Here is a 67,225-nt window from a genome sequence, read left to right as displayed (position 1 = left end):
AACAAGTCCATAGATCAGCTTCAAGGAGTTTTTATAGACTATCTCAAGAGGAGCTTCGTAGGTAAGCCTCATAAGAGGTATTTATGTTCTAATTTTTATTTTGAAATAGTAAAAATTATATTTTTATTAAAAAAATGCTTATGTATAAAAATATAAATTTTATTAAATTATTTCTTTAGATTAAATTAATTATTTATTATTCTTTTTAAATTTTCCGAATGTTAAACCATTTTCTTTTTATTTGCCATTTTGTTGATTAATTTATTTAAATTATCTCTTGCCGTTGTTGCTCGCTTCGGATCCGCATCTAATGCTCTTTTATATGAATCTATAGCATCGTTTATACGATTCCAACGATGATATAATACAGCTAAATTTGTATGATATAAATAATTAAGTGGCTCTTTGATCACAACCTGTTTATATAGCTGCTCAGCTTCCGCATAACGACCAAGTTTTCCATAAATATTGGCACGTAAAAATATTATCGACGATTCATTGGGAAGATACTTTAATGCCTCATCGGATACCTTTAATGCTTTATCATATTTTCCTTGTGTATCCAACATGGTTAATATGTTTGTCCATGCCTGACGTAGAGTGGGCTTTAATGCCACTGCCATTTCCCAGTGCTTTAGGGCTTTTGTATTCAGTTGTTGCTCTAAGAAGAGATTACCCATATTATAATAACAATTGGCATAATTTTTACGATGTGCTAAAGCATTCTGATAACTTTTTAAGGCGTCGGGGAATTTCTTTTTGGCCGCCTGGACAATACCCAAATTCATCCATGCTGTGGCAAAGGTGGGTGTTATTTCCAATGCAGACAGTAGATATTTTTCTGCTTTTGTTAGGTCACCCTGATCACGATATAAATTACCCAAATTCATAAGGGCAGCATCATAGTCGGGTGATAGTTCAATGGCTTTGTGATAGTGTTCAAATGCTTTGGGGTAATTGTGCATATCTGTTGCAAGGCGGGCAATGTTGTAGTGTACCTAGCAAAATAAAGGCCTATTAACAAAAATTTATTTTTGTATTTACAATACACTACCTTTGCATTATTGGGACACACATCCAAGGCTGAGGAAAATAGTTTCTCCTCGGTTAACCATTCGGCGGAGCGTTGCCTACAGCGCATTATGAAAATCACTATTACAATACCAAAACCCACATGTAAATGTTTATGAAAATGCTCACAATCATAGAGGCAAACCAAACCATAGGCCACTAAATAACAAAATCCTATTGATGGAACATATAATACCCGTTCAGCAATAACGAAACCCACCTTAATAATTCCCGATGCTGGTAAAAAGGGTATAATCATAAGACCACAGGCCACAAAGGTTGGACAGTTTTCTTTATAATTTAATAGCACGATCATAAATAAAACATATATCACCAATATCAAAATCAAGCGAACATCTTTGATGTTCTCAATCAATCGAATACAACCAAAGGACCAATCAAAACACAATTCGGATGGATCAACGAGTATTTTTAGATTATAAAAATATAAATAATTTTGAGAAAATATTCTAGTTTTCAGGCTGTCTGCATGGGCCACCGGATTATCGGCATTACGGAATGTTGGACTTGTAAAACCAGCTATCCAAAGGCGAAATACTGCTATTATCAAAGTCGTAAAAGCAAAAAATATATTTTCCAACGAAAATATTGATTTTATTTGTTGCTTGCAGTCCAAGGTGTGGTAGCCTTTCAGGACATACGAAAGAAATACACAGGCCAACGGTATTGTTATTGCAGATTCTTTAAATAAAACACCAACAAAGGTTAGACATGAAACTAGTAATGAAAACCATAAATTATTTTCCCGCCATAATCTCCTGCTCCAACAACAAATATACAAACACATAAGATACATCAAACAAAACATTAAATCTGCTCTTGAAACGATACCAGATACAGCCTCCGTATGTATGGGATGTATAGAAAAAAGAATTGCAGCAATAAAAGCGACCCTTTCAACTGACTTGGAGTTTAAAGGAGATTCTTGAAATTTAAACTCACGAAGAACCAATAGAATTAAAACACTATTAAAAATGTGGATCACCAAGTTAATGGCTTTCATATGTTTGGGTTGCATTTGCCACTTTATCCATTCCCAGTGAAATAGCAGCGATGTCAGTGGCCTATATGATTTGTGAGAATCTTCACTGGTTATCGGGGCACCCCAGAAATCACTGATGAATATAGCTGTATAATTTGTTGGTGTTTTTGCAATGGCTTTGTTCTGCTTTATGGCCACCGTATCATCGAACACGAAACTTCCATTTAGAGATGAACCATAACACAAATAGCACAGGATGACTAAAGCCAAGATTTGTATAAACATGGAGTCCATAATCCGAGATGTGTTATATGAATAAATTGACATGTTAACTATAGAGATCTGGAATAGGAGGGATGTTATTTTAAATTTTTATTATTTTAATATCCAAAATCGTACCTTCGCCTAAAACTCGTTTGTTTTGTTTATTGTTGGTATAAAAAAGCCGGTTCGCCGGACGAATTTGAATTTGGGTGAAATGTCTTGAAATCAGCTGTTTGTCTTAAAGGATTTAGGTATACTTAGATTCGGACTTATTCACTTTAAAATTTTTGAATCCTGAGGAATCATTGAGGTTAATATTATATAAGAAGATAGTCTTTATGGCGAGCTGAATGAGGAATTTTGTACACGAGCTGAATGAGGTCCTAATAGACGCGTTAAAGGACCAGCTAAAGAGACTCTTTATAGACGTGCTGAAGGTAGTCTTTATAGACGTGCTGAAGGGAGTTTTTATAAACGAGCTGAAGGAAGTATTCACGAGCGGAAGACGGTCTTTATAGACGAGCAAAAGGTGGTTTTTATAGACGAGCTGAAGGGAGTCTTTATAGACGAGCTGAGCGAGGTCTTTATAGTTTAGGAGATTTTTTATAGACGAGCAGAAGGGAGTCTGATTTATAGACGAACTGAAGGGAGTCTGTCTTTATAGACGAGCTGAAGGGAGTCTGTCTTTATAGACGAGCTGAAGGGAGTCTGTCTTTATAGACGAGCTGAAGGGAGTCTGATTTATAGACGAGCTGAAGGGAGTATGTCTTTATAGACGAGCTGAGACTTTATAAACGAGCAGAAGGGAGTTTTTATAGGCGACCTAAAGGGAGTCTTTATAGACGAGACGTTGAGCCTTTCAAAAGAGAAAATAAATGTCTTGTTAATCGTGACCAAGGTAGATATACAAGGTAGCCGCATCGGCGAATTTCTACAACAAACATCGGTTGTTGTATTTTGATATGTCAAAAATATTTTGCCAAAACAATCAGATTGACAAGATTTTTTTACACAAATTCTTGTAGAAAATGTTAATAAAAGTATTGCCAAAAAAGCTCTTCGAAATTCGGAGATTTTCATTTATAATTTTGTTTTTTAATTTTTTGGTTCAACATTACAACAACATTTTTGACATTTATTTGTCCAACAGCTGGGCCGATGCGGCTACCTTATTAAATATACCTTGATCGGGACCACTAGGGTAAAGTAAAATGATATGCTTTGGGTACTAATAAACAATACTTTCATGGATTAACAAACGGCCAGGGCTATAAAATATTAGTGTTGAAAAGTTGCAGAATGATATTGCTATCAATGTACATTGCATGCCAACTTTTTCCTGAAAACATCAAAATATGAAGAAGCATTGTTTTGGTTTTGTATTTCTTTCATCCACCCATTCGTCATATTTCATTTTGCATTACAAATTCGTCGGGGAGTTATTTGCTAATGTAGAATTTATTTATTTACAAAAAAAAAAAAACAAAACTATTATTGAAGAATTAATTCAATTCACAATGTCCGAAGAAATTGTATTTGATTGTCTGCATGCGGAAATTGTAAATTACTGTTTGGAAGGAAATAAGGTAAAGGAGAAATCGTGATACATTGGAATCCCATTTTATTTGTGTTTATTGCTATTCTAGGAGAATGATTTTTCTACACTGGAATATATTGGATTCACTACTGGTTATCGTCTCATCGAACGTATGACACGAGATGTTTCCCGTTTCAAAGATGAACTGGAAACCATAAAATTCATTTGTACAGACTTCTGGACTTCAATTTACAAAAAACAAGTAGATAATTTACGTACCAACAATCAGGGTATCTATGTTGTACAGGACAAGGCGTTTCGTTTTCTGACACGTATTACACCAGGTGAAAAACAGCTGGAACATGCACCAAAGGTAAGTTTCTTGGCATTGCGGATTGTTGGCCAGTCTAAGCTATGCCAGCTCTACTTTTACTAAAAATATATCAATTGTTTTTTTTTAATTTCATTTATTTCAGTTTGTTGCATTTACTTGTGGTTTGGTACGTGGAGCATTAAGCAATCTGGGCATAAATAGTAGCGTTACAGCAGAAGTTCAAAGTATACCGGCTTGTAAATTTCACATAGAAATTAGTAATGCTTAATAAAGTGATAATTGTATTCCAATATTAAATAAACTATAGGAAATTGTTAATAATTTATATTATAACTTTGGCGATTGTGGGAAAAATGTTCGAATTTTTTAGACATATCCCATGTCTTGGTGTGGAGTTTTTGGTTCAAAGGTACCGTTCAATGTTTTGATCTAACAATCGCAATTTTGTAGACTGTTTTGTCCTCCACTACAAAAGTTCTTGGTAAAATCAATTCCACAAATATTCTCCATTTTTACTCATAAGATGAGTTACATGATGGAAGTTGCATTAAAAAGGAAATCAAAGCGTTTCGTATTTATAACGAAGTTATTCGCAGTTTAAATGGATGGTTTTGCACACTAAGGCCACGGATAACGATTGAGATTTCGTTGGAACCGGAGTTCAAATCCCAACCCATTATTCGGAACGTCTATAAAGTTCAGCTCACAAAACTGCCAAGCATACTGAAGTTCGTTTTAATCTTTCCTTTTCCTGAATATATTCATCAAAAAATGTAAAACAGGTTCGTCAAAGTCCACTGCATTAGATGTTTGAGATGCTAACTTCGAACTGTATTGCCTCGTAGGAAGGAACCTCAAATTATATATATTTTTCATAATCCAATCTCCCACCGTTAAACTGCCATGATTTACAACATTTTGCATCACATTCGGTAAAGTAGCATCACACTTCATTAACAACTGAACGCCATCGGCAAAAGGCAGACAAATATAAGAAGGTATTGCAACAAAAAAATCATTTATAAACAAAATTAACAATAACGGACCAACAATGTTGTAATAGAAAACCCGAAATAATTACAAAGCTTAAAGACTAGCATTTCGTGATCAATCCTGTCAAAAGCTTTCTTAAAATCAATAGACTGAAGTAAGACTTACAACTAGATACGTTGTGCTTCTATCATGCCTAAACCCAGATTGCGAAGTGAAGGATATGTGATCTAAAATTGTTTCTTTTTAATATATTGGTTCTCCGTATTACCCGTTACGACTTATTACGATTTCAGCAAAAACTTCTCCCGTTAGCTTCACTTGGATTGTGAAGATACAACCTCTAGGACAAATCTCAAAAAGAAAGCCAATACTTAATCTCAGAGGTTGTCCTTCCGACCACTAATAATTTGCTGCCTACGAACAGAAAAACATTTTCCAAAATATCAGGAGTACAGCAGAATAATATGTATATTCATAATATGTTGGTACTACTTTGAATTCAAGATCCGATGAGATGAATATAAATAAATGATGTGATATTCCCGGACACCATATTTTAAGAATTTTGGACGCGTTTTTCTTTGGAATTTCATGTAATTTGATATATGAAATTATCATTTGGTGAAAAATCTCCCTACCAAAATGTTTCATGTTATTTTGCGGAATTTGTTCTCATTGGAGAGAATTACCAATTACCTACCAAAATTAAATGTTGCTTTATAAAATTTTATCAGTTTTTGAAAATGGGAATGTACCGTGGGGTCTCTGATGAATATTTCTATATGTTACACACTGAAGAACATCTTTGTGGTTTGTTCTAATTCCTAAAAAAATGGAACAACTTTCAATTTTTCTAAAGAAATAATCGAATCAGTTCAGTTATTGGAATATTCTTGCTGGTTCCCTTACCTTATGGGGGAGGGAACATAATCTCTATCTTTTAATTTCCCATCACAAATATGAACATTTCCCCCCAGATTTTGTATACGGGAACAGACCAACTGTGTATGAAAATAATTTCGATTATTCTTTATATCGATAAAATACGATTACCTTTTCATATTGTCATCCCTAAATACTCCGGTACGTTTGTTTACAACTCAATGACAACAACAAAAACAGTGGTTTCGTGATAAGAACATTTCAATTCTGATGAATCGAATGAATCAATATAGAAATTGATTTTGGAAATTGTGCGGGTGGCAAGAGGGCAATAATTCGTGGATGGGAACAAATTATTAAGAAGAAAACAACAACCATGGCACGCAACATATTAAAAAGTAGCCTTCTAAGTGCCATCCTCAACATGGGATTCCAAGTAAGTGTTTTTTGCAATTTCAATTTAATTTTTAAGTTATAATGTATTCCTGTCTCGAATAGATATTCTGCCGCATTTTGACATTTGCTGTGAATATTTTTATGATACGCACCATAGGTCGCGATGTCTTGGGTATTATCAATGTACGTCTTTTGCTGCTTGAAAGTACGGTGATCTTTTTGTCCCGCGAAGCCATAAATCGAGCTGCACTGAGTGTCAGCTCCACCAAACAATTGCAGAAATGCTCGTGGGCCCAATTAATAAATCAGCAGTGGCTTACGTATGTATAAAATATTGGAATGTTTAAAGGAACCGAAAATGAAATCTCGCTTTGATTTGTAGGCTTCCAATTTGTATGTGCATTTCATTGGTCTGTGTTCAACTGTGGTTACATGTAATGTTACCTGTTGAAGATGCGGTCTACCGCCAACAATATCATTATGCCTGTTACGTTGTGGCATTATCTTGTCTATTGGAATTTTGTGCCGAGGCGCCATGTTTTGTGGGCCAAGTATTTTGTTTTGTCAAACTAAAAGTTGTCATAAGTACTCTACAGATATTGGTGCGTTCAAGTGTATTTTTGTGTTTAGTTTTGGGTCTGGATGGTACAAAAGCCATAGAATATTTCGGCTATGCCCAATTGGCCAGTACGGCAACAATATTTGTTGGCTATTATGGATTTTATCATTACTATATTGGACGTTTAATGAAATTTAGAGAAGAAAATAAAAAGAAGGATCAAGTTACAAAATTTAATGAGAATATGTATGGAAATATGGAAGATTTTCCATTTAAAAGTGTTGTGGACTTTTTACCAGGTGTTATGTTAAAGAAAAATGTAAGTTATTTCAATTTTTCAATATATAAAAAATCATTATTAAATTGTTTATTTTCTTTAGGAGGAGGTATTGAACAAGGACTTGGTGAAGTTTACAATGAGTTTTGCCAAACAGACCTTTGTCAAGCAAATTCTCACCGAGGGGGAAAAATATGTAATGTCACTAACACCGGGCCTAACATTTAGTGAACAGGCCACATATGATATTGTAAACAATTTGGGCAGTTTGGCTGCTCGATTTATTTTCCGACCAATTGAGGATAGTAGTTACTTTTATTTTACCCAGACAATAGCAAGAGATGTTCAGCTAAAGGATCAGGACAAGGTAAGTTGCTATGATAACATAACAGAAAAATTATTAACCTACTCAATTTTGTAGAAGAAAATCTCAGAAGCAGCTCGCCTCTTGGAAAACTTATTATTGGCCATAACATCTATTGGTTTGTTGGCTACCACATTTGGTCAAAACTTTTCACATTCCGTTTTATATTTATATGGAGGTCCTAAATTTGTTTCCGATGATTTACCCGAAAAATTATTACGTTGTCATTGCGTTGCCATATATTTTCTGGCGATTAATGGTATTACCGAAGGCTATATGTTTGCCACTAATACTGGCAAACAAATTGATAAATATAACTATGTAATGGGTATATTTTCCATTATATTTATTGTTATGTCTTTTGTGTTGACAAGAATTTTTGGACCAGTTGGTTTTATAATTGCCAATTGTATTAATATGTTATGTCGGATAGTTAGCAGGTAATAATATTTTTTTATTTCAATTTAAATCTTAATTTTTAAATTTAAAATATTTTGTTTTGTAGTTGTAAATATATTTGGCAGCAATACAAAACATTGGACTATAGGCCCTTAAAGGGTTTAATACCGGGGAAAATATTTTCCATTGGCCTGGTAATTACCTATGTTATTTGTTATTACACAAAGGTAAGTTGCTAGATGCAAATCTCACATTATAATATATTTTAATTCTAATATAATTTATTGAAAAATATAATAATTTATTTTGTATTTTTATTTTCAGAATAATTTATCATTTAAATTACATTTAGGAACTGGTGTTCTAAGTGTAATGTTTATTTTATTGTTGTGGATTTTTGAAAACCAAAGTTTAGCTAAACAAGTCTGGCTGTATAAACGAAAAATAAAAGCAAATTAAAACAATTAAATCCAATGATTATTATATATCCTCTCATGTGTTTATTTATTGTTTTAAATAATTTTATTTTTATATATATGTTTGGTCTTAATGAGGCAAGAATACAGACAAATTAAGAAAAAACCAAATCATCATGCCAACCATATTTATAAGCAGTTGGCCAAATGCCATCGACAGCGTGCACATGACAATGACCACGGCCAAGATCAGATATTTTTTTTTGCGTGCGTTAAAAAGGAATGAAAAACACATGACTACAAACATACCACATTAAGAAAATATAATAGGAATAAAATAATAGTCAATGATTTGTTTTATTATCAGAAAAAAAGAAGACTGAAGAAGGAAACCTGGTGGAAGCTACAGACAGCGTCTTGTGGATCTGGAAGGAGCACTTTGAAAAGCTTCTGGTATCAAATAGTGGCGGTGAAGACGATAGCCCAGAACCAATAAGAGATTACGGTATATAGTGTATACCACCAAGCCAAGATGAGGTCAGAATAGCAATTGATCAGCTGAAGAATAATAAATCAACAGGTGCCGAACTATTCAAGACTAGTGGTCAGATGCTAGTCAAGAGCATGCACCAGCTGATTAGTACAATTTGGCTAGAGAAATGCATGCCCAATGATTGAAACCTCAGCATCCTGGAGAAACAAGTCTCCTTTCCATAGCATATAATGTGCTATCCAGCGTGCTGTGTGAACGACTGAAGCCAATGGTCAATGACATTAGCAATACCATACCATTGCGGCTTCAGACCTGGTAACTGCACCATAGACCAGATTTTCGCTCTACGCCAAATCCTGGAAAAGACCCTCGAAAAACATATCGACACATTCCAACTATTCGTCCACTATAAAGCCGCATTCGACAACCCGTTCAGAAGTGTCTGCGTTCGGCAGACACTAACTGGAACAAAATCAGCAGTTAAAGTCGGAGAGGACCTCTCGGAGCGCTTTAATACCGAACGAGGATTCAGACAAGGTGACAGTTTGTCGTGTGACTTTTTCAACATCCTGCTGGAAGAGGTTTTACGAGAGGCAAAAGTGAACAAAAATGACACTCTGTACACCAAACAGCATATGTTACTCGCCTACGCCGATGATATCGATATAATGGATCAAACATTGCAAGCGGTAACAAAATGAGGAGTCTGCCAAAGTGTGTCTGGCAGTAAATAAAACTAATGACAACAGTTTTGAAATTCGGAGAAGAAGAAATTTGGCCAACAGATGCTACTATGGTCTAAGTATGTAGTTTAGAAACAAGGCCACCCCCCGCCAGACCAAACTCACATTCTACAAGACGCTTATACTACCCGTGCTGTTATATGGATCTGAAGCCAGGGTACTTACGGATGCAGAGGAGGAAACTCTTGAAATGTTTGAGAAAAAAAAATATCCGAAAGATCTATGGGCCGATCTGCGTTGACGTTGAATATGAACCATGAGTTGTGCGAGAATAGGACATCGGCATTGTCAGACGTATCGAGATGCAGCGACTACATTGGCTAGGTCATGTTGTGAGAATGGATGAGGATGCCCCAGCACAAAAGGCATATAAAAGCGAGCTTACCGATGGTTCACGCAGAATGGCAAGGCCACAAATTAGATGGAAACATCAAGTGGCAGAGAACATTTCGGAATAAAATTTTCGTAAGAAAACCCGACATCGATGTTAGCAGAAGAACAGCAATTGCCGCGACAGACCAATTTTAGAACAATAAAGATGAGGGTGGTATTCTAACTTGTAACACAGTGTATCGACCATAAAGTTGTTACCCCCAAAAAGTTCAATTAATTTATACATTTTTTCTTTATTAAAACAATGGCATCAATCGACGAGGAAGACCATCTCCGAGAAGTGTATTATTTAACAAAACCCGAAACAAAAAATTGGCGTTCTTTATTAAAATATGGTGAAAATTTGAATGCGGAAATACGGCGCAAATTATTATGGATATGGCCAACGGAAAAATCATTATGGCAATTTGGTAAAATATTACGTGAATTCAATATTGGTTGTCTGCTCAGCATTGGATGTGGCAATGGATTATTTGAGTGGATAATACGAGAAAGTTTAAGTGAGTTATGTTGAAATTCGGTGCTCAAAAAAACTATTAAAATATTTCGCATTATTATTTAAAGATGTGGAGATTTATGGCTTAGAAGTGGATCGCGATTGGTGGTGCAGCAATTATGCCATAAAATCATTTATTGAATTAAATTATGTGGATAATATGGATGTGACCAAGGAGGAATATTTGAGAACATGTTGCCTAAGGGATAGTTGGAATTTTGCATTGCTATTTTGTTATTTTAATAATCGTCCAGCATTTTTACAATATCTGAAGTTATATAAAGGTAGATGGATATGTATAATTGGTCCCTTGGAAAAACGTAATGTTTATACGGACCCTTTGCCGTTAGAACCGAATTTTCCTCTGGACGACAATGTGACGTGGAAGCTTAAGGCTTCATTAAAAATGGGAGAGAATGATATTATGGCCTTGTATGAAAAGCAAATCGATTAGCATTTTTGTTCACAATAAATTGAATTAAAAGAATTTATATTAATTTAAAGTTTATACATACATAGGTAAGTAGTAGATACTTTAATAAATGAAAACAAGAAAAAAACCTGGTGACAGATACATACAGCGTGTTGAGGATGAAATACTTTGAAAAGTTTCTGTTATCAAATAGTGGTGTTAAAGAACCAATAAGAGATGGCGGTATAGAATGTATTCCTCAGAACTAAGACGAGGTCAGAATAGCAATCAATCGACTGAAGAATAATAAAGCAGCAGGTACCGATGGGTTAACAGCCGAACTATTGAAGACTGGTGATCAGATGCTGGCAAGGAGCATGCACCAGCTGATCAGTACAATTTATCTATAGGAATGCATGTCCAACGATTCGTGTGTCCCGTGCACAAAAAAATGAGACAAGACGATATGTACGAACTATAGAGGAATAAGTCTCCTTCCATATAAAGTATAAATCATATAAAGTGACTGAAGCCAATGGTCAATGACGTTATTGGACCATACCAATGCGGCTTTAGACCTGACAAATCTACCATTGACCAGATTTTCACTCTGCGCCAAATCCTGAAAAATACCCACGAAAAACACATCGACACATTACATCTCTTTGTCAACTATAATGCCGCATTCGACAACCCTATCCGTTCAGAGGTGTTTAAAGCCATGTCGGCGTTGGGCATTCCTGCAAAATTATAGCCGTATTAATTTTGCAGGAGGATAACTTTAAGTTGCACAAGGTCAGCAGTTAAAGTCGGAAATGACCTCGCGGAGCCCTTTAATACCCAACGTGGATTCAGACAAGGTAACAGTTTGTCTTGTGAAATTTTTAACATCCTGCTTGAAAAGGTTATACGAGAGGTGAATAGAAATGTCACCAAACAACACATTTTACTCGCCTACGCCGATGACATAGACATAATGGATCGAACATTGCGAGCGGCAACAGCCATAAGGCTGAGGGTATAAAAAATTGTTTAATGAATTTTGATTGCACATAATAAAAAATATTAACACAAGCTTCATAAAATAATACAAACTTTATTATCATGATGGTTAATAGGGTCTTCTGAATCCGTCCGTTAAACATGTTCTACCTTTTTTTTCTTGGTTTCTAGAATTTCTGTAGGTAATGCCACTGGTGCTATTAGTACAAGTGATGGCGAAGAAGATTCATATTTTATATTTTTAAATAAAAAACAAATATTGAATGCAATGAAAAATTGTATTTATTATTTAATATACCTTTAGTTAATAAACTAAATGATTAAAACGCCCTTAGAGAACACAATTTTGGCTTAAAAATTTTTATAAAAAATATTATAAATATTCTTAAAAAATAAATAATTTATTGTTTTAAAATCTATTTTAAATAAATATGTAAAATAGAGAATACAATGTAATATATTTAATAAATTATTTTTAATAATTATTGTATTTTATAATATATGAAAGTTTTCAGTTATTACATTGACGAAGTTTCATAGATATGTTTAAAGCTTTTACGCCAATGTACAGCAGCAATTCCATTTGCCGATCCAGTTAGGCGACAATCTTCTGGAATTTTAGGCGTTATTTCTTTAGATTGTTTTTCCGACTGAGAGGAATTACAATTTGTATCCACATTATCTTCTTCGTCGTCATCATCGTCACCGGTGATGCCCAAAATTTTGCGATACAAATCCACATTATAGCAACGATTATATTTCTTGTGTTTATATTCATAGTCCATTGCTGATTTGATTTCCTTGGGTGGTTTTGTAACGATTTCAGTGTCATGCACGGGAAGGGATATTTTCTTACTCACATTTCCCACGGAACGTATAACGGAGGGCTTGTGAACAACAGCAATGGAGTTGAGTTCTTTACTAGATGTTGCAATATTTCTGTTGTGCTCGGAAATTGTTTCCGGAGGAGGAAATTTATTCTGGTTGATATTGGTTTCATTGATTCGACAATCCTTGGCCATTTGAAATTTGCTTATATCCGCAGGAGCAGTAAACCGATTGTCTTGCGAACATGTAAATGATGCCGAATATGATGTTGGAAGAGTTCCATTGTTTTGATCATAATCAAAGGATATTTCATGCAGTCTATGGTGAGTTTTATCATTGAATGATTGATTTTCCGGGCAATTATATCTACAATTATTTTGAGTACTCCGCTTCCTATTTTCATTTAAGTCTTCAATGGAAGATTTGTTATATTCCATATTATTATCATCCTGCTGCAAAGTAGTAGTCGGCAGGGTCGTAATAACATGAATTTGATTTATTGCTTGTCCATCATAAATCTGTAAATCTGTGTTAGGTCTTTGCAATAATTTATTTTCAATAATGACAATGGTATTTGATGGTCCCAGTTCGTTAGTCGATTTATTATCAGTAAAATCTTCATGCTTATGTTCTTGTTGCTTTTCAGTCTTATTTGCAGTTATTTCTAATAACTGTTCTTTAGATTTATATAATGTGGGCTTTAAAATCTTAACAATATCTTCATATTGCTCATCGGGATGTATAGTTTTAATATGCCTTGACATATTGTCCTTACGCAAAATATTCAAATCGCATAATATACAATAGTAGCGAATGGAATCTTCTACAAAATAAAAAACAGATTAAATTAAAAGAAAGAACTTCGTAGGACAACACATTTTACGCCCTCCACCATGAGATGTGTATTTCAAATACCTAACATATTTTCTATCCTTTGGAAAATTCGGTGGGGTTAAGTAAAAATGTTATGTAAACAAATGCCAAATTACAACCCTCGATAAAATGTTCAAAATACCGAAAATGTGGTGGTACAGTTATACGGGCACTATATCACTTACTTACTTAGCTGGCTTGTTATAGAACGGTTGTTCTATAAGCCAAAGCTTAAAAAAGATTTTCTGGCGCGTCGGTCTTGTGCGCATCTCATCCAATTTGAAAGACAATTTTCCGAGATGTTGTTTTCTACTTGATCTTTCCATCGGATTCGTGGCCTTCCCCTTCTGCGTGTACCATCAGTTGACTCGCTTTTATATGCCTTTTGAGCTGGCATATAAAAGCGAGTCAACTGATGGCCTAGCAGCTCGATCCGTCTGACTATGTCGGTGTCTGAGAATAGATGGTATAGCACATGGTTCATTCGACGACGATATTCACCGTCGACGCAGATCGGCCCATTGATCTTTTGGAGAAATTTTCTCTCAAACAGCCCAAGAGCTGCCTCAACTGCTTGCGCAAGTACCCATGCTTCAGATCCATATTACTTACTTATACCATAGTAGCATCTCTTACTCTTACTTAGACCATAGTAGCATCTGTTGACCATCAAAATTCTTCTCCGAATTTCAAAATTGATATCATTAGTTTTATTTATGGAGGAGCCAAGGCATATAAAATCTTTAACTACCTCGAAGCTGTAGTTCTCATGTTCCACAGTTGGCCCGATACCATCAGCCGTTTACTGCCAAACCCACTTTGGCAGACTCTTTCTCAATTTGTTCAAAGATGACTGCTACCGCTCGCAAAGTTCGACCCATTATATCGATGTCTTCGGGGTAGGCGAGTAACATGTATTGTTTGGAGTGCAGAGTGCCATTTCTGTTCACCTTTGCCTCTCGTATGATCTTTTCCAGCAGGATCTTAAAAAGATCACAGGACAAATTGTCACCTTGTCTGAATCCTCGTTCGGTATTAAAGGGCTCCGAGAAGTCCTTTAAAAGCTCCCACTAAATCGAAAAAATCTGCCAACGTTAGTTGGAGTTCTCCAAATTTCTCTCAATATACTCAACTAATTCATGTATCTACAAATTTGCCTCCGATGTAGGCTTGATGGGATTTGGTAACTTAATCGGTATGTATTTTGCGGTAAAGTGTGACAGGGTTTCCCAACCTTGAGAATTTATGTCACTTTTACTTCTTTCAGACAGGCCCTGAAAATCTCCCTCAGTGTTATAAAAAAACTGCTCGGAGACACTCTGCAAAATTTCAGGTTTTATACCATCTAGTCCAGGAGATTTGAAGGGTTGAAAAGTGTTATTCGCCCATACCAGTTTTTGGATAACTTGTTAGGCATTCTATGAATTAGCATGGCATGAATTACTTCAGACAGGCCCTGGAAATCTCTCTCAGTGTTATAAAAAACTGCTCTGAGACACTCTGCAAAATTTCAGGTTTTATACCATCTAGTCCAAGAGATTTGAAGGGTTGAAAAGTGTTAATCGCCCATACCAGTTTTTGTATAACTTGTTAGGCATTCTATCAGATATTCAATTGCCATGGACTGATGTTGAATACCATAAAACTATCCGCAACCAAGACTTTGTTCCCTTTAAATTGAGTATCCGATAGAAGGTCCAGAGTCTCTAAAGCAGGATTAGTCCACGAGCCATAATTTCTTTTTTTTTTCGTTTATTTTCAGAAGATATTGCAGCTTCAATAAATCCCTTTATTAAAGGGTGTACTAAAAAAAACCTCTTAGGAGTAGTGGGAATGTATGGACAAAATTATATTTAGATATATTGTCCGGACAATGTTTGTCATATTTTATTCTGATCAATAATATCCATATAACCTTTATGGCGTTTCCGAAGAATACTTGGAAGTGTTGCAAACATAATAGAAAATTTAATACAACTTATGCTGGAGGGTATAAAAATGCTGTGTGTAAAAATCATGACCTACCTTCATGTATTTTACGGTGTCGTGACAGTGCTCCAGGCTCTGAGAAAACTTTTTCACAGCCACTACACTTGTAGTTGGCTGTTTTTATTTGATTATGACGCCTCATGTGCGCATTTAAAATGGAATTGCGTTGAAACTGTTTACCACACAATTTACACTCGAAACGTTTCTCTAAAAAAACCACAATTTTATTCAATATAAAAAATTGTGTTGTAATAAATTTGTCTATTATATGTACTCACCTGCATGTGATAATACATGCAGCTGCAGTGTGGACTTGGAAGAATATCTTTTATGGCAACTGGCACAGCCATATTGCAAATTGTGCATGTGTTGACCATTTATGTGTTCCTCCAGTGAGGTCTTCTTTAAAAATGTTTTATCACAGTGTGGACAAGGTTTTGGCTCAACTTTATGCAGACCTTCGTGTTTCTTTAAAGCCAGAGGGTTGGAAAATATTTTCCCGCATTTGGAACATTTATTTATGGGTGATGCATGGGATTCTAGGTGATATTTTAATTGTGATTGTCGGGAAAAAGTCTAAAAAGATAAAATTTTAATAAAAAAAAATAAATAACATAGAGCCACCCAGCAGGCACCATTCATACCTTGGGACAAGTATCACATTGAAATAGTTGTTCATGAAGTTGAATACATTCCAGGTGATAGTATTTCTGGGTACGACTTTTAAATCGCTTATGACATGCCGTACAATAATAGCTTTTGTCCCCGCTGGCCGAAATTTCCTCCACAATATGAGTTAATTTAGAGACTTTACTTGGCTGCGACTTGGCCTTCTTCTCCTCAAATGATGAACACATCCGGTGGCATTTCATACCATTATTGTCGGCGTCTTTCAATTCGCCCCGACCACTTTTATCTTCGTTCATTTTGTTGGAATTTTGATACATTTATTAAGGCGGTTTAACGAACACATTTTTCAAAACGCAAAAAATAAATAATTTTTATATCTTTTGCAAACAAATCTCCTCCTGTGTTGACACATCGTTCTTTTCTGCACCGCTCACAGATAAGAAAATTCAAAATAAACGTCATGATAAAGCAAAATGTGCAAAATGTTCTAATGGAAAAACGTTCGTTGTTTAGAATGAGAGGCAAAATAAAATTTCCAATTGGATATATGTTTAGAATGTAAGGGACAAAGCAGATTGACGATAACAGCTGTTCATAGAGATCTAAAATTATAACGTATTTTTATATTCTATTCCAAAAAGGGGCATGTCTTATGATATCAATTTCAACCATCTGTTGACCAACACTATTCTCCTCCGGATTTCAAAGCTGATGTTATTAGCTTTGATGTTATTAAAAACCGTTTACTACCTCGAAATTGTAGTTCTCATGTTCCACAGTTGGTTCGATTCCATCAGTTTGGTCTTCTCGCCATTTACTGCCAGTCCCACTTTGGCAGACTCCTCAATTCAATCAAATGTGGCTGATACCGCTCGCAATGTTCTACCCATTATATCGATGTCATCGGCGTAGGCGAGTAACATGTGTTCTTTGGTATACAGAGTCCCATTTCTGTTCACATTTGCATCTCGTATGCCTTTTTCCAATAGGATGTCAAAAAGGTCACAGAACAAACTGTCATCTTGTCTGAATCCTCGTTCGGTCTTTAAGGGGTCCGAATGATCCTTTCCGACATTAATTGCTGACCTTGTGCCAGTTAAAGTTATGCTGCATAGACGTATTAATTTTGCAGGAATGCCGAACGCAGACATGACTTTTAATACATCTATCGGGCTATCGAATGCGACTTTTTAGTCGACAAATAGGTGGAATGTGTCGTTGTGTTTTTCGTGGGTCTTTTCCTGGATTTGGCGCAGATTGAAAATCTGATCACTGGTGGATTTGCCAGGTCTGAATTGTATGGTCCTTTTTTTGTGCACAGGATACTGTGGTTCCAATCATTGGACATGCATTCTTCAGCCAAACGCTACTAATCAGTTGGTGCATCCTCCTGATCAGCGGCCTTGAATAGTTTGGCTGGTAATCCATCGGCAACTGCTGCTTTATTATTATTCAGCTGATTAATTGCTATTCTGACCTCATCTTGGTTAATTGGTACACAATCTATACCGTCGTCTCTTGATATAGACTTGGTAAATGTAATAGATTGTGCAAGGTTTGATTCAAATCGAATAGTCCGTTCGCATGATATTATAAAAATCATTTTCATGGGGTCTAAAACCAATATTTTGATGGGCACATTTTTTATCGAAGATCATTGTTTTCAGCGGCTTACAATATTTAATATGATTGGCATCACTGCAAGTTTACAAAACAAGTTTATTTTACTACCATTCGCATACATCTCTGTTGTTTATGTTTAAGTTGATTCCACCGAGTCGCAGAGCTTTCTGTTCTGATAAGAACAACATATTCAAAAAAGATCGTTCAATAGTTAATGATCGGTAGGTGAACACGTTCCGAATTAATTAATTCAATAACACTTCGCCAAATAACTCAGAACTAAACAACGTCAACATGACCGCTCGTGTATTCTTGGGACAAGTGATCTATACCAAATCACTGAATGAATTTGTTGTCTACCCAAATGGATTTGTAGCTGTCAAAGATGGCAAGGTATTGTAATGTGATGTGACGAATGTTGTCTTGACAATTAATAATGAAATCAATAAATATTTATCGATCACTTGTAGATTGTTGGCGAAGGTGATGATTATGAATCGTGGAAATGTGGTGCAGGCAAAGATTTTCCACAGGATGCGGAACAAATTCAAATGACCAAGGAACAATTCCTTATGCCTGGTCTGGTTGATTGTCATATACATGCTCCACAAGTTGCCCAAATAGGTTTGGGTTTAGATATGAAGCTGCTTGAGTGGTTAAACACCTATACATTCCCATTGGAGGCGAAATTTACCGATAAAGAATTTGCTGCTAAAGTTTATAAAAGAGTTGTGGTAATTACGTATATTTAATTTAATTATTATTCGGTTAATATGGTTTGATACTGATTACAAGAACATTACTATGATAAAATTTTAAAAAATGTGGGTGGTAATACTACTAATGGTATTTAAAAAAGGTATTTTTAGAAAATTAGAACCCCATATCTCTGGAAGTATTAATTTACCAGAAAAAATATATATTTAACATATTTTGTAAAAAAAAGTATATTGTATTTTCAGGAATCTACTCTTAAGAGCGGTACTACATTGTCATGCTATTTTGGAACCAATGACAAAGATAGCACTTTGATCCTAGCTAAAGAAGCTGTTAGACAAGGACAACGAGCCTTGGTTGGCAAAGTTTGTTCCAACTGCAATAGTCCTGACTTTTACGTGTAAGTACAACTAAATTATAAACATATGTTTGTCTGTTCCCGCACTGCAAGAATCTTCTATTTTTTACTACCATAATTGTTATTCCTTTATTATATCGAATAAAATGGTAAAAATTAATAGATCCTCGCAGTACGGAAACATACCAACTTAAGACCTCTAGGCCACAGCATTAAGTGTCAGGCCGCGCGTAGTGCCCTAAGGCTGCATGAACAGAATCTTTGGCGAATTTGTACCTTTGGGCATGGTTGTATCCTGAACAAACTAGATATGACATTGGACCAATGCGTAAAACTAAGCGAATATATCACCAGTCCTGAGATTTAACGTCGTTATCCCTAGTAGAGACGACTGGAACCGTAGCAACCCTCCTCTGGACCGTCTGGCTTTTTATACAAACGAATCCCAGATGGAAGAAGGTACAGGGGCTGGTGTCTACTGTGAAAGTCTAGACCTTGAGCTTACCTACAAGCTGGATAGCAACTGTAGTGTTTTCCAAGCTGAAATCTTCGCTATTTGGGTGACAGCGGAATTGATAAAAAGTAGGGAGGCAGAGATCGTTGAACCGGTGACTATCTTTGTGGATAGTCAAGCGGCTCTTAAAGACATCAATATCAAATCCTAGGTCGTCCTCGAGTGAGGAACAGTTTTGGAAACACTCACTTACAACTATCGGCTGTGTTGGGCACCAGGACACCGCGAACATCATGGGTAATGAAAGAGCAGACGAATTAGCTAGACGAGAATCTCCATCAATCGATTGCTCAATCAAACCACCCATATGTCGTCTTTATAGGAACTTTGAAGCGTTTTCCGACAAAAGAGCCTACAACGAACCTAGGTGCAATGTTTCAAGATATATTTGGACGACCCTGTTTACCAAAAGGGATAAGAGTAATGACAGGAAACATTACTGGTCATTGCAATATCAGGGCATTTACCAGTAAATGGGACCATGATGTTACTGATTACTGCAGACTCTGTGCTGACGACGCGGAGGAGACGAAGACAACTGAGCATCTCATGGTTCGCTGCCCGGTCCTGTCCTACAGACGGCACAGACTAGTGGGTGCTCACATTCCACCGTCGCTAAGCTTCTTTCCATCTCATGGAACCTGCTTTAATCTACAACATCATTAGAAAACTAAAGTGGTTGGGAAAGAGCAACCTTAGCACGTAATATGTTTTTTCTGTCCAATTTTTTTAGCCATCGAAACTATTTCCACCTTCCTCGTAATAATAATAATAGATTCTTATTCTTCCTTTTTTAATTATAATTTATCCTCTTTTTATTGCAGAGAGAAAACCAAAGATTCTTTGTGTGCAACAAAAGAATTTGTCGATGAGATGTCAAAGCTGTCAACGGATTTGGTGAAACCAATTATTACACCACGATTTGCGTTGAGTTGTACCAAGGAACTGTTAAGCGGTTTGGGTGCTATTGCCAAGGAGCACAATTTACATATACAGGTGGAAATTAAGAAAAAAAAAAACACTTTTTTTAAATATAGACTAATTTAATACTTTCCTTTAGAGTCACATAAGTGAAAGTGTAGCTGAAATTGATTTTGTTAAGCAATTGTTCGGAACATCCTATGCCAAGGCTTATGATAATGCTGGTCTGTTGACAAATAAGGTAAATGGGAATTATTATATATAATTATTGTTTTTTTTTGTTTTGTAAAAAAAAATAAATAAAATATTTAAATTTTAAATTTATTTATTTTTATTAAAATTTCAGACTGTTATGGCTCATGCTGTCCACTTGGAAGACGATGAAATTGCCTTGTTCAAAGAACGCGGCACTTCGGTGGCCCATTGTCCAGCATCGAATACAATGCTTAGTTCGGGATTTTGTGATGTTTTGCGTTTAATTGAGAATGGTGTGAAAGTTGGTTTGGGAACAGGTAGATATAATTTTTTAATTTGGTAATTTATATGGAACTGAAGGCTTTGAATATTAATTTAAAATTGAATTGAAAATGTATATTTTTTAATATTTCCTTTCTTTAGATGTCTCTGGTGGCAATTCCATTTCAATACAAGATGCCATATTGCGCGCTCTTGACGTTTCTCACCATCTGGAGTTTGTTAAAAAGCAGCACATGTTTGGCACGGGTCGTTTACAGAATCCCGAAAATCCCAACTACAAGCCACTTGATTATAAACAAGCCATATATTTGGCAACATTGGGTGGTGCCGAAGCCTTGGCCTTAGATCATGTATGTGGTAATTTTGTTGTGGGCAAAGAATTCGATGCATTGCTAATTGATACTGGTGTATATCCATTGCATAATTATGGCTTCTATAATGCGGAAGATTATGAGAAGAAATCGCCAGAAGTGAAACTATTAGAAATGGTTCAGAAATTTATTTATACCGGAGATGATCGTAATATTGTGAAGGTATTTGTGGCTGGAAAACAGGTTAAATAAATGCAAAAATTTTGTATTGTGTAACAAAAAACATTCCGCAAAAGGATTTTAAATTTCAATTCAATTTCAATTTATTTTATATACGAGAATCTAGCCCAAAGGGCCAAGAGCGATTCAAAAAACAAAAAAAAAAAAACAAAAAACAAGAACAAATTGTTTTTGCTAACAAAACGTTCCCCAAAGGATTTTAAATTTATTTCCTGTTTACATCTATTTAAAATTTTCTCTCTTCACAAAATTACGAATTTGCAAAACCCACCCAGAGATGGGAATTAAAATAAAACCAATGAAATATAATATATTTAATATATGTATTTTGTATATATATTTAAATATTATTATTTTTTTATATTTTAATGTGTAATTTCATACGATCAAAATATATATATTTTATAACTAAATATATAATAATAATTATTTTTTCTTAAAATATATACATTGACACAAAAATATCTAAGAGTTTTCTTTTCTTTGTTTTGTATGCGTTTAGACCGTGTGTTGTATTTTTATTTTTTATTATTTATTTAAAGGGTATTATTTAATAAATTTTATTTTGGGATGGGGAAGGGCGACACATTTTTACCCCTAATAACTTATTTACATTGTATTGTTGTATTTAAGTAAATAAATTAATATTACTAGGATCTCGTGTGTTGGGGAATTTTTTTATTGGAATGGATTTTAATTTAGTTTAGAAAAATATATAAAGAGTGGGAGGAAAATTCTGAGCTTTCCATTCACATTTAACTATGAGTTTTATTAATAATTATAATAAAAATTAAAAAAAAAAAACTTAAAGTCTATAAAAATATAATTTGTTTAGATAATTTCTTTGCGTTAACATTTTAATACTTTGCTAATAAAAAATTCAATTTTTTAAATATTTTGTATTTATTTAAAGAAGATGACGAAAAAAAGAACAATAATAAAAAAATTCTACAAAAAAGTAGACAGTCCCATTTTGGAGAGAGAAAAAAGAAATATATAAATATTTTCCTATTAAAAATTAAACGATTTGTAGAAATGACGTTATTATAGATAAATATTTTAAGTAAATAAAGTCTATAATTTTTCCTATACAGTTTTGCAAATTAGTAATTAGGGTTTTTTTGTTTGTTTTGTTTTTGATTTTAGAATTAAGAGCTTAAAGCATTTAATAGCGCGTACGATTTTTTCTTTTTTGTGTTTTTTAAGAATAACTTCTACTTTGTAGTAGCTTGGGGAGGAGCTTAGCATCATACTCCATTGTTTTACACATTCAATTACATTTTTTTGTTTGTTTGTCTGTCTGTCGTGTTTCCACTTTTAATTAAGAAATAGAGTTTGGTGTCCTATATAATAGCAAATCTTTGTTTGTGTGTGTGTTTTATTTTTAATTGAACATATTCTGCTGAGTGGCATCATTTTCAAAGTCAGTCCAAGCGTTATTAAGTTCCATGAAAATCATTTTAGCAATTTCTTCATTTTCTGTGCCATTATGCTAAAAAAAGAAAATAAAAACGTATTTTTTAGGTTATGTATTTTATTAAAACTAAAATTTTCATATTGGGTGGTAATGATGTGTTATTGGTTATATCGAAGTTATTGTTAAACATAATTCATATATATAAAAAATATGCTACAATTTATAATTCTCAAAATAATGATTCTTCCGGTTCCCCAACCAACAACAAGAAAAAAGAATAATTAGTTAATTAAGAAAAAAATAATTAGTAACACATATAGATAAATCGAAGTAACAAAGTCATTATTAAAAAAGAAACATTGAGAGTATCTAAGGATGCAAATAAAAATCTTTAATTTTTCTTCGAAAAACAATGTTAGTGTCGGAGAAGTACCGGAAGAAGTGGACCGATAGTTCTCATTTTCGAATATGGTCCATGTTTGGTAAAAGTATGGAAGAACTAAATAAACCATACGATTTGAATGACTAGATATGGGGTGTTGTTAAACCCTTTTATGAAACGATTTCATTGATGTGGGCGCACACGAAGATATACATCGAGCAACAAAATTGGATCTAGATATTTCTAGTTGGTCTTTCACTAGTAGGAACCCAGATAGGGGATGCAGTCTTCGCAAATCAAATATCATTTTTAATAACTTGTTTTGAGCCCCCTGTAGTTTATTTATGTGGCAATTTGCTGCCTCCAAAAATAATGGTTCATAATAATAAAATATTGGTAGGAAAATTTATTCTATAATCAATTTCTTGTTTTCCTTGTTTAGGCCGGATTTTCGGTTAATTAATGGGTACATGATTCTGGTGACCTTATTGGTTTTATCCACGACGTATGAAATGTGGTCACGAAAAATTTAGTTTTCTGTCCAAGATGACTGTCAAGTATATAGCCTTTTATTCCCAATCTACGTCATGATTTTGAAAACGTAGTGGTTGTTGAGACAAATAGCTGGTTTACGTTTCCGTGAAAAGTATATTGCTTGCGTTTTATCCGGATTTACAAGAATTTTCCATTATTTTAAGTAATTATTGATTTTAACAAGAGCTTGTTGCAGATTTACTGATATTGTGTTGGAGTATATACCTTTATTAATTATCGAAGTGTCGTCGACGAATATAGACACAATACATTCATTTAGTACAGGTACGTTAGCAGTATATATATATTGTATAAGATTGGTGACAAACAGGATCCTTGAGGATGACCATTGGGTATCTTAACGAGAGGGTGACAAGTGTTCAGATGTCTACGAAAACCAAATTGTTGTATTGGCAATATCTCGTTCAATTTTTTTTTTTTCAAAAATTTAGCTGAGAGATGATGGTAAGTAAGCTAACTGGTCTGTATGATTTTGGATCATCATCAGGCTTGCTTATTGAACTGAATAGGAGCTGTTTTAGAAAGCTTCCATTCACACGGAAAATAGCACAGTTTTAAACAAGCATTCATAATTTTTGGTAGGTATATAAATCCATCTATTGGTAACATTTGTAATTTATGCCATCGACACCCAATGATTTTTTGTTTTTTAATTTTTTAATTAAACTGATGACTTGTTTAGTGTTTGTTAGTCTGTAGACCATTCACACGGAAAATAGCACAGTTTCAAAAAACAAGCATTCATAATTTTTGTTAGGTATATAAATCCATCTATTTCTATTGCAGTATTATTTAAATAAATATTTTCAATAAGTTTCTACTTAATTCTACAACGCCTCCACCTCTTCTACCACGGCAATCATCATAGCATGTGAAGAATTGGTTCTTGATAGAAATACTGGAATTTAGCCAAGTTTCACATATAAGGCAAATTTCATTCTCATTTATGTTTAAAAATTGAATAAGTTCTTCTTGTTTATTCCTTACGCCACTAGCATTCCAGGAAATTATTTTTATGTTATTGTACAATTTAGAAATTTAAAGCAATGCCGGTTATGATATCAGACGGGTCAAGTTTTGTTTTACAATTTCTTAATTTAGGAATTAATTTGAATGTTAAATTTAAATTCTCAATTGAGAACAAATTATTTGGTTCAGTTTGTTTAATATTTGGCCAACTATTTTCAGGAGGTAATACTTGATTCAGTTTATGGGGAAATTGATTATTATAATTCTGGTACATTGAATAATTTGTTTGGCTACGAATATTTCTTTTCGGCTTCAGTCTCTTTCTTTTTTCAATGTATTTAAATCTACTGGGACATTGAGTAGAGGTTTCCTCATGATCGCCACCACAATTTGCACATTTCAAAATATGTTCGTTACAGTTTGCTGTTATATGATTTCCTGCACAATTTGATCAGAACGATATAACATTGCACCTACTGGTTCCATGTCCGAAAATTTGACAGTTGTGACACTGAGTGAGTTTCGATTGATTCAGGTTTTGGTACACCCATTTCACTTTCATGCACTCAATAGTTGAATGATAACTTTCTTGCCTTTATTTTGCTTTCTAGTAACGATTTTCACATCAGTGGATTTCAGCTCTTTCGCTAATAGTAAAAGCTTTTAATTTTTTGATGATCCCATTTTGAGATCCAAAAGAATGGCTTTATATGGATGGCTTCACGTTTTTAGTGCCATAAGTACAAATTTCGAAATTAAATTGCGGCGATGCTCTTTCGCAGACCAATTTGAAATCTTCTTTCTTTGGGCAATGCAGTTTAAGTACAATTGATATTTTTTGATGGAATAGTCCGTTACTTCTAAAATTTTGCACATTTCATGCAACTGTTCAGTTTTGTACTTTAGAAGTGTTATCGGAGGTATTCCCACCTTTTTTATCGAGTCATCGATAATTATCCATCCGACATTGTCACTATCATCATCGATCGTTTGCAGAGGGTGAAAATAGTTCTGATTTTCTGCTCTCAGAGAGCTACAATGTTTTGTTTTCTTACTCAAGCTGTGGGCATGAGTAATGCGGTATACACACTAGCATTTTTGAATGGCACTTTTGCCCAAATTTTGCTTGTTTGATAGTGTTGCCTCACATGTTTGTCATTCAACAGGCGACCACAAAAATATTTATGGCTGTTGGACAGTCAGTAATCGATAAAAAAGTTGACAGTCAAAAATGATAGTGTGTACACCGCTTAACGGTGTCTTCTCTGCGAGAACGTTTAATCTTGTTTTTGTTTTATAATATTTAAGAATAACTGTGTGATACATACTGTGAATGACACTTGCTAATAAGAAAAAACACGTCTTAACTCGAGTAGCAAATGAACAAGAGTGATAAAGCAGTTCGTCCTCGGACGGCTCACAAGAAAGACGTAAAATTTTAAATGAGTATTACACGCCCACGGGCTTAAAAATAGATTTTTACAAAATGGCGGTTGTTAAGCGTTCGCTTAACTAACACGTGTGTTTTTAAATACGGATAACCTATAAATCACGAGTCGTTCAACAGAATCCAAACAGCTGCGCATGAAATTTTTTAATTTTCGTAAATTCAATAACAAAAGAAGATGCTTTTCGCAACTATGTGACTCCTTCACAGTAGAAGAGTTCACTGATACACAAGGCTTAGAAAGTCTGAACGTTGTGGTCAAATTCTTAAAGAAGATCGAAGTCAATCTGCAAACACACAAACCACCATCTATGGATAAAGTCAAATTCGTAGCTTAAGCTACATATGGAGACATGGCTCTGAACATTCTAATACCAAAAAGGACGTGAGCCAAGGAGGAGAGGAGTTAATTGAAAAAAAAGAGTGATAAAGTATTACGATTTGCAAAGTTTGGATCAAGTCGGACAGTCCATTCGTTTGATATTGAATTAACAACTTTTCAAAATTTTGACTCTATGTGGGGGAAGTACCAGAAGGAGTGGACCGATAGGTCCCATCTTTGGACACGATTAAGTGGTATATGGAGATGAATGATACCTAATAAAGACTGCTTCACTTCAAAGATTATGAAGCTCATTAGCGGAGGTTAAATTTTCATTTTCACTTGATGATTCATTGATGAAATTAAGTCACACATATGTTAATACATACCTTATCCGGATGTACAGCCAGACATGCCTTGCGATAACCCTTCTTAACATCGGCCGGTGTTATTAGCTGAGACATTTCACATTTAGTCCATTTGGCATCGGCCCACAACACAGTATGCATTGAACATAACAAAGCACGTATATTATTCTTTTTGCCCTCCGTCTGAAAATGCAACAACAACAGAATACAAATCGGACTTATTAACAAATGTTTACCAACAATTGAAGGATATTTGACTTCACTTACCCATTCCATAATCATAACCTTTTTCGGATCCATATCTTTGATTAAATCTTCCTTGCGCATTTCATTTATCGATCGTGGACCCTGATTGGCTTTACTTGTAAACTTATAACCCTGCTCACCCAAGATGTCAGCAAAAATATCTGAACTTTTTGATTGTTGTGATGCTGTTGAGCCTGCGGGTTTGGGTTGTTCGAAATGTGAACGACTATAATCGGGCCGTGTATTTGTTGGGGCCGATGTCGGAGTGGTACCAGCTGCAACACCTGTTGGTTGGGGTGAGGGTGTGGCAAATGATGGAGGGGGAGCTTGCATACCAAATGTTGTATTATTTGGAGATTTCATGTGATTGGGTGATGGTTGGGGCACGGTATTACTGGGCATACGTGTTGAATTGGGTGTTGCGTTGATGTTGTTGTTATGTGTGGGACTGGAAAAATGTGTGGCAAATGGACTTGTACCCACTGGAGTGTGACCAGCTGATTTGCCACCCAGTGTCTGAGGTGTAAAGTTGATATTTAAACCGGTAGCTAAGCTGGCAATGTCGGCAAATGGATCTTTGGGCTAAAAGGTAATTCATTTTTAATAAAATTATTTTTTTAAGTAAATAATTCCAATTACCTGTTGCTGGGGTTCCTTATTTACTGTCGGCGTGTTAAATGTGGGCACTGTGTTAAAAGTGGGTACATTAGTAGCTGAATTACTTGTTGTTATCTTGGGAGCACAAAATGGTGGAGCTGCTGTCTGAGGTGTTGGTGTTGGCGAAGCAAAAGCATTAAAATCTAAATTAAACGTGGAAGGTGCCTCCGATTGTAGCGGCCCGAATATATCATCTAAATCTGCCGCTGATTTAGGCTGAGAATTATTTGCCAAAATATCTGGTATTGGTGCGGTACCAATACCCGATGAATCATCATCACCAAATGCACCCAACAGATCGAAGCTAGCATCTGTTGAAGGCATAGCTGTTGCCTGGGGATCGGTGAAGTTGTGATGTGTAGCTGAGGGTTGATTTAGATTTAGCAAATCTATGGGTGGAGCTGGATCCGGTTGGGTAAAATGTGATTCATGTGAAATTTCTGTTATGTCCGGCATTATCAATGGCGGAGTCATGGGTTTTTCTTTGTGTGTGACGGTCGCCACTGCAGGTCTAGACTGCTGTGCGGCCGAGTCCTTTGCTGTTGGTTTTGTCACAAAATTATCGATCATTTCTTCATATTCCAACTGTGAGCTAAACAAATTAAAAGCATTACGACTGGGTTTGGTTAAAAGCCATGGTGGATTGCGTGTCGGTGGCGATTCAGTATCCATAACAGCCAGAGACAAAGAGACGGCAAAATTTGGAGGTACACACTCGGCGTCTGTGGGTAAATCATCCAAATCTTGTGTGGCAAAATTTATCAATGTCTCTTGCTCGGGTATAAAACCTGTGTGCAATTGAAATTGACATATTTTGATACCCTGTGGTCTAACCATACCTTTGCGGGCATGATATAGAACCACAACAAAATCACCACACACGGTCACATTAATGGGCAGAGTGATTTTGCCCGGCCCCGCCATATATAAACGCATTTTCTCGTAGTCTTGCATTGTGGAGAGTAGCAGACGTTCATTATTGTAAATTTCGATATAAATGCGACAACCATCACGTGTCTTAGTCATACGAGGTACTGGTTGACAACTTAACGATATCAAATTAATATTTTTATAGTGAGGCAGCAATGGCGTTGGGCGTAGAATATCACCCAAATAGTAGAGATAACGAAATTCCGATGGTCGTAAATTCACGGGATGACGTTTGACGGCAAACACCTGGACAGCATCTTCGGGTTCTAAAATCAAATCGGAATACATAAGTAAGGCGCATACCAGTGTTGCTGCTGTACAACCGCCCGAATCGCCAGTTTGTATAATAACAATTGATTTGGGATCAGCTGTAAGGAAACCGTACATATCTTCAGCAACGGAAAAGAGGCCCTGCAAAGACAAGAAATGAGATGAGGGTTCAATGGGATATAAAATATGATGAAATAAAATGTACAAAGAAATCTGGGACTCTATAGAACGCAAAAATACAGTTTTTGTTTGAAACAAATTCATACGTCCTGGAAAAGAAGTATATGTCATTTACCTGCAAATTGGGTGCACGAGCCTGAGAACAACCATATATGCTGCCAGCTTCCACTGTGCGAACGGGTGGCGCCAGTCGTGGGCAAGATCGAGGACCAAAATTATAAACGCTAACTTTTTGCGGAGGAAAACGACTTTCAATTGACAGTCGGACATCTTCGATATTGTTTGTCTTGTATGCCGATTCAAAGCCTTCGGAGGGGCATGGCATTACCAATACCCGTGATGTTATATAACTAATATCCAAATCTGAGCGTGCGATTGTCTGTTGCATTGTTTGCATAACCTTCGAAGAGGTGTCTTTGAGATTTTTCAAAAAACTACCGGCACCACCACGCAGCGAAGACAATAAACTGCCATTGGTTGAATTCATTGAAGAAGAGGAACTTTGTTGCTGGTGTTGAGAAGACGTTTGACCTGGTGGTACATTGTTGGAAGGATCATCATAAAATATAGAATTTCCGGCAGAGGAACGTTGTTGTTGTGGCTGGCAACCTAATGGTTGTGGACTTAAATGTTCTGGGGTGGTGGTAACAATTGGTTTACCACGCAAATCCAAGGGGCCTTTTAAACTCCACTGCATTGTTTCCGATATGGCAGCCAAACGATCCAATATTGTTGAGATGCTAAAACGATGTGCTGGATCGACTGTTAAACAACCTAAAAAAGGCGAAAAAATAGAAAATTTATTTTTAATTTTCTTAGTGGGCATATCTTCATCACATCTCATACCTCGAATTATATCATGAAAACATTGGAATCTCGAATCTGTTGGTATTGTATAATTTCCATTTATTATGCGTAACTTGGCTGAATCCTCAAAGGGATGTTTTTGAAAGCACAGGACATATAAAATACAGCCCAATGACCAGACATCTACTTTGGTGCCCACTTCATAATTTGACCAGGTGTCGAGCATTTCAGGGGCCCGATACATGGGTGTGGTGACACAGCTTAACTGAAAGGGGATACTTTTTTATTAAAAAATCATTTAATCATTTTGTATAGTTTACCTGATCCTCCAAAGTATTCCTTTGCTGAGCATTCCAATCTAGTGTGGGTGCAAACGTTTCACTTGTTGACGAACCAAAATCACACAATTTCAATTGTTTATCATCGCCCAGTAAATAATTTTCAATTTTTATATCCCGATGAATAATCGGAGGCGTTTGTGAATGCATATGGGCCACAGCTTTAACGGCCTGATAAAATATTCTCAATACGACTGGAGGTTCTAGTGTTGAGCCCATACAATCGATTAATGAACCTCCTGGAAAAAGTAATAAAACAAATATAACATTATCCACGAACAGAGCCTCAAATTGTTTGGAAATTTGTTATGCTTAGTTGTTATACTATAGAGAGATAAAGTTGAGAGATAAAAAATATTAGTAATTAGATTACAATTCAATTTCCAAATTAAACCACTGCGACCATTCTCTGCTAATAATAAATAATATTTAATTGGTACTCTCTTACCTTTACACAACTCGGATAAGAGTAGATATTCAGCACGCTGCTGAGGTCCTGTGGTTTTATCAATAAATGTCGCCGAAACAAATCCAACAATATTCGGATGTCCCGTCAAACGTTTGTGTGTATTTATTTCATTGATAATAGCCTGACATGCTTTCTTATCGGCACCAATGAGACGCTTCAGGGCATATTCTTTGTCCGTCTGTATATCTTGGGCAACATAAACGAATGCAAAACCGCCTGAAAAAACGAAAAAGATAAATAAAAAATATATAAAGTGATGAAATGAACTTGTGCTGTATTTTGTTTGCCAGTATTTATTAAAAGGGAATTGATAAGCATTAAAAAAGCAATTGAAAAACTACTTAGTTTGGAGATTAATTTTTGTGAAATAATTTGTTTATAAAAATTGTGTTTATTATCGACTGAAAGATATACCGACATGTCGACTTGGATAAGTTTGGAACTGCTATTGTTGTATTTGTATATAATTGTAGGTTTACAGAAATTCTGGAGTGAAACCATCCATTTTAATTCATATGAGATATTGAGTACTGGCTTTTAGTCATTTGCTGGGTAAGTTTTTGATTATGTTTGCTCTAGGAATAATGTCCTTTTTTTAGTTTTAAGAAATGCTTCCCCCCACCGATAATTTATTTTAAATGTTAAACCAAGAATTTTTAACTCATTAACACATAGAAACGTTATACCGTTGACTGTAAAGTTGTTTGGCATGACAATTATGTTTTCTGGAGATATGAACTATGTATATATGTACGACTTTGACGATGATATATTGCTACCAAAATTTACACCAATTCATAATTTTTGAAAGTGTATTATTTGTGATATTGTCGTCTTTTTTTTGGCTCAAAAATGTACACATATCATCTGCATAAAGGCAGTAATAAATTTTATCATACCCGTTGTGAGACTTATATTTGGCTATTATTTATTATTCGAAGGCTTTTTGAAAATTTGGTATGCCATTTTTAAAGTAAATCTCTGTGAGAGCTAGTTATTAATTTTAACTTGAAAGGTTCGACCGGTTAGAAATGATTTAATAAAATTTAACATCCTGGATCCACAGCCCCACGATGTCAATGTAGCAAGAATGGCATGAATACCAACACGATCAAAAGCCTTTTCGAAATCTATTGCAAGTATAGCTGGGTGGTTTTTTTTTACTGAAAAACACTACTGAAGCAAAACAACAAACTGGGCTTCAGCTTGAATATTTTCCAAAAACAAAATACAAATGGTATCCCAAATAACCCGCCAACACTACTGAAGCAACCGATTTCATTCAAACTTTGCAAATCTTAATATTTCTTCTAAACATATTTTAAATTCGAAGATGGGGAATATCGGTCCACTCCTTTTGGTGCCTCCCCCACAAAATGGTCAAAATTGGTCAACATCCTCTACTGTCTTGAGGTATACTCTGGTGCTAACATCATAATATGAAGCGAGTTCAAAAGGCTTTTAATAGCGTCGTCATATATGTTTATAGTATTAACCGTTACTATCACATTTCTTCGTTCGTTCACCGTTTTATAGGATCTTCATTTACTAATTTTGTTAATATCCAATGTCTTTCCTTATTCTATAAAATATGCAAATATCAATTTAATTTTTCAAGATCCACTAGAAACACCAATCTAACAATTCCAAGAGTGTCACGTTTATTCAATACACTACCTAACAACTTAAAAAGGTTTAATGTAACCATTTCATCATACCGAAATTAGCATCTTGTCTTATTTCAAGAAGCAGTAGAATAATATTCTATGCTATTTAATCTACCTTAAAAATACTTATATTTAGAGGCAGTAATTGCCGCTGATATTATAGTTGGGAGCGTTTTTAATTTTTTTTTTTCTATGACCTCGCAATCGAGGTATTAATAGGAGTAGATCTTCCCTTGTGAAGTGTCATAAGTGTTTTTTTCCTAATTAGATATTATTTACTTTTAAGTTCTAATAATTTAAATGTTAATGTACAAATTTAATATTGGAAGCATATTGTAATAATTTATTGGCCCCTTAGGCTTTTCATTACAAAATAAAGATTTAATAATAATAATATTAATATCCAATCCTTCTATTACCTATATTTGTAAATCCAATATCAGGCGAATGGAACGTCAGATTTGAACCAAACATTACACAACATATTATCTTTACGAAGTCTAAATTAAGTCCGAAGATGGAGCACATTGGTCCACTCCTTCTGGTACCTTCCCCTCAAATGGCCAAAATGTTCAATATTTATAAATGCAATATCAGGCGAATGGAACGTCAAATTTGAACCAAACATTACACAACATATTATCTTTACGAATTCTAGATTATGTCCAAAGATGGCCCACTCCTTCTGGTACCTCCCTCAACATTAAGTCCGAAACCTCTTTGGTAAAAACATATAAAATCTGTGTGTAATTTCGAAAACCTCAGCAAACCATAGGCTGGGGGTATATATCTGTCGGCAACACCGACTGACACTTTTTTACTTGTTTCTTTAAACATATTAGTCTGGAATAGAGTTATAGGACGTTTCATAAGTGACCAAGGAATAGTGTGTGTTCTAATTAAAAAATCCAAATGATTATCCCTTTCACTCCTGTGGCCACAAATTATAAAATGGAGAAAATGGCAGGCACAGTAAATTGTACTGGTGATTGCCAAATTGCGATAGTGATTGATTTTTCTCAACAAAAGAAAGCCTACTTTAAAAATAAAATTTTTAATAGGGAATTACCCCGAACACAAAATGGTTTACATGTCACTTGCACATAGTTATAAAAATAAATTTCCACTTGATCCCACTACTTAGCCCACTGACTGTTTTCAAAATAATGCATTCAAAACCCTACATCCGGAACGTTACAATATCACTCAGTGCCTCATATAAACAAAACGAAATATATTCAAAACAATGAATAATATTATTAATTTCTTTGCATATGGTTGGTTACCTACTTATACCACCTATATAAGTACGTATGTATATTGTTGTTTCTTATCTACAACAATTTTTTATCATCACCATCATCGTCGTCGTCAGTGCCATATAACGAACAACAAATACTGTATTTTTTAATGGCAGATTTTAAGTAGTGATTGTTTTCATTTCGTTCTATGCCTATTTGGTGTGGATGGGGTCAAAAACAGCAATAACAACAGCAAAAATTCTCTTCAAGGTTAACATAAGACTGCAGAGGGTACTACTGCTACACAGGTTACGTTGTAAGAAAAGTGTCATCTTAAAAAGAAAATTAAGACAATTTCTAATTGGAAAATTCCCCCTCTCACACAATACAACACATAGTGCTAGTAAACATTTTCGTTTTTGTTTTAATTCTTATCGGAAATTTTTGCGGAAGACGGACGGACGTGTGTAAACACACAAATGTACTCCCCATTACAACAAAATTGCACACAATTTGCTGCTGAACGCCCACCAAATAAAAATTGAAAAAAAAAACCAGCAACCACACAACATATATCGATTTTTTCCTAAACAGTTTTTTCTGGACTCCCTCATTTCTTCAAAAAAAACTTGAGCTTCTGCTGCTTCTTAACTGAGTGGATGGAGGTCGAAGTTGAATGTAAGTCCGTGCGTGTGTGTGTTTGTGTGCGAATGTGTAGTTTTTGTATGTGAGACAAGACAATTCATTTTTTGTTTTTGGGGGGATTACTACAAACCTTCTGCAATAACTCTTTTTACACGCAATTTACGGCCATTGATTTCCACAATTTGGCCACAAAAGTCATTTTCCTGCAACGACGACGATGAACTTCTGTATGTGTTGTTGACATTTACGGATGATGAGCCACCACTATTTGGCTGTGATGTGTTGTTGCTATTTGTCGTTGATGTGCTAGTTGTTGGATTATTGAAATAACCCATAGCAGATTTAAAAAATTCACTCATTTTGCTGTTGTTGTTATGTAGTCACTTTTTTATCACACAACAACGTTAATTAATTATTTTATTATTATTCACGTATTGTTCTCGCGACTCCTTTTCTTATTTCTTTCAATATTAAAACAAAAAAATCAAAATATGAATCCAATGAAAAGATTGACTTTGATGTCAAAAAATATTAGTGTTGTCCAAATCGAGAGTATTTGGGTAACGGGTTAGCATATGAGTGACAAGTGTATTTTCTGAGTTCAACCTATTATAAACGCGTTCAAAACATATGTTTCTATTGTAGCGATTTTTTGGGGAAATTTGAATATTGGCAATACTAATGTTTTTAAAAGTAAACGGGATTTACTTCAGGACTTTTTACCGGGTTGGCCTGCTCTATGAGGATTTATTTGAAATAAATAGAATGCAGTTAACAAAAAAGTGAACTTTTTTTATCACGCTTATAATGATGGCCAAGAGCCCGGCGAAATTTGTAGCTATAAGCGATATCAAATAAAGGACAAAGTTTTTCTTGTGATTTTTGGCTGCTATCGTTATAACCGATGTGTCGTTAAATACGATTTCTGTATTTTTTCTTGTAGATACCAACATGGCGAAGCCCAGGCTTATCTTGGTCCCGTGGTGTCACCTAGAGTAACTATTTTCATCACCCGTTGAAGTAGTAAGCTGATATGTGCCGCGAGTTCACCCATAAGAATTATAAAAAAATTGGTTGATGAGTCGGGTTAGTTGCCCAAATTCGGAAACCCCCTCCTACTATGAAAAAGCAACGAAAAAGAAAACCAAACACCTAATGTTCACGACCCCCGCAAACGTGTCATGGACCACGATCTGCGAATCTGTGCTTGGAATGTGCGCACGTTGTACAGAACAGGCGCAGTTTTCGCCATGGCGGGTGTACTCAAGAAGTACAAAGCCGAGAATAAAAAACAGGATACAGAATACATACAGGAGAATAAAAAACCTCGTCTTCAGATTCACTCCAGTAGCGATAAGCGAATTGCTATAATCCGTATAAAAGCGAAGTTCGTCTACATCAGACTTATTTGTGCCCATGTTCCGGCCGATGATAAAGATGAACAGACCAAAGACATATTTTACGAGCTATCGGATGCATCTACAGGTTACGGATAGTGGAAAGCCCAATACTGTTCATTAGGTGGCTGTGAATTGAACAATGACTGGATATCGGAGGAAATGACCGAGTGCCAATGATCATCTAGACCGACGAAGTGTTTTGGCGCCCTTATAATTAACCAAACTTATGGGTTCTTAGTCTCCTCCCCTAAAGGATGACTCTTTAATGCTGAAGTGTTAAGGGGAAAGGCATACACGGACTTCAGACATAAATATCTTGGCCCCTCAGTCTTTAATGTCACAAGAGCAAATACTCGGTATATGAACTCGGATTCGGACACGATCTCTTCTCACAACTCAATGAACGCATTTTTACACAACGCGTTGATCTAGGACGACATAAAAGAAAAGTTGACGCTCATTAAAGAATACGGATGCTTCGGTTTTTTGCCAGAAGGGCATCCCAGCAAACCAAGGGGTGATAACCCAATGTCAGAATAAGAGGTGTTCAACGTTATCACTCCTCCGAAGATGGGAGCCATTGGTCATCTCTTTCTGGTATCTCCCCTACAAAGTGTCAAAATCTTAATAATTTGTTAATCCAATATCAAGCGTTGCCTGATTTAATCCAAACTTTGTACATCAAACTATTTTTACTTTGGTTAGATCAAGTCAGAAGGCTGAACTCATTGGTACACTCCTTCTGGTACCTTCCCCACAAGGTGTCAAACGGATGAAATGTCCGATTTTATCCCCACTTCGGAAATCGTAATACTTTTACCAAACCTAGATCATGTACGAAGATGGGACTTATCGATCCACACCTTCTGATACCTCAATCACAAACATTCAAACATATATTTCTGTAAAGCAACCTTTTCTGGTACCTCTTCACAGATGGTCAACTCTTTGATAAAAACATATACCTTACATAAATAAAACCAGTGTGTAGTGATTCCGTAGACCTCCGCAAACCACAGGTTGGGGGTAACACCGACTGTAATTTTTTTACTTATTTTTATTTATCGCGAATAATGAAATGAAAATGGACAATTTTGACAAATCCCAATAGCAGATTTTCTCTAAAATCATGACATCCCTAAAAATACCAAAGGTTGGCAACGCCAAAAATAATTGCGGTTACCAAAGTTTGATAGTTGTTGTGTTGCGGAAAAAACATAAACAGTTTGACATTTATTTTTGTTTACAATATCAACACAGGCAGATCAAATGAAGTTTTCAATTTTATTTCTTGTTTTACTATTTCTAAATCTATTGCAATTATCAATAAATACCCGTGAGGCTGATCAACACGATGTCATTTCAAAAGGGATGTGTACAAAAGAAACGGCGGATGGATGTGAGGATAGTAGTAAGGCGGAGCCTACGCTCGATATTGAAAATGATGAAGGAGGTATATTTATTAATTTCATTTGAATACATACTTTATTTTAGAAGTACTAATCAACGTATTCCATAGTTTCTCAAATTTATAGTACAAACATTCAAAAGTCACGCCACAAATATAAACCATGTTCCACAGAGCCGCAGGACCCGCAATGTGAGTGTCACCAAAAGGTGTGGAAAAAAGACTTGGAAATATTCCAAAAACAGGGCATCACAAAACAACAAATAAACGATGCCAGGAAATTTGGAACCCCGTATAAAGTTTTTAATAAGAAATTATATAGAACAGCGGATTGCTTCTTTCCCGCACGCTGTGAAGGCATAGAGCATTTTCTGCTGAAACTAGTACCTAACTTGCCAAATATGGATTTGGTCATTAATACAAGAGATTATCCCCAAGTTAGTGGCAGATTTACGCGAGAAGTGCTGCCGGTATTTTCATTTTCAAAAACAAGCGATTATCTTGACATTATGTATCCGGCATGGACATTTTGGGCTGGTGGTCCGGCGATTAAGCTTTTCCCCACTGGCATTGGTAGATGGGATGTGCAACGTGAGAAGATTTCAAAGACCGCAGAAGAATATCCATGGGAAAAGAAACTCCAAAAGGGTTTCTTTCGTGGTTCCCGCACCTCACACGAAAGAGATTCGCTGATATTACTTTCACGCTCCGAACCGAATCTTGTGGATGCTGCCTATACCAAAAATCAAGCCTGGAAATCACCCAAAGATACCCTAGGTGCTGAACCAGCCCAAGAGGTTTCCTTCAAATATCATTGTCAGTTTAAATATTTATTTAATTTTCGTGGTGTTGCCGCATCGTTTCGTTTTAAACATCTGTTTCTATGCCGTTCTTTGGTTTTCCATGTGGGAGATGAATGGTTGGAATTCTTTTATCCGGCCCTTAAGCCATGGAAACATTATGTACCGTTGCCGAAAAATCCCAGTCAAAAGGAAATTAAAGACATTTTACAATTCTTTAAACGTAATGATAAGTTGGCTAAAGAAATTGCCGATGAGGGATATGATTTTATATGGAATCATTTGAGAATGAATGATGTTGAATGTTATTGGAAGGAGTTGTTATCGAATTATGCTAAGCTATTGAAATATGAAGTTGTTGGAGATAGAAGTCTTATTGAGGTGAAAGAAAAGGTAACGCCGAATAAGAAAAGAAAGCGATCGGACGAGTTTTAAATTGAAAAAATAACTGATATGGTTACACATTTGACACTAAGTGAAATGAATCTCTTAAAAGTATTTTTGTGTATATTTTACATTCCAAAAGTGTATAAAATAAAGTATTATTATATGTAACAAAATTAACTATATATTTTATTTATGGGGACGGTCATATTAAAATTTGATCGGTCAAATACTTTTTTCAAGGTCTAGAAGAGGCGTGGATTTATTAAAAAATACTTTTTTAAAGGTCTAGAAGAGGCGTGGATTTATTAAAGAATACTTTTTTCAAGGTCTAGAAGAGGCGTGGATTTATTAAAGAATACTTTTTTCAAGGTCTAGAAGAGGCGTGGATTTATTAAAGAATACTTTTTTCAAGGTCTAGAAGAGGCGTGGATTTATTAAAGAATACTTTTCAAGGGCCAACTGAGTCGTGGATTTATTAAAGAATATTTTTCAAGGGCCAACTGATGCGTGGATTTATTAAAGAATATTTTTCAAGGGCCAACTGAGGCGTGGATTTATTAAAGAATACTTTTTTCAAGGTCTAGAAGAGGCGTGGATTTATTAAAGAATACTTTTTTCAAGGTCTAGAAGAGGCGTGGATTTATTAAAGAATACTTTTTTCAAGGTCTAGAAGTGGCGTGGATTTATTAAAGAATACTTTTTTCAAGGTCTAGAAAAGGCGTAGATTTATTAAAGAATACTTTTTTCAAGGCCTAGAAGAGGCATGGATTAATTAAAGAATACTTTTTTCAAGGCCTAGAAGAGGCATGGATTAATTAAAGAATACTGTTTTCAAGGCCTAGAAGAGGCATGGATTAATTAAAGAATACTTCTTTCAAGGTCTAGAAGAGGCATTAAAAAATACTTTTTTCAAGGCCTAGAAGAGGCATGGATTTATTAAAGTATTTTTTTTTAAGGTCTTGAAAAGAATACTTTTTTCAAGGTGTAGAAGATGCGTGGATTTATTAAAGAATACTTTTTTCAAGGTCTAGAAGAGGCGTGGATTTATTAAAGAATATTTTTTTCAAGGAAAAAGTGCAGTATTTGTAATAACAATAACTCTTAATTTATGAATTTTTATACAGACCCCATACTCCCCACGAACTTCAATCATTTTTTAATTAAATCACCTACTTATTGTGAAATTCCGGTTTAAAATCATGGCAATCTGAAGCTGTGATTCATATTATCACAATTCCAATTGGAACTTAAATTGAATCCCATTAAAAAAATAACCACCAACAATCATGACAACTTGAGTACTTGGTAATCACAACAAAACAGCATTTGGTACCCAACACTACCATTTTTGAGCAACCCAAACAATTGCCAAACGAACGAAAAAAACGACGGACGAGATACGGTCTGGCAGATTTACTTTTAGTTGATTGTCGTTAAGAAAAAAAATTAAGGAAAATATCCTAAGAGGTGTAAAAAAATCCGTGTAGAAAATTGCAAAAAAAAGTGAAACGAAAAAATCGAAGGCCAAGTTAACGAAAAAAAAATCTTTGCTCAATTATTAAAATATACGTAAGCAAGCAAATTAGAAAATACCCCCGTTGTCATAATTTACATGAAAGCTAAAGCCACGACAAACACACGAATAAGAAGAAGCAGAAAAACAAGAAGCAAAATCAATACAACAATAACAGCAACAACAACAAATTGTGAAACTCCAAAGAAAAAAGTTTGTGCATGTATTTAATTGGGATTGTGTTTAATTGGGATTTGTGTTTTTTTCTGGCTTAAAGTAAATTATTGAACAGTGGAGATTTTGTGAAGAGAGTGAAAAAGTGTAAATTCTAATTGTTTGACAAAAAGGAGAGAAAAAAGAAAAAGCAAACAGGCAGAAAAACGGTAATTTACAACAAACAAACCGCAAAAAATACAACAGAAAACGAAACGAAGTATACGTAATTTGGTCATATCATATTGCAAAGGCAACAAAAACAACAACAACAACACTCCAAATACCAAAAAAAAAAACAACACTACACAAAGTTAGTAAGCAGCAGCACAACACAGCAAACAAGCAATAAAAGAAGAAGAAAAAAAGCAAAAAGTAAGAACAAGTGACGAATGGAGGGGACCTTTTTAACTGTTCGAGCTTAAAAAACCAAAGTTTAACTATTTTATGTGTGTGCTGTCATTGTTTGTGTATGTGTTTTTGTTGTAGAAAAAAACAGCAGTGCAATTTATTAACAACAACAGTTAAAATATTCAACATTTTTTCATCATACAACGTTTGAACTCCTTAAATTAATATTGTAAATAAGGTAAGTGTCACAAATTGGCAACATTTGACAACCATCATGATTTTATTTGCTTATTATTTACAGTTATATTTTCCTTCTTTGCCCTTTTTGTTTTATTGATTATCCTTGCATCCTTCGCATATTTTATTTTCTCATGTCTTTTATTAGCTGGTGTTTTTGTAACTCCCTCCCTATGCCTTGGTATTTTATGACAATTCTTCTTTTTGTTCTGTTGGGCTCTTTGGTGATGTTTTCCTTTCTCTCTACCTCGCTCCCTCTCACTCACTCAGATGTGTGTGAGTTGTTGTTTTTATTTTTGCACTAAAGAGCATAATGTTGCCACCTACACACAAAATCACTTTGCAAAAACAACAACAACATGCAATTGGATCTGTCTGTCATTGTGATATCGACGTATTAATGCCAATTCTCTCTCTTCTGATTGGAAATAGAAAAGAAATAAGAAACACACATTGCAGATTAGTAATCAGTAGACCTCGGATTTTTGCATATTTTTTATGCTTTATCCGATTGGACTCAAATTTTGTATTTAGGCGTTTCATGCTTTAATTGATCGATATTTGGGGTCATGTCAAAAATATGCAAAAAATATGCAAAAAATATGCAAAATATATGCAAAAAATATGCAAAATATATGCAAAAAATATGCAAAATATGCAAAAAATATGCAAAATATGCAAAAAATATGCAAAATATGCAAAAAATATGCAAAATATGCAAAAAATATGCAAAATATGCAAAAAATATGCAAAATATGCAAAAATATGCAAAATATGCAAAAAATATGCACGGTATGCTAGGTCGATATGCGTTAAATATATGCAAAAAATATACAAAATATGCATTGTCGATATGCAAAATATGCAAAAATATGCAAAATATGCAAAAATATGCAAAATATGCAAACATATGCAAAATATGCAAAAATATGCAAAATATGCAAAATATGCAAAAATATGCAAAATATGCAAAACATATGCAAAATATGCAAAAATATGCAAACATATGCAAAATATGCAAAATATGCAAAATATATGCAAAATATGCAAACATATGCAAAATATGCAAAAATATGCAAAATATGCAAAAATATGCAAACATATGCAAAATATGCAAACATATGCAAAATATGCAAAAATATGCAAAAAATATGCAAAATATGCAAAAATATGCAAACATATGCAAAATATGCAAACATATGCAAAATATGCAAAAATATGCAAAATATATGCAAAATATGCAAAACATATGCAAAATATGCAAACATATGCAAAATATGCAAACATATGCAAAATATATGCAAAATATGCAAACATATGCAAAATATGCAAAAATATGCAAACATATGCAAAATATGCAAAAATATGCAAAATATGCAAAACATATGCAAAATATGCAAAACATATGCAAAATATGCAAAAATATGCAAACATATGCAAAATATGCAAACATATGCAAAATATGCAAACATATGCAAAATATGCAAAAATATGCAAAATATGCAAAAATATGAAAAATATGCAAAATATGCAAAAATATGCAAACATATGCAAAATATGCAAAAATATGCAAATTATGCAAAAAATATGCACGGTATGCTAGGTCGCACTATTAAAGATAGAACTTTGAAATTTTGCACATATATTATTATTACTCCTAGGATGTTTGGTATTGGAAATGGGATATATCGGTCCACGTTTTAGTATATCGCCATATAACGGTTAAATATGTTTGCATGTTTTATACATATATTTAGCAAATTTTTCATAATGCCCCAAAAATCTAACAGTTGAACCATGAAACGCATACATACAAAATTAGATTTCTATAGGTTAAAAACAAAGAAAGCACACAAATTCGAAAACTACCATGAAAAATCTTTTTTTTTTTTTGATTAAAATAATTGCATATGTGAAATATGTTGCTCATATTTTGCATATTTTTGCCAATATTTTTCATATTTTTTGCATATTTCTCGCATATCGACCTAGCACACCGTGCATATTTTTTTGCATATTGTGCATATATTTTTGCATATGTTTGCATATGTTTGCATATTTTGCATATGTTTGCATATTTTGCATATATTTTGCATATGTTTGCATATTATGCATATTTTTGCATATTTTGCATATTTTTGCATATTTTGCATATATTTTGCATATTTTGCATATGTTTGCATATTTTGCATATATTTTGCATATATTTTGCATATTTTTGCATATTTTGCATATGTTTGCATATTTTTGCATATATTTTGCATATTTTGCATATGTTTGCATATGTTTGCATATTATGCATATTTTTGCATATTTTGCATATTTTTTGCATATTTTGCATATATTTTGCATATTTTGCATATTTTTGCATATTTTGCATATATTTTGCATATGTTTGCATATTTTGCATATGTTTGCATATTTTGCATATTTTGCATATTTTTGCATATGTTTGCATATTTTGCATATGTTTGCATATTTTGCATATGTTTGCATATTATGCATATTTTTGCATATTTTGCATATTTTTGCATATTTTGCATATATTTTGCATATTATGCATATTTTTGCATATTTTGCATATTTTTGCATATTTTGCATATATTTTGCATATTTTGCATATGTTTGCATATTTTGCATATGTTTGCATATTTTGCATATATTTTGCATATTGTGCATATATTTTGCATATTTTGCATATTTTTGCATATGTTTGCATATTTTGCATATGTTTGCATATTTTGCATATTTTTGCATATTTTTGCATATTTTAGCATATATTTTGCATATTTGGCCTATATTTTGCATATTTTATGCATATATTTTGCATATTTATTGCATATCGACCTAGCATATTTTGCATATTTTGCATATATTTTGCATATTTTTTGCATATTTTGCATATATTTTGCATATTTTGCATATTTTTTGCATATTTTGCATATTTTTTGCATATCTCGTGCATATGCAAAATATGCAAATATGCAAAAAATTAAAAAATATGAACCCTTCAAATAATTCTAAATCCTTTGAAACGAATTTGTGTCCAATCAGAATTTCGATATCTTCATTATTAAAAAATATGCAAATATGCAAAATCCGAGGTCTAGTAATCAGTTAATAAATATGGAATAATTTTATAATTGCAAATTGCCAGCGACGCGGTTAATACGGAAATGTATGAGTAACATTAGGCGGCATGGTTAATAGGTGTGTATTGTGTTCAAATTATTTTTATTATGGAAAAATGTTAACAATTGTTTTTTATTTTGTTAATAGAAACAAACGGGATATGTGGAAAATAAAGAGACAACAAAAAAAAAGGTGCATAAAATAAAGTGTAAATTCTGGTAGTGGGTGATTTTGGGAAATTTAAAACAATTCGGAACTTATTTTTCAGCATCTGGTCAGAATAGAAAATCTTAAATCCACGGCCGAAGGCCGGTCCTTTAACTAAAGTCTATGGAAGGGTCCTCGTGGAAAATTGCCAGCCCATATTGAACGAAGAATTTTTTCACAATAAATAATAGGCTCCATTTTAGTAACCAGGGCATCAACCAGACTCTATGCTTGACTTCTTCCTAGGTTTCATGCTATGTTTGTATTGTAGGGTGAGATAAACAGAACTGTAACAAAGTCAATCACCAAAACTTTTACATTTTTTTAAATGTTATTGAATGAATGCAGAAAAATGACGGAAATAGCATCAAATTTTTGAAAAAGTTTAGATTTGTTGGAATTTGTCAACTTTGTGGTATTTTGGCCCATTTTTGGAATAAATGCATTTCTTGATTGATCCTGAGTAATAGACAAAGTTTGGAAATTCGGTAGGGGTTTCTATTGCGTAGCTGTGGTTGGCATCTGTTCATAGAAGAAAGTCCTAAATACCAGCCCGAATGACTGCCGCATTTAATGAAAACCCAAACTCTGGACAACCATTTCTCTGCACATCAATCCGTTTAAAGTGATACCCATAATTCTTTATTTAATTTTGCAACCAATGAGAAAAGACAAGCATCGCAACGAAACTTAGGAAGCCCAGGTCTTTAAATGTATGAAATTCCCTAAGCATAAAATTTATCATTAAATTCAGGTCGCTAAGCAAAATGTATGGTAGAAATTTCAAAATGATTCACGATCGTGCCCTAAACTTTTGAATCTTTCTTCTATGAAAGTGGAAACTTATTTTTAATTAATTTTTGTTGTCCTGCATCTTGGGATTAATTGACTTCTTCCAGAAAATCTAACTTTGATGGATATTTCAAAGAAAAATCAATCCGGACAAGGCGTTTGGACTATTTTATTCCCTCTGCTTTGATACTGCAAAAATGTGCTTTAGACCGCATGTTTCTGTGGACCAAATCCGTTTCTGACAATTTGTAGTCGAATGTCCTCGCTCTCGAAGGCTGTAGCCGATTTCACCCAAACTTTGTACATCGTAATATTTCTTCAAAACTTAAATCGAGTTCGAAGATGGGGGATATGGGTCCAATCCTTCTGGCACCGCCCACACAAAGTGATGAAAATTTTGCTGAAAGGTGGGCATTCCTTTTAGTATTGCAAAGTGTCAATATTGTGAAAATTTGTCTATTCAATATCAAATTAATATTATTTCCGATTTAAACCAAATTTTTGAAAATCGCAATACTTTTACCAAACCTTGTTCATGTATGAATAAGGGATGTCGGTTCACTCCTTCTGGAACATCCCTCACAAAGTGTCAGAATATTGAAGAATTTTTAATACAATATAAAGTGAGTGAAATGTGCAGATCGTAATACTTTTATCAAACTTTGATTATGTCTGAAGATGGGACCATTGCCCCTAATATTTATACCTTGGTTAGATCAAGTCGGACATTTTGAAAATATTTTAATGAAAATCACAAACAAATGGAATGTTCGATCGTAAAACTTTTCCCAAACATAGATCATATATACCTTATATAAAAGGAATAATAAAACCAGTGTGTAATAATTCCGCAAACCTCCGCAAACCATAAGCTGAGGGCATATATCGGTCGGCAACACCAACTTTCACTTTTTTACTTGTTTTCGCTAAATTGTCTTGTCCTGGACCTTGAGATTTATTGACTACTCCCAGAAAACCTAACTTTGGTGGATATTTTAAAGAAAATCTGCATCTGGACAACGCATTTGGACTAGGTTCTGTATATTCCTTATACTTTCTCTTAGATTTAACACCTGGCCCAGGTAATTACCACAATGAAGAAAATAATATTAGGTTGGGGAAAAAGAAATCAATTATTTTTATATGAACTATAGGACTTTATTGAGCATGCTTCGGTCCGATATGCACCGTTTTGTTGTGTGATTTGTTGCCATTTAAAAGTTCGCTTCATAGTCGATTTTCACAATCATCCATAGATATCATTTTTTTATCATTAAATAATGATAATCGCTTGGTCCGGACTTTATGGCTGATGCATTAAAACTTCCCAACAAAGCGCCCAAAGTTTCTGGCGAGTCACTGTAGATGCGTGTGGCCTAGCGTTGTCGTGGTGGAACACGACACCTCTCCTGTTGGCCAATTTCTGGTCGATTGCTATCTTCAAACGGCCCAGTTGTTGCCATATGGAAGCAACTCAAAATATATAATCCCCTTCCCCCAAATGCATAGCAGAACCTTCCTGGCCGTTAGTTCCGTTTTGGCCACCGTTTAAGGCGCTTCACCGCTTTTTGACCACAATCTTTTTCGCCCAGGGTTAGGGTATGTGATCCATTTCTCATCTCCAACCACCATCCGTGTAAGAAATGGGTCAACTCATTCCATTTGGCCAAGGCTTCGCAGATGGAGATTCGATCCATCCTATTTTTTTCTGTTAATTGGTACGTCACCCAAACATCGAGCTTCTTTTTGAATCTCCAGTTTTGTGTAAATGGTTTAAAACAGTTTTATGGCCGATTTTTGCTCCTGTTACGATGTTACGACTGCTAACATGCCAGTTAACTTCGATAATTTTTTCCGATTTTATTGATATTTTCGTCGTCCGGCCTAATCGATTTCTTTTTCCACAACCTAATATTTTCCTGACCTCCACAATCTAGACTATTCATAGCTATCCCATTGTTCAACCGACCGTACACCTGTTTATCTCAACATCAGCCTCGTCCACTGTACCAGTAATTGTAATTGCAACAATCTAATCAATCATTTCATTTCAATTCAAATTAAATTATAATTTCCTATTACAAAACTTGGGTTTTCAACAGCAAAAACGTCGTCTGACTGGCTGGCTAATAATGGACAGCAGCATTCCCATCATATTTACGACAGCAGTTGCGCGTTTTGTTGTGCATGTTTACTTACTTACCCTTTTTTGTTGTTGTAATCTTTTGCTCTCTATATCCCCCCGTCATTTCCCTACTCCCTCATTTTGACAATAATTTGATTTTGTAAATTACTTCCTCCATCCATAAATGAAAATTGTATTTAAAACTGCCTGTTTGCGCAAACAAAAGCAAACAAATCAAAACTTTATTGGGTAAGCAAGCAAAGCAAAACCTGTTGATGTATTTTGATGATCAGCTGATTGCGGTTTTTGTGCTGTAAATGCATTACAAAAGAGTAGATAAATAAATAAACATAAAACTAGCCGAGCTATAAAAATAACCAATTTCACTATCTGGTGGTCAATGCGGGTAAATTCATTCATTGATTTTGATTTGGTTTCTGCTCAATTTGTGATCGTATATTTGATATTGACTGGTTATTGCATTTGTTGTTGTGGTTTTTTCGATTTTATTTTGCTTTGATTTTTTTCGTCTTTATAATTATGCTTAATTATGTTAATTAACATCAACAAAATTATATGTGTTTTATTATTTTTCTTGTTTCCAAATTGTATTTTGCTTTGCCATCTTTTTTGTGGTCGGTCGGTCGGTCGGTCGATCGTGTGACTAGCCAATGATGACCGACCGCCCATCAATAATTGGTTTGTTGCGCTCTTTAATTTTGACGGAAAATCAGGTTAAATATATATATAATTTTGCGTGACAGACAAAAATATGTAAATAAATAAAAAACGCCAATCTTTAATGATTATTTACTGTCATGCTGTGGAGTTGGAAATTGTAGCACACATTGATACTGCACTTGACTCTAGTGATCAAATGGATATTGTCCTAAATGGAATTAATTATTGGGGCTGATCCTCATCGTTCACGTTTCTAAATGTCTTCTCCGTGTCTTCCAAAAAATCGTTTAAAAATCTACGCTTATTGGCCACCTAGTGTCTTCCAAAAAATCTGCAGTGGAGGTCATATACCACTTAGAAGTCTAATTTTCACATATATCTAAAATGTCTAAACTACTTTTCTATAGTTGCAGAACAGCTTTCAAGTTCATGCAATGATGATTCAATTTCTACACAAAATGACATACATGGCACACATTCTCATAGCTACATAAATTTATTTGGCTACGACTAATCCAATTCAACTCAACTCAATTCAGCTAACAACTGTCAGCGATTCATATCTTTTAATTTCCGTTTTTTGGCTAGCAGTTATTTTGCACAAAAATAAAAAGCAAGCAAAGTATAACCAAATTCAAATGCCCGAACGGTTAACAATCCCAAATTTGATATTCCGGTTTTTTTGTCTCTTCGTTCGCTTGTTTGTTAACCAACAAAACTTTTTTATTATTTCGTTCACTTGAATTTTTGTTTGGTTGGTTCTTGTTGTTAGATTGGTGACAGGTGAGCTGGGTTAAAACGAACGAAATGGAAGAGCATAGATTGTTCCTCCAACCTTTAAATTCGCGAAATATTTTTTGGGGTTTAATAACAGATCAGAGAATCAAATATTTAATAAAGATCTACAACCTGTTAAAATAAACAATTCATTTAGTTGTTCCAAACTCCTTGGAATTTTATCCATTGACTATGAGCTTATTATATCCTCGTTTAACTGTTTATTATTTCATTTAAATTCTTAATTTTGCAAAGTGATTTCATTTGTTTAAAAAATTATACTGTTGTTGCTGTTTTCCAAACTTGATCCGCTCCCTACCAGTTTCTGTTTTTTGTTTCAAATACTAAAGCTTGAGAATATTTTTGTCTGTGTTACCATTTTTATTTGCGAATAATTAAAAGTAGAGTAAAAAGTTAATTAGAATTTTTGTTGTTTACTTTATTTTCCAACTAGAAAGTTGTCTTTTTTTAATTTCTTAAAGGAGAAGGTTTTAATGCAACTTATAATGAGAAGTTCTTATTTAAAATATACCTCTTATCGGACAGTGACTTTAGATGGGAGATATACAAAATTAAGACGTTATATCAACCATTTCGAAGTAGTCAAATTAAAGCGTTATTAAATAATATGGTATATATATATTTTTTTCAAGAAGATGTGTTATTTTGGTACTTAAGGAAAAATGAATTATTTCAATAATAATTCATAATGATCGTTTTTTTAGTTCATATAAAGAGGAGAAAGATATGTCGATAATAGTGGACAACATTATGAAGGCATTATTATCCCATACAAGTTGTTCCGAGATGTTGTCTTCTACTTGATCTTTCCATCTCAATCGTTTTTATATGCATTTTGAGTGGGGAATTCTCATTCATTCTCACAACATGTCTTAGCCACCGTAGTCGCTTCAGCTCGATCCGTCTGATTATGACGATGTTCGAGAATAGATGGAATCATGGTTCATTCGACGACGATATTCACCGTTGACGCAGATCTGCCCATAGATCTTCCGGAGAATTTTTCTCACTTTGGCAGACTCCTTCTCAATTCGTTCAAAGGTGTCTGTTACCGCCCGAAATGTTCGACCCATTATAGTCGATGTCATCGGTGTAGGCGAGTAACATATGCTGTTTGGTGTACTGAGTGCCATTTCTGTTCACATTTGCCTCTTGTATGACCTTTTCCAGTAGGATGTTAAAAAGGTCGCACGACAAAGTGTCACCTTGTCCGAATCCGCGTTCGGTATTAAACGGCTCCGAGAGGTGTTTTCCGACTTTAACTGCTGATCTTGTGCCAGTCCTTAGCCGCTGTCTGTTTCTGTCACCAGGTTTCCTTCTTCATCTCTACAGGAGGATGTGCCTGCACCAAAACCTTCGGTAAATTAAAGCAAAGTCCATTTGAAGTGCCATAACAAATATAGGGCAGAACTACTTCCGGGAAAGTTGATTATTGCACTTATAAACAAAAAATCCATATTGGAAACCCGATATTAATATTTGTATTTGGAAATGTTTATAATATATTTGGTGATAGGCGCTCATGCGCATAATATTCCCAACGTTTCATTGAGTATCAAATTTACTCGAGCAAAAATTATGAAGAAATTACGACTGGTCAGCTAACACGGTATGGTGACTAGTTAATGATCTATAAAATAACTTTACAATATTTAAATGTTGTCAGATCCCCCCTTTGGGGTCACAAAATATTTATGATAAATAGTTTGTGCTGGGTTTGTCAATATGTATTTGCCATATTTCTTTTTTGCTTCATTAAGAATATGGTAAAGCGTGTGTCAAATAATAACTACACACTTCACCTAACACACGATCATTAAGGGGGCCACTGTCAAATTGAAATTTAAATTTAATTATGTGTCTCAAAATGATGAGAAAAAATATTATAACGCTACGTTAATTTTCCAAACCACTGAAGCTTGTCAATTGGCCAGAGGTTGTAAATTCATTGATGATCATTTCTTTTAGAAGAAATCGAAATTTAATATTCATTGACACATTGAGAAGTTTTTGCGCATGAGTGCCTAACATTCAAGCCATTTAAGCAATCATAACCTCACAAATTCCGTAATCTACCACCGGAAGCTCAACATCATCAGTAAACTATAACTGTTTGGATTTTATTCACGCCCTGGAATGATAGTTGGAAATATTCTTTAAAAAGTCAACGTATTAGAAAAATCGTTGACAAATTTGTTTAAAAAATTTTATGTAAATAAATAATCTGTAAATAATACCATAAAATTACACCTCTGAATCTAATACCATTTTAAACAACCAATACTAGATTAAAATCTCGCTTCTCAAATGTAGTATTTAAGCAAACCCAAGCCTGGACTCTCCGACTCTAATTCGTTCAGCGAACACTGCCGTCTTAAGATCATTAACCACGCTTTCCCAAGTTGATGGACTCCGATCATAAGTTGGAAGCAATTCCTAAACAAGGAGTAAAAAAGTAATCTTGTTGCTTCGGATGAAGCCATACCAGTTCCGCTCACGAACTGCTACATTGGCGCCCAACGTGGGGCCCGCTTTATTGATACCAAAATTGGAGCGTGCTTCATTAACACACAACGTGGAGCTTCTTTATTGGTAACCGACGTCCAGCGTGCTTTATTTCTTTAAAAAATAAGTATTAGAAAAATCGTACAAAAATATGCGTAAACAATTTTTTTTTTACAAAATTAGGGTTCTTGAAATATTTAAAAAAATCCACGCCTTGTTTTGATACCCTCCTCCACGTGTTCGAAAACCGTCTTATTCTGCCAATTAATATTTTCTTTATTTTTAAATTATTCAATTAAATAGTTGATAACCTATTTTAGCTGTGTCGTCATCACTTCCGCATATAATAGCCGAAAGGAAAGGCCTGTCAATCTGTCATCGTTATTTTGTCATTGTCATTCTTTGACATTAGATTCGCTGTGACATTTGGCATGTTGTGTTGTTCTTCAACTTCCTCATGTCAACAGAAAATGTCTTTCCTCTTGACAGTTCTGCAATACCAATGACAATAATCACCACATGTTGTTGTGGTGAATATGAATGGGTTCATCAAAATTCACCATTTGACCCCAAAACAAAATCTTCAAACACAGAGCATGCGCAAAAAATTATTTAATTGCATGTGTCTTTCTTCTCCAGCTCCTTTTCTATACGAATATCATTCGATAAGTTCGAAGGGTAGAGGGGATGTAATATGGGATTGAAAGCAAAGCAATAACATAAAGGAAAGGAACGACTAAAATAATAATATATTGACATACAATATTTTATGACTTTTTATAATAAAAAAAGGACTAGATTTTTGTTACAAAGAGGGAAGGGGAGTGGGTTCGGAAGCGGCCTTCCTTACAAGAAGAGTTGGTTTGTTTTGAGAGTAGAATAAAATATCTCTGGGTGTTAGGGTTCTTTGTTCGAACAAAAATAAGGAAATGTATTCCGCTGCTAAATGCAACTTAAATATCCTTCTGGTAAAAAGTTTGTATGACACACACACACGCACTCACACATACATATGTATATGCCTACATACAATGCCACATAAGGGTGGTTTCTCCCTCCATTGGGGGGATTACTCATTGCTTGACTTTAGTTATGATTCAAATGTTTAATTTTTTGCGATTAGAGAAAAAATATGAAGGGGGAGGTGGATTGGCAGGTGGAAGATGCAACCTGCAATGAATGTGTGTGGTGTGATGGCATGACATGAATCATAAAGTTGAGTTAGGACCAGAAGATGATGATGGATGGGGAGGGTTAGTTATGGTTACTGTTGACATTTTTCCGAACAAGGTGAATTGGCTGGGAAGGGTAGGAGAGGAGATATCTTCTCATCTTCAAGGATATTTTAAATATCAACAGATTTGCATTATACAACCCAGCAGAGGAGAAGTAGGAGAGAGGAACCTGCTCGTCGCTTGTTGGGGTCATTCATATAACATGTCGAACCATGCACACAGAAAAAAATCAATAAAATCCATTCGTCCTTCCACGACATTACCAGACAAATTGACGCCAGTTGGCCAAGCAGCCTGTGTCATAACATTGCTCCCGTATAGTTTATGACCCTACAGCGTTCGGTAGAGGAGCCTTCAAGCTAAAAGCAACAACAAAAACTATTGTGTGCCATGCAATTCTAGGGATTGGTGGTTTGCCTTGGGGCAACTCCTGGTTTTTTGTTTAGCTGTTCATGCTCCCATAGACTCAAAGTTTATTCGTTCCGATTTCATTCGGTAGGTACCAGTCAAAACAACCCAAAACCATTTGCTTGGAATGAATTTTCATGTTTTGACGGCACTATTCATTTAATGTAATTTTGTTGTTGTTGTTGCTGCTGCTGTTTTACTTTGTAAACAGTCGTAAAAATTTGTTGTCGTCATTGTTTTTTAAGTTTTGTTCCACTTTTCGGGGCAATGGATTTGTTGGGTAATACCGTGGCAGGGATAGGTCCTTGTAGTTCGTTGTTGTAATCATTTACAAGCAGACTGCCTGGTAACATTTGCAATTATGTAAATTTGAGGCAATGTCCTTAAATGACATTCTTTGAAAAACAAGGCATCAATTCTAAAACCAAATAAATTTTTATGCAAGGACCCTAGGATTTTTTGTTTAAATACAAGGCGTGGATTTTTTAAAGAATATTTTTTCAAGGCCTACCAACGAGGCATGGATTTATTAAAGAATATTTTTTCAAGGCCTACCAACAAGGCGTGGATTTTTTAAAGAATATTTTTTCAAGGCCTATCAACAAGGCGTGGATTTTTTAAAGAATATTTTTTCAAGGCCTATCAACAAGGCGTGGATTTTTTTAAAGAATATTTTTTTAAGGCCTACCAACAAGGCGTGGATTTTTTAAAGAATATTTTTTCAAGGCCTATATTCACCCCTTATAACATGTTATCCATGTAAATATCCCAATTACAATACATTTAAAATTCAAGGAAGTTCTCCCATTCCAACAATCTCAAAGAAGCAGCACAAAGATAAGAGCAAAACTTTACATGACTTTTGCCATTTAATTGGCATTAATAAAGTTGTCACTTTCTATAAAGTTGAGAATTTATTTAGAAAAAAATAAAACGAAAACACATTCAAGGATTTTATGCAACAAAAATACAACACCCAAGCAGTAACAAAAATCAAAATCAAAGACAAAAATAAAATAAAAATGTCCTTTTTGAAATGAGAGGCTGTTATCAACCCAACAGACTTGAAATTAAAGAAAAAAAAGTTACAAGACTATACTCGTCTTTAAGAAACATGTCACGTTTCTTGTTCCTCCTTTTTAGTTGCTGTTGTTGTCAAAGCAATCAAGGCACGAGCCAGATGGGTGTTATGCCCATAGACTTGTATATTTTATATAACGCACACAGAATGGAAAATACATTTTATACTCTTGTCATCAAATTCATTTCTTTAATGGCAAGAAAGGAGGAAAAAAATCCTAGCGAAAAGCACATCATTTCTGCACTCCAGCAGCATCATCATCAACAGCAATTCTATGGAGAACATGGGGAGCAGTACATAGAAAGCCATTGCAATAACAACAACGACGATCTGACACAAATAACAACAAAAGCAAAGCCTATACACATTAAAAGGAAAATATATATAAAAATATACATTATATTTAATGCAATGATTTATGGAACAAGGATGCCGTGACAGGCTGGCTGTTCGCCTCTTAAACGAGAAATGGTGTCATTTCATTTCTTATTAAGAAATCACCTTGATGGCGAAAAAAAACCCGACGCTCTGAACATGTTGTTGTCTTACATAAAGGTGTTTATTTTTTATATGTAGGCTTTTAAATAATGGGATATGAGTTTATTCTAATGATTTCCATTAAAAATAATTTCAACAAACTTTAGAAATTGACTAATGATGATCTAAATACAAACTGAAGAGCCTAAAAGTATGCACCATAAAGCCAAGCATATAACAAAATAGAATTAATAATCCTAAAAGTATGCACCGAAAATAAACATCTAATATTCTTTAAAAAATCCACGCCTTGTTGATAGGCCTTGAAAAAATATTCTTTAAAAAATCCACGCCTTGTTGATAGGCCTTGAAAAAATATTCTTTAAAAAATCCACGCCTTGTTGATAGGCCTTGAAAAAATATTCTTTAAAAAATCCACGCCTTGTTGATAGGCCTTGAAAAAATATTCTTTAAAAAATCCACGCCTTGTTGATAGGCCTTGAAAAAATATTCTTTAAAAAATCCACGCCTTGTTGATAGGCCTTGAAAAAATATTCTTTAAAAAATCCACGCCTTGTTGATAGGCCTTGAAAAAATATTCTTTAAAAAATCCACGCCTTGTTGATAGGCCTTGAAAAAATATTCTTTAAAAAATCCACGCCTTGTTGATAGGCCTTGAAAAAATATTCTTTAAAAAATCCACGCCTTGTTGATAGGCCTTGAAAAAATATTCTTTAAAAAATCCACGCCTTGTTGATAGGCCTTGAAAAAATATTCTTTAAAAAATCCACGCCTTGTTGATAGGCCTTGAAAAAATATTCTTTAAAAAATCCACGCCTTGTTGATAGGCCTTGAAAAAATATTCTTTAAAAAATCCACGCCTTGTTGATAGGCCTTGAAAAAATATTCTTTACAAAATCCACGCCTTGTTGATAGGCCTTGAAAAAATATTCTTTAAAAAATCCACGCCTTGTTGATAGGCCTTGAAAAAATATTCTTTAAAAAATCCACGCCTTGTTGATAGGCCTTGAAAAAATATTCTTTAAAAAATCCATGCCTTGTTGATAGGCCTTGAAAAAATATTCTTTAAAAAATCCATGCCTTGTTGATAGGCCTTGAAAAAATATTCTTTAAAAAATCCACGCCTTGTTGATAGGCCTTGAAAAAATATTCTTTAAAAAATCCACGCCTTGTTGATAGGCCTTGAAAAAATATTCTTTAAAAAATCCACGCCTTGTTGATAGGCCTTGAAAAAATATTCTTTAAAAAATCCACGCCTTGTTGATAGGCCTTGAAAAAATATTCTTTAAAAAATCCACGCCTTGTTGATAGGAAAAAATATTCTTTAAAAAATCCACGCCTTGTTGATAGGCCTTGAAAAAATATTCTTTAAAAAATCCACGCCTTGTTGATAGGCCTTGAAAAAATATTCTTTAAAAAATCCACGCCTTGTTGATAGGCCTTGAAAAAATATTCTTTAAAAAATCCACGCCTTGTTGATAGGCCTTGAAAAAATATTCTTTAAAAAATCCACGCCTTGTTGATAGGCCTTGAAAAAATATTCTTTAAAAAATCCACGCCTTGTTGATAGGCCTTGAAAAAATATTCTTTAAAAAATCCACGCCTTGTTGATAGGCCTTGAAAAAATATTCTTTAAAAAATCCACGCCTTGTTGATAGGCCTTGAAAAAATATTCTTTAAAAAATCCACGCCTTGTTGATAGGCCTTGAAAAAATATTCTTTAAAAAATCCACGCCTTGTTGATAGGCCTTGAAAAAATATTCTTTAAAAAATCCACGCCTTGTTGATAGGCCTTGAAAAAATATTCTTTAAAAAATCCACGCCTTGTTGATAGGCCTTGAAAAAATATTCTTTAAAAAATCCACGCCTTGTTGATAGGCCTTGAAAAAATATTCTTTAAAAAATCCACGCCTTGTTGATAGGCCTTGAAAAAATATTCTTTAAAAAATCCACGCCTTGTTGATAGGCCTTGAAAAAATATTCTTTAAAAAATCCACGCCTTGTTGATAGGCCTTGAAAAAATATTCTTTAAAAAATCCACGCCTTGTTGATAGGCCTTGAAAAAATATTCTTTAAAAAATCCACGCCTTGTTGATAGGCCTTGAAAAAATATTCTTTAAAAAATCCACGCCTTGTTGATAGGCCTTGAAAAAATATTCTTTAAAAAATCCACGCCTTGTTGATAGGCCTTGAAAAAATATTCTTTAAAAAATCCACGCCTTGTTGATAGGCCTTGAAAAAATATTCTTTAAAAAATCCACGCCTTGTTGATAGGCCTTGAAAAAATATTCTTTAAAAAATCCACGCCTTGTTGATAGGCCTTGAAAAAATATTCTTTAAAAAATCCACGCCTTGTTGATAGGCCTTGAAAAAATATTCTTTAAAAAATCCACGCCTTGTTGATAGGCCTTGAAAAAATATTCTTTAAAAAATCCACGCCTTGTTGATAGGCCTTGAAAAAATATTCTTTAAAAAATCCACGCCTTGTTGATAGGCCTTGAAAAAATATTCTTTAAAAAATCCACGCCTTGTTGATAGGCCTTGAAAAAATATTCTTTAAAAAATCAACGCCTTGTTGATAGGCCTTGAAAAAATATTCTTTAAAAAATCCACGCCTTGTTGATAGGCCTTGAAAAAATATTCTTTAAAAAATCAACGCCTTGTTGATAGGCCTTGAAAAAATATTCTTTAAAAAATCCACGCCTTGTTGATAGGCCTTGAAAAAATATTCTTTAAAAAATCAACGCCTTGTTGATAGGCCTTGAAAAAATATTCTTTAAAAAATCCACGCCTTGTTGATAGGCCTTGAAAAAATATTCTTTAAAAAATCCACGCCTTGTTGATAGGCCTTGAAAAAATATTCTTTAAAAAATCCACGCCTTGTTGATAGGCCTTGAAAAAATATTCTTTAAAAAATCCACGCCTTGTTGATAGGCCTTGAAAAAATATTCTTTAAAAAATCCACGCCTTGTTGATAGGCCTTGAAAAAATATTCTTTAAAAAATCCACGCCTTGTTGATAGGCCTTGAAAAAATATTCTTTAAAAAATCCACGCCTTGTTGATAGGCCTTGAAAAAATATTCTTTAAAAAATCCACGCCTTGTTGATAGGCCTTGAAAAAATATTCTTTAAAAAATCCACGCCTTGTTGATAGGCCTTGAAAAAATATTCTTTAAAAAATCCACGCCTTGTTGATAGGCCTTGAAAAAATATTCTTTAAAAAATCCACGCCTTGTTGATAGGCCTTGAAAAAATATTCTTTAAAAAATCCACGCCTTGTTGATAGGCCTTGAAAAAATATTCTTTAAAAAATCCACGCCTTGTTGATAGGCCTTGAAAAAATATTCTTTAAAAAATCCACGCCTTGTTGATAGGCCTTGAAAAAATATTCTTTAAAAAATCCACGCCTTGTTGATAGGCCTTGAAAAAATATTCTTTAAAAAATCCACGCCTTGTTGATAGGCCTTGAAAAAATATTCTTTAAAAAATCCACGCCTTGTTGATAGGCCTTGAAAAAATATTCTTTAAAAAATCCACGCCTTGTTGATAGGCCTTGAAAAAATATTCTTTAAAAAATCCACGCCTTGTTGATAGGCCTTGAAAAAATATTCTTTAAAAAATCCACGCCTTGTTGATAGGCCTTGAAAAAATATTCTTTAAAAAATCCACGCCTTGTTGATAGGCCTTGAAAAAATATTCTTTAAAAAATCCACGCCTTGTTGATAGGCCTTGAAAAAATATTCTTTAAAAAATCCATGCCTTGTTGATAGGCCTTGAAAAAATATTCTTTAAAAAATCCTTGAAAAAATATTCTTTAAAATATCCTAAAAATGTTGAGACTGACTATAATTTTTCTCGAGTGTATTTTGAAATAATATTTCATAATAATATAATATGCACCCAGTAGTTCGAGTAACTGGTTATGAACTAGTTATTTTACTAATTACCTGTAACTACCACTAGTTACCACATCATACCCTAGACTGGTGAATTTAACATGTGTATGTCATTGGGGAAGTCAATTGTCCCCTGCCTGCATTACAAGTAACCAGTCATTTGGGTAGATACAATTGTTAAGTATTATTCCTAGTTACAAATATGTAGCAAATTGGCTATAATAACAGTTTGGAAAATTAAATATATAAATGTTATACGGAATGTGTATTTTTTTATTTATTTCAAAATTTATATTGCACATAGTTTATGTTTCATTTTATCAGTATTTTTACGCCGTCATATTGACATTTGCATTTCTTTTGTCTCTTGACCGTTTTAACACCCGTTCTCTACGAAATATTGAAGCATCTGAAACAGAAAATTACAAAATACAAATAAAGGTATGGGTCTTTTTGGAGAATATTTACCTATTCAAAAACTAAATTTGATTTCTCAATCTGTTGCTTCTGAAGTGACATCTATTGAAAATCTGTTAGATAATAATATTGAAATATTACGTACATATGTATATATATTTATTGTGTTGCAATAATAAAACTTACCCCAGATTTATCTTATGTATTTTCCCGGATTTTTAATTCTACAGCACTTCATCTTGTATATCGTGGATATATGTACATGTCTTTTACGACATGCTTAAAAACATATTTTTTTAAAAAATTGCTTTCAGAATTCTGAAAATTATAAAAAAAAACCTGAAGAAAATGACAATTCCTTTTTTTTGTCTTGTTTGTCGATTCACTACTTTTTACATTACCAGTAACTACAGAATTAGATAGCTTTTTCAATCAACAAATGAAGTCAATTGTATATTTTATGTTCCATTTTTGGATATAAAGTAACTAGATCACTAAGTAACTAGCTATATAACTATGTAATAGAAGATAATTGATATTTTTTGAACAACTGGACAGTAAATACTTCCGGAATAATGAATTGCTGCTCACCACTACATTCTCGATTAACCTCGTTAAGCACTAAGGACTAATTCCTTTATTTTTGTATTATCTATCATTCGTATTCTGCCAAGAGAAATCCATGGTTTTCCAAGCGGAAAAGTACAGTGACCCCGGCTAAGCGGGGTTGTAAAGCAGGTCGTTGATGCTGGAGGATAGGGGAATGTAATAATTTTCATCCCATTAAAACTCAATGCGACCAGGTGTGGCAGAGGACATGGGGAGGCAGAAAGGAGCAATCAGATTTATTTTAATAAGGAGTTTTTTCTCTTAGCATAACAGGACGAAGTGGAGTCCTTAACAAATAAAAACTGTATTTTATTGGTCTAAAAAAGAGGGAAAGGGAAGGGAAATGATGGTGACCTCTATTCAGATATTTATTCCATACAATAGCTTTGTAGCTTTATTTTTATGCCATAATCTTTACAACAATATTACTTTTATGAAAATCCGCTCAGATAACTTGATGTGCGTGCTTATGGGCTGCAATAAACAACACATATTTACTGCAATTTATGAAACTTTTTTTTACTTGCAAACACCCACCCACCTTGATATCAATGACATCATAATACGTTGTCCCAACTACCTCCACAAAGCGGCTATATTCACTCTGCTTCATTATAAATTGCGATTGTTGTCGGTAATGCACATTTAACTTCACTTGCCTTCTTCTTCTGGACTGACGGCAACTGGCAGTGTCGCCAATGTTAACTTGTTTACTGAATTTATAAAATAAACATTATTTCTTGATTCGTCGACAATGACGACGTTTGCCACTAATTCGCAATTCATTGCATTTTAGCTTGGCGACGAAGTTTTTTTCCTGAGACGTTCCCTTACCATAAATCGCTTCTTTCTTCATTGCAATTGTCCGTTGGCTGGTTGGTCGACTGGCTGACATCATTCACATCTCATTAAAACCCACCATTCAGTAGTTGATCCTCAACTGGCCAAAGTCTCTCAACGCCGTTTAGGCAGGCTTGTGAAATGTCACCAGTATTTGATCCCAACTAAAAATAAACTAGCTTGTCGCTCTTTAATATTATTTCCTCTTCCATTTACAAACGCCGCGTACACACGCTCTCCGTACGGTCATCTTCCGCTGTTGGATTTACTAAATGGACCAGACAGCCAATCAACTGCTGCTGCTGTTTGCTTTAGTTGTTATGTGTTCGTTGCTGTTGTTATTATTATTCAACTGAATTTATTTTTCATGCCGACCACTCTGCTAATATTTATGTTGACTTAGTTATTGGTTATAGATGGTAAATGGACTAAGTCCACTTTTTTGGATGAACCCAAATGCAGATCCTGCTCCATTTTCATACAGAAGTGGATGTAATTTAGATTTTTGGCTCAGTTTCGGCGATCATCTTTTGAAGTACTTTTTGTGATTTTTAGAACATTTTTAAGTGAATTATTTATACTCTTTCGAGTCGAGCTTAATGATCTAAGTTTAGCAATGAAAGGAGATGAACCTACGTACCCACCATTATGCGACGCGTTTCGCCGTTGGTTAAGCTGCTTACCAGGCATATTGGGCTATGTGGCTTTATAAAGGTTGTATGTTGAACTTGTATTTATTCCGCCCTGATGCGAAACTTGCATCAGGGCTTCCTTGGTATACACAAGTTTTTTGCGCAACCGTTTTGGAAGTGTGTTGATGCCTCAGAACGTTAAGTAGTCTCGCAACATTTGTGTTGCTCTGAGGACCGAAGTTCGAGCCCTATCTGCTTTGGAGAGGACTGTTTCTAGAAAGAAGACAAATGTCGAATCTTGACAAATTTGAAATTAATTCCCATATGCAAGTTTCGCATCAGGGCGGAATAAATACAAGTTCAACATACGCCTTTGTAAAACCACTTAGCCCAATATGCCTGGTGAGCAGCTTAACCAACGGCGAAACGCGTCGCATAATGGTGGGTACGTAGGTTCTTCTCCTTTCATTGCTAAACTTAGATCATTAAGCTCGACTCGAAAGAGTATAAATAACTCACATAAAAATTAATTTCAAATGATCACTGCCCTTACAAGGCAAAATTCAAATATCAAAAATTTTTAGAAACTGATTTTAAATTCATTAAAAAATTCTTATCCGATAGCTCTACTGCAGATAGAACATCTTTTGAAGATTTTCTATATATATCATGCGTTTTATATGCTAATTTTTAAAGTTTCCAAGAAGGCTTCGTAAGGCCTTTGAGAATGCTTGATTTACCGAACTTTTATATTTTATAGATAGAAATCGTATAAGCATTTCATCTTGTATCTAATTTTTTCGTACACATCCAGTTTCAACAATATGATCTAATAATTTGTTTTTATTTTTTCTTGCAGGTAAATTATCCAAAATTATTTAAAAGTAAGTTGATATAGTAAAAACAAATGTAATGAATTGTTTCATGCGAATAACGCCGGGCCGGTGTATACCTTGCAAATATTCGAAATATGACATACTTTAAAATCCTATTCAAAAACATAAGGTTTTTGACAGAACAAATGTGGACCCGAATTGATAATTTCGAGTAACGCTGGTTTAACATAAATAGCCAGAAATGATTGCCGTTGAAGCCATAATTAAGGTATATGGATTCGAGACTATTCCTCGAGAGTAGTTGTTCACTAATCCTAAGGTCAGACGCAAACACATCTTCCTCGCTGTGGTTCTCCAAGATTACCAGGTCCACATATGGTGATCAAAATCGCATCCAAGAAGTGCTTTGATTTAGAATGAGCACTCGGATCTGTATACCTTTGATGTTTGCTCCGGAATGACGGCTGTAAATGGGGGCAGCAATGACAGCTTACCCGTTTAGTTGGAGTGTTTGCGAAAACTGAAGTGTAATTTATCATAATCTTATTGAGATTTTGGTCACTCCGAGGGGACGTACGCAGGTTACTGATCGTATCAGGAATTGGAAAGAACGAGACGTGAACTGGGAACATTATGCGTACTGTGTCTAAGAGTTGGCTTTGTCAATAGAGAACTTTAGGGCACTGACCATAGATGACCAGATCCATAAAGCCAGATGGCGCTTCCATAAAGCCAGACGAGCCAATGCCGAAGATTAAGCTTAACGTAAATCCGAATTCCTTACTTCTTTTAGAACATACAAAGACGAGCTGACAAAGAGTAAATAAAACAATTGGAGGAGATTTGTACGGGACAATGGAGATAATCCATAGTATACCGTGCATGGTGGGTCTAAGAGTCAGGTTGACATACAGAGGATAATCCATCATTTCTTCCGCTTGTTGGCGGACACTCCGGGTTTTGATCAGTTCTTAGAAAATTGCTGGAGAGGATTACGGAATGCTACAGCGAAGGCACGTCCTTGTATCAGTACGGTTTTACCAAGGGTAGAGGTATTGCGGAATCGTGGCGGCATGTGCAAAAATAATTCCAGAACTCTTTATTCTTTATGAGTTATCAGAATCTTGAACTAGGTTTTCAAAACAATTTCATTGGCAGAGATCTTCTGCAGGTCAATAAATTCCCAGCAAATAATGTCTTCATGGAATCCATTGATAATTATCCATACAATGGATTACACTGAACGAGTACATTGGGAGTTCTTGATAGGCTACGTACGATTCACCCCTGCTGGCATCCTTGGTTTCAGTAGTAGGACTCCCTGCCTATTTTCCAGGCTTCAGGAACTATGTGGATAGTTAACGATAAGTTGAGGGCTGATGTTAAATACTCAACTTCGAGTTCATACAGTTGCTTAAGCATTATCATAGATATTCCGTACGGGCCCAATGCTTTGGATGACATCTGTAACGTCAGTTTTCGTAAATTGTGGTGTTTCCTCCACGGTTCGGAGTGCCCTTATGCGACGTAAGACACTCTCTTTCGCCCTGTCATTCTCGGGGTGTGCTATGAATTTCCGGTTAAAATAATACGCGCACCTCTTCGGGTTTGTCACAGTTACCTCGTTAAATGTGACAGCCGTCCTGTCATCCTTTCATTCAGGATTCGAGAGTGACTTAACCGTTGCCAACAATTTACTTGTTCCGGTGACAATTGCTTCAGGTAGTCTAGCCACTTTTTCCTGATGTGCTCGCGTACTATTCTGTTCTGATATTTTATATTCTCATTGGGTTCAAATCTGACTACAAAAATTATTCGATAAACATTTTATTTTACGATCGGAATAACATATTTCGCGCGATTTAACAGCTCTATTTTTGGTGGGGTTATGTTCAAGCTCATGTTGATACAGACAAACCGGATTTAATTAACGCATTGGAAGACAACATTGAAGAAGCATTAATTCGTGAGATATCGGCCGAAATGTTGGAGAGTGTATGCTACTAAATGGATGGGTCACTGTCTCGTCGTGGTCATAAATTGCATGACATTACCTTCAAACATTAAATCGATTCAAATAGATGTGTAATGCTTTTTTTGTGGTCCGGTATATCAAAAAGTAATGACAGTACTGATCGATTGTTCCCTAAAATGTTGAAACATTTTTTTTTTCATATCTAAAAATTATGCCGTTTACGTTCTCCCTACTCCCAGTCATTGTAAGCCTGTGTAATATGATTATAATTCAAAGATCGTTTGCTGTTGGAGGGGATTTGTTGGCGCGCTGTTTGCCAGTCTGTCGAATTTGTCGCTTTTCAAGAAACTTCCCATCGTCTGTCATGTGGTACTTTAGCTTCATTGTGATGAGGGCTCTGTCTGTGCCTTTAGCTTCTGGCTGGCCCAGCCATCTATAAATTTATGCATGAAGCAGAGAATAGTCGTATATTGGCTGGTTCGTCCATTGGTTCGTTCATACCAGCTCATAACCAAATACATCTATCCAATAAAGATAGTGTCGAAGTAAAAAAACGAGAAAAAGAAGGAAACATTTATAAAAAAAAAAATACAATCGAGAATAAAAAACGCACAACCGAGTGCTGCACATTTCTGGCCCCAATGTGGAGCTGTATGTGCCGCTGACAGATAGACAACAACACATATGCATATGAATGTCATATCATTGTATATTATTGTTGTTGTTGGTTTTTTGTCTTATTCCATATTTGTGTCTTTCTATAATCCCAACCGAATATAGAAAACCCCCAATGCAATTTCTTATGTCATGACGAGTTGGCTGGGTGGCTGGCTGCATTTTTATATGGTATGGGAGTGTGTGGAGCCTAAAACGATCGATTATCATATTTGTTGCAGCTAAAAGACAGCAACAATGACACTTCTACTTTTGAATTGCATTTTCATTTTCTTCGTACGCATTATTCTATATGAGAGGAGATATGACAATCTCTCATGGGGCTGGCTGGCAGATCATTGACAGTTGTATGAAAATGCGTGACTTGTCAACAACGTGAAAGAGAAGGCAGATATCAAAAAAAAAAAAACAAACTCGCGAGACGTCGTATGCATGCAGCAGCACCAAACATTCCATATTCAGATTATAAAAACCTCTGCATGCCTCTCATTTGTGTGTTTGTTTTTATTTTTGTTTATAAAGTGCGACAATAAAAAAGTGTACTGTGAACTTCCTCCCGCCAAATATTCGTTCGGCCCCCACCAAAACGAACAAAAGCAACAAACAATGAGAATAATTAATGAGTATTTGTTGTACTTTGTTTTTTTTTTTCATTTTTCAGTTGAACTCAACTCAACGCAACTTTTCATGCATAATATTCTTCGTAATAATGTGTTGAATATTTTTGATTTTTTTTTTGGTTTGTCATTTGGAGGTGTATTTTCTATATGTAGTATGTGTGTGTGTGTGTTTGTGCTGCTCCATGTTTAATACGCGGGCTCCAAACAAACATTTCAGTTCAGTTGGTCGTTTCTTTTGTTTATTTTGCCATTTCTTTTATTTGTTTTTTCGTCGTCATCGTCGTCGTATTGACAAAAAAATTGTTTAAACGACATTTGTGTGTGCTTCACATTCCACTTTTCTGTTTCTGCCATGAGAATAATTATTATTGAGAGTGTGGGGATTTACCAAGAGTGGAGCATTTTCTGAGAGAGAGAGAGCGACATAGAGCTTCTCATTTGATTACGAGAGCGCTTTATTATGTTTAGTAGAGAGATGGAAGGCTTAATGTGTACAAAACTCACAACTCTGACGTTTTTGTTGACAATGCAGGGATGGGAGTGAGACTGACAGTAAATGGCGAGAAGACCAAGATGATAGTATCACCGCGTTTAGTAAACTTGGACCAATTGTGGAACATGAAAACTACAGCTTCCATGTAGTGAACAATTGTATATACCTCGTTACCGCAAGTACCCATGCTGTATGGATCTGAAGCATGGGTACTTGCGCAAGCAGATGAGGCAGCTCTCGCAGTGTTTGAGAGAAATATACACCGAAAGATCTACGGGCAGATCTGCATCGACGATGAATATCGCCGTCGTATGAACCATGAGTTCCATCTATTCTCGGATATCGACATAGTCAGACGTGTTGAGCTTGAGCGACTACGGTAGCTAGGTCATGTTGTGAAAATGAATGTGGATGTCGCAGCTCAAAAGGCATATAAAAGCGATTCAATTGATGAAAATCTTGTTATACCCTCCACTATGGAGAGTATATTAATTTTGTCATTCCGTTTGTAACTCATGGAAATATTTATTACCGACCATATAAAGTATATACAGGGTTAGATAAAAAAACTTGAACAAAGTCAAGCGCCATAATTTTTGCACTTTATTTTTTTAATTTTATTGACTGAAAGCAAAAATGTCGGAAATGGTGTCAAATTTTAGAATAAGTTTAGATTTGTTCGAATTGATTACCTTTTGCTCGAATTATGACCTTCAAACGGCCAATGAAACCATCACACGCTGCCCGATTGTTGTTCTGCGGTATTTTGGCCTATTTCCGGCGAAGCACTCGCTTGAGGTGATCGACACTTATTATTTTTAGTGCCCACCTTGCTTTCCAAAATACTCCAGACACAATTGTCCAACGGATTGGTATCAGGAGATGTTGGTGGTCATTGTGCGCTGGAAATGAAGCGAGGAACCTCATTTTGTAACCATTCTTGGGTGGCGCGTCCACCATCGCACTTTAATACACGCTCCAGAATATTTTCGCCATAATATTCAGCATTTATTCTGATGATATTCGATTAATACGAGCGGAGAGCTACCATCGGCTGTTATGGCGGCCCACACCATCACCATGGCCGGCGATTGAGTTTTGGTGGCATAGTCCGTATTAAAGGAAACCTCAATTTTTTTATTTTGGTGTTTGGTGCATATTGGGTTCCTTATTGGGTACCAAATGTGTTCACTAAAAATTATAAATATTGATGGTTGCCGGTTAACACCTTTTTCGCTTTATTAAACTCGGCTTATGGTACAAAAGTTTTGTCTCAGTAAAGTCGGTTTATAATTTTTATGTGTTGTGAGATAGTAGCTATCCATTTTTCAACTGAAAATAAAAAAAAATGATTTAACAAATTTCTTTTGGCAGTTGTCGAATTTCAGTCCCATACTATTGAAACCACGAAATGGATAACAATTTATCGAACGATTCATATAAGGAACTATAATCAAACATAATATCAATATCACTTGTACGCAGACTTTTTCTACTAAGTTTAATTCGGGTCTCAATATTGTTGTTCTAAAATTTTCCTCTTTATTTTCCAAGGAACCAGAAAAATGCCCTTGTCGACATATATATTTTGAGCTATTATGAATAAAAATTCCAGAATCATTTCATTTTATTCGGTTATAGTCGTTAAAGTCACTTAACTAAATAACAACTCCCATCTCTGTAGATTAAAACATAACAGATATTATAAAAAAATAAATAAAAGAGTAGCTTACCAATGAGAGTATAACCCCCAGAGAGAGAGAGAACAATAAAAATTATTCTGCAACATGTGTGTCTTTTATTTTCCGCCAATAAACAATGCCAAGGCACAATCTTGTAAAGCACCATATGTTGAGCTAGTTATTGGACGTGTGTGTGCATGCACATGGATAGATTTTTTTGTATTACCAAAATACAATAGCCCGTTTGTAATTTTTATTGAATGAACAAAAACCTTTGCAAACAATCCACCCCATAAGTTTCCCCCCGTTTTTATTATGTCAAAACGGCATGCAATTACAAGACTGTGTTTGTTG

The 67,225-nt window shown here is 34.7% G+C and overlaps 6 protein-coding genes across 6 annotated transcripts; 4 read left to right on the top strand and 2 right to left on the bottom strand.

The window, feature by feature from the left end:
* Positions 1 to 260: 260 nt before the first annotated feature.
* Positions 261 to 2,368, bottom strand: LOC133337947 (protein O-mannosyl-transferase TMTC4-like; the record flags this gene model as incomplete). Its single annotated transcript, XM_061546147.1, has 3 exons — positions 1,876 to 2,368; positions 1,055 to 1,809; positions 261 to 998 (listed from the first exon to the last, which is right to left on the bottom strand). Coding segments are annotated over exons 1-3 (1,986 nt in total), but the record flags the coding sequence as incomplete, so codon positions are not given.
* A 1,487-nt stretch (positions 2,369 to 3,855) lies between these two features.
* On the top strand, positions 3,856 to 4,477 carry LOC133337946 (trafficking protein particle complex subunit 6b-like). Its single transcript, XM_061546146.1, has 3 exons — positions 3,856 to 3,924; positions 3,985 to 4,248; positions 4,352 to 4,477. Exons 1-3 carry the CDS (start codon positions 3,856 to 3,858, stop codon positions 4,475 to 4,477), a joined length of 459 nt encoding a protein of 152 aa, XP_061402130.1.
* Positions 4,478 to 6,508: 2,031 nt separating this feature from the next.
* On the top strand, positions 6,509 to 8,538 carry LOC133337945 (protein RFT1 homolog). The gene is made up of 7 exons (XM_061546145.1): positions 6,509 to 6,520; positions 6,583 to 6,800; positions 6,863 to 7,358; positions 7,420 to 7,683; positions 7,738 to 8,120; positions 8,186 to 8,306; positions 8,404 to 8,538. The coding sequence occupies exons 1-7, from the start codon at positions 6,509 to 6,511 to the stop codon at positions 8,536 to 8,538; spliced, it is 1,629 nt and encodes a 542-aa protein (XP_061402129.1).
* A 9,727-nt stretch (positions 8,539 to 18,265) lies between these two features.
* LOC133337948 (guanine deaminase) lies at positions 18,266 to 21,527 on the top strand. The gene is made up of 7 exons (XM_061546148.1): positions 18,266 to 18,370; positions 18,448 to 18,711; positions 18,940 to 19,094; positions 20,391 to 20,562; positions 20,627 to 20,728; positions 20,834 to 20,999; positions 21,106 to 21,527. Exons 1-7 carry the CDS (start codon positions 18,272 to 18,274, stop codon positions 21,525 to 21,527), a joined length of 1,380 nt encoding a protein of 459 aa, XP_061402132.1. The 5' UTR covers positions 18,266 to 18,271.
* Positions 21,528 to 22,873: 1,346 nt separating this feature from the next.
* On the bottom strand, positions 22,874 to 34,784 carry LOC133337937 (cyclin-G-associated kinase). The gene is made up of 9 exons (XM_061546138.1): positions 34,556 to 34,784; positions 30,852 to 31,088; positions 30,386 to 30,642; positions 30,105 to 30,330; positions 29,374 to 30,032; positions 27,861 to 29,219; positions 27,243 to 27,803; positions 26,997 to 27,158; positions 22,874 to 23,007 (listed from the first exon to the last, which is right to left on the bottom strand). Exons 1-9 carry the CDS (start codon positions 34,782 to 34,784, stop codon positions 22,900 to 22,902), a joined length of 3,798 nt encoding a protein of 1,265 aa, XP_061402122.1. The 3' UTR covers positions 22,874 to 22,899.
* Positions 34,785 to 37,196: 2,412 nt separating this feature from the next.
* On the top strand, positions 37,197 to 38,468 carry LOC133337943 (O-glucosyltransferase rumi-like). The gene is made up of 2 exons (XM_061546144.1): positions 37,197 to 37,278; positions 37,345 to 38,468. The coding sequence occupies exons 1-2, from the start codon at positions 37,197 to 37,199 to the stop codon at positions 38,466 to 38,468; spliced, it is 1,206 nt and encodes a 401-aa protein (XP_061402128.1).
* The last annotated feature ends 28,757 nt before the right edge of the window (positions 38,469 to 67,225 follow it).

This window comes from Musca vetustissima, unplaced genomic scaffold (assembly GCF_032173495.1).
Source record: "Musca vetustissima isolate MV318-11 ecotype Yass unplaced genomic scaffold, APGP_CSIRO_Mvet_v1 utg30452, whole genome shotgun sequence".
Classification (NCBI taxonomy): Eukaryota; Metazoa; Arthropoda; class Insecta; order Diptera; family Muscidae; genus Musca; species Musca vetustissima.
Note: the sequence above shows the minus strand (reverse complement) of the source record. Positions and strands in the feature narration are given on the sequence as shown.

What these genes read in the sequence shown, in the direction of transcription:
- LOC133337948 (XM_061546148.1), top strand. Translation starts at nt 18,272, where the DNA reads ATGACCGCTCGTGTATTCTTGGGACAAGTGATCTATACCAAATCACTG. An exon ending in AATAGTCCTGACTTTTACGT is followed by an intron (nt 19,095 to 20,390) that starts GTAAGTACAACT and finishes TTTTTATTGCAG; the next exon opens with AGAGAAAACCAAAGATTCTT. An exon ending in CTGGTCTGTTGACAAATAAG is followed by an intron (nt 20,729 to 20,833) that starts GTAAATGGGAAT and finishes TTAAAATTTCAG; the next exon opens with ACTGTTATGGCTCATGCTGT.
- LOC133337946 (XM_061546146.1), top strand. Translation starts at nt 3,856, where the DNA reads ATGTCCGAAGAAATTGTATTTGATTGTCTGCATGCGGAAATTGTAAAT. An exon ending in ACTGTTTGGAAGGAAATAAG is followed by an intron (nt 3,925 to 3,984) that starts GTAAAGGAGAAA and finishes TTGCTATTCTAG; the next exon opens with GAGAATGATTTTTCTACACT. An exon ending in AGCTGGAACATGCACCAAAG is followed by an intron (nt 4,249 to 4,351) that starts GTAAGTTTCTTG and finishes CATTTATTTCAG; the next exon opens with TTTGTTGCATTTACTTGTGG.
- LOC133337945 (XM_061546145.1), top strand. An exon ending in AGCTAAAGGATCAGGACAAG is followed by an intron (nt 7,684 to 7,737) that starts GTAAGTTGCTAT and finishes TCAATTTTGTAG; the next exon opens with AAGAAAATCTCAGAAGCAGC. An exon ending in TTATTTGTTATTACACAAAG is followed by an intron (nt 8,307 to 8,403) that starts GTAAGTTGCTAG and finishes TTTTATTTTCAG; the next exon opens with AATAATTTATCATTTAAATT.
- LOC133337943 (XM_061546144.1), top strand. Translation starts at nt 37,197, where the DNA reads ATGTGTACAAAAGAAACGGCGGATGGATGTGAGGATAGTAGTAAGGCG. An exon ending in TATTGAAAATGATGAAGGAG is followed by an intron (nt 37,279 to 37,344) that starts GTATATTTATTA and finishes CGTATTCCATAG; the next exon opens with TTTCTCAAATTTATAGTACA.
- LOC133337937 (XM_061546138.1), bottom strand. Translation starts at nt 34,784, where the DNA reads ATGAGTGAATTTTTTAAATCTGCTATGGGTTATTTCAATAATCCAACA. An exon ending in GGAATACTTTGGAGGATCAG is followed by an intron (nt 30,331 to 30,385) that starts GTAAACTATACA and finishes ATCCCCTTTCAG; the next exon opens with TTAAGCTGTGTCACCACACC. An exon ending in ATAAGGAACCCCAGCAACAG is followed by an intron (nt 27,804 to 27,860) that starts GTAATTGGAATT and finishes ATTACCTTTTAG; the next exon opens with CCCAAAGATCCATTTGCCGA.